Genomic DNA, 72,089 nt, shown 5'->3' on the forward strand with positions numbered 1-72,089 from the left:
CCCATTGAAAGATAATGTAAAGTTTGTGTTTGCGCACACAGAGATCGGGTGCAAAATTTTCGATGTTGATACACATAATCTGATGAAAAATTGCTTTGAATTTCAGGTGACAAATTTCGACCCTACAAGAAAACCAAGTTCTCCAAGGTTCGGTGAATTTCTTCCGGGTTTTACTGTATAACGATATTGATACTTCCTTGAATTGTTTTAATGGGAATGGTAGAGGTTGTTTTCGAATCATTCTAATGTTTGTAAATTGAAGGAGGAGTATACGGCTTCAGCTGCTGCAGACTATGATTCCCACTTCAATGAAGATTTGGATGATGATCTTCGCGATGGTACTTATGCTGCGCTGAGATTATCCATGTTGTCCTTCTGTTTCTTTGACCGCGTTGATTTGGATGTGTTGTATTGATTTAATTGTTTGATTTTTGGCATTTTAGGTGAGGGGAAAAAGAGGGATTTCACAAAGTTGGAACTTAAGCCCGATCACGCAAATCGCCCATTGTGGGCCTGCGCAGATGGTCGAATTTTCCTTGAGACTTTCTCCGCACTGTATAAACAGGCCTATGATTTCCTTATCGCCATTGCTGAACCGGTTTGCAGGTATTTATTTGGGGCGGTTTATACAGTTATGCACCTCGCATGGTCGATTAGCATTATGTAATCTTGGCAATAGCTGGTTGGAATCGCAAATATGTTAATAGGTGTCCCCATGGTTTTAGCTGTTCTAGAAATAATTTTTGGATGGCAAACGCTGATATCAAATTACACCAGTCTGTGGATATGACACCTAATAGGGTCCTAGACACATCATGGATGTTTCTTGAATGAAGGAGACTTGTTCAGTACTTGATAGAAGTCCCTTACATTACGATAATAACTTGCAACGATAATGGATGGAGCTCCTCAGTACCTGCTATTTTCACCCCTTATTCTGCCAAAGGTCTTAAGCAGGAGGGAAAGAAGCTAAGCAGGACAGAGCTAGGTAGTTAACAACTGAGTTAGGCCTACTAGTCTATACTAGTTGAGGTAGCTTCATCTGGTGGTCAAGCAAGGGGAGGGGAAGCCATTTCTCTGATTCCTAGTCCTGGGCTTGGAAGAACATAAAAGTGTAAGGGCCAAGGACATAGCTGAGAGGAATGGTGTCTTCTCCCTAGAAATAGGAACTAACTAGGGAGTGAACTCCTAGTCAGAGGGACCAGCGAGAATAGAGTGTCTGACCATCTCAGTATAGGGTTCAAAAATTTTGAGAAACATACCTGTCTAGGGGTCTCTTGAAAGTTTGTAAATTCTGAGTGTTTCATGAGATATTTCTACAAACAATTTTTTTCAAGCACTTTCATTGTGCTTTGAAATTGTAGCTTCGTTATTAATGCTGCCAGATCATGCATCAGACACAGCCAGCATCTAGAGTCTAATTTGTCGAGTATCAAAGAAAAGGTGCTTTTCTGATTATTTTCATCCATTCATGTGCAATCAAACTTATCTTAGTCCGACGAATGTAGATCTGCAGGATATTGGCAATTGAAACTTGTATGGATTTTAAGTTCCTGTATGCAATCTCCGTGATAAAAAAAAATACATTTAATCGGTATTTTTTCCTATACATATTCGGTATTCCAAATCAATACATATTGGTGCGAAGTTCAGTTTTTCTATTTTTATGTTTTGTTCTGCATTTAATGTTGTCATCATGGAGCTGACCCTATTCTTCTCAACAGGCCGGAGTCAATGCATGAGTACAACTTGACCCCACATTCTTTGTATGCTGCCGTCTCAGTGGGACTAGAAACTGAGACCATTGTTTCTGTTTTGAATAAGTTATCGAAGACCAAGCTTCCAAAAGAGATGATTGATTTCATCTATAATTCCACTGCTAATTATGGTAAAGTGAAGCTCGTGCTGAAGAAGAATAGATATTTTATTGAGTCCCCTTTTCCAGAGGTGAGATATTATGGTCCTGTCTATTTCTGGTGAAAGGACCATATGTAACACTTATGGTTATTTTCAGGTCTTAAAAACGTTGCTTAAGGATGAAGTTATAGGGCGAGCTAGAATTTTCTCTGAGGTATATGCTTAGTGAAATTTGTTCACGATGATCCAATCTCTTACAGTTAATTAAGTAGATCTTTTTCCTCTACATTTGGCTGATAACTCAACAGCTATGAATTGCTGTTCTTCAGGGAATTCATGGGAATGATGGATTTACAATTGGCAAATCTGCGGGTGAAATAGAAGGTGCCCATGATGAGTTGCTAAATGAAGCAGAGTTGGCTGCGGTAGCTGAAGAAAAAGAAACTCATTCCTTTGAGATTGACCCTTCTCAGGTCTGTTGATGCATTTATACGTATTTCACAATTTCCATCCATTCTAGTGTGAGTCTGTGCGTATTTTCCTTTCAGCAGCTCTAGATCACATTAGGTTTCCGTGTTATTCTGCTCCCTATAGGGTGGATTTGTTGTATTACATGTACTTCATCAAAATATAGCCAAAACAATTCATCTGATTAGATTGTTTATTCTGTAGAAAGTAATATCAAAACAGTAGTTTATTGAGAGATTGTCTTGAAGTGATGTTGTTTGAGGCAGATAGTGACTTAATTGATCTTGTATACCTGCTCAAGGTTTGGAAGCATCAGATTGAATTTGTTCATTTTCTTGTCTGGACTTTTATTTTTCCATGCTACGGTAGATATGTATAATGCATGCATATGCATGTCTATACAACTATTATAGCAGGTAACTTAAGTGACGAGATGAGAACATTAGTATTTTTCCTCATATACAAGATTAAGATCATGTTGAAGTCTGGTGACTGTGGTTTCTTAGGCGATTTTCTTATTATACTTCTCAAAGCTGCTGGGTAATTTGCTTTTCATATATTTCCCTTGTACTGATTGATCTAGTTTAATTGAGTTACACGAAAAATTGCTGTGCCAAAGTTTTAGATCTTTCCAGATGGTCATATAGCTTTAACTAGTTTCCCTTTCTGCAGGTTGAAAATGTAAAACAACGTTGTTTACCTAATGCTCTAAATTATCCCATGCTGGAGGAGTATGACTTCAGAAATGACACTGTAAGTGTATCCCGGATCAGGAACTTGAGGGAAACAGGAGCTTGAGTTTAGAAAGGACTGCTTGAGCAGCTATATCAATTTTATATTGTACTGAATGTTGAGTCAATTGAAAAAGTTCTATTGACTGTCATGATATTGCAGATCAACCCTGATTTGGATATGGAATTGAAGCCTCATGCACAACCACGTCCTTACCAAGAAAAGAGTCTTAGTAAGATGTTTGGAAATGGTAACCATCCTCCCACCAAGACCAATCCTATTGTCATCTTTCATTGTTTAACTTTGTGCGTACATTTGTATGCCATGGCCTACTGTTGACCATTTTTGTTTGTTATCTTTCCGAGAAAACAACTATGAAGTGCAAGCTTAGACTTTGAGAGCCTCTAAGTTCGGTGGTTGTTGGAGTAATGATAACTCGTAGATTGGAGCATTGAATTTTGAGAGGACAGCATCCTGCCATTAATTTTAGTAGATACTTATTGTCTGAGAATGTATTATGAGATGGCGATATCCTGTCACAATGAACATGAGAATATCATAATCGAAATTTTAATTATCGTGCTCTCTTTCCTCGTGGCTGGTATAACACTTTTGAGAAAGAGATTGTATTTTGCTAATTCAAGGTATTTCTGTCATTTCAGGCAGAGCACGATCGGGTATCATTGTGCTACCTTGTGGTGCAGGAAAGTCTTTAGTTGGTGTTTCTGCAGCCTCCAGAATAAAAAAGAGTTGTCTTTGTTTGGCTACAAATGCGGTGTCTGTGGATCAGTGGGCTTTCCAGTTTAAGTTATGGTCAACCATTAAAGAGGAGCAAATCTGTCGTTTCACATCTGACAGCAAAGAAAGATTCCGTGGCAATGCTGGAGTGGTGGTGACAACATATAATATGATTGCATTTGGTGGTAAACGTTCTGAAGAAGCTGAAAAGATAATTGAAGACATAAGGAATCGGGAGTGGGGATTGCTTCTCATGGACGAGGTCACATCTTATTTTTGGGTGGTTGATATTTTTATTCTTGTCTTGCACAATTACAACATTCGCCTAGATCACGTGATGAGGTATACTGTTTTCTTCAATATTTAGGTGCACGTGGTCCCTGCACACATGTTTAGGAAGGTCATCAGTCTCACAAAATCTCACTGCAAACTTGGGCTAACTGGTATGCATCCAACAAATTTCTATTAATAAATCCAAAGAATATCATCAATGCCAAGGACTAATCCATGATCAACTGATTTGCAGCAACACTTGTGAGAGAGGATGAAAGGATTACAGATTTGAACTTCCTTATTGGCCCAAAGTTGTATGAGGCAAACTGGTTGGATTTAGTGAAAGGAGGGTTCATTGCGAATGTTCAGTGTGCAGAAGTCTGGTGTCCAATGACAAAGGAGTTCTTTGCTGAATATCTGAAAAAAGAAAATTCAAAAAAGAAACAGGTAAGTAGGGTCCAGGAGAATATGTGTGTGTATATCAGATATAGTAGAGCTATTGTATCAGCTAGTTAGCTGTCTTCTTCTCCCTCTCAGGCTAAAGAGTAAAGGTAGATGGCCATTGCCCTATAATACATGTGTTTTATTGCTTATAGATGTGGCTAAGTCAAAGATGCTCTACTGAGGTGCTCCTGTTTCCAGAATGAACTAAATGAATCAGTATGTACATCAAAGATTTGCTTATCGCATTGATAAAAAACAACTGTAGCATACTGGATATTGCAATCTATAAGAGTTTTTAAAACGTGTACGCTTTTGGCCCTCAGCATGGCTTCTCATATGACGGTGGTCTTTGAAATTTCCATTGTATGTTCCTTGGTTGATGACTGTATGGTTTAGCTCCATTATGACAAGGCTAGAGGCTTTCTTGCGTAATGTAAGCAACATTGTCTAGAAAAATTGTTTTTTTGTAAAAATTTGTGAGTAATAGTTTTATGCATCCCAAGACATTGATTTTCCGTTCCTTTGGTGTCCTCTATTGGCAGTCCATTTCCAACTAATGATAGAGGGATAATAATTGATTTTTTGGGTTATCGTATCTTATCAAGGATTAGAATGGCGAGATTGTTTTACCTGGCAAGAAAGGTCCAGGATTGACCATTACAGATTTGATTTGATTTTTTTATTTTATATGTATTATATATAAATTTTATTATAAAGAATAATCCCTTGAATGCTGTCTCGGCTAATACTTATTTTCTTTGCGTCTTTAGGCTCTGTATGTGATGAACCCTAATAAATTCAGGGCTTGTGAGTTTCTTATCCGGTTCCATGAACGGGAGCGGGGTGACAAAATAATTGTTTTTGCCGACAATCTTTTTGCACTGACGGAGTATGCTATGAAACTTCGAAAACCTATGATTTATGGTGCCACCAGGTAGCAATTTTATTATTCTGTGAGATCTAGTATACCTGTGGTATTGGAATCTTACATAGCTTATGTGTTGGTACGAGGTAATTTGCAGCCATCCTGAAAGAACTAAAATTCTTGAAGCATTCAAAACCAGCCGAGATGTGAACACCATTTTCCTCTCAAAGGTATGTTGCACACTGTGACTTAATTATTAATTACTGCACCTGGAGTTCTCTAAGCAGTTTATCTTCTTCTGAATATTTGAGATTTTCTTTACCTGCTGTACCTGGGATTAAGTATTGATGTTGAATAAATATGGTTCTCTTTACATGCACATCATGTTCGCAGGTAACAAAATCTAGACACTATTGGTTAATCTGCAATTTTCATTGACATTACGATGGATTTCAATTTGTAAGCACAATGAATACGTTTTGCATAAGCATCTGAGATGGATGGGTACAGTTTATTGCCATGTCTTGCATAAGCATCTGAGATGCATATGGATACACATATGCAATACATTAACTCTGGAAAAATATTGGTTATGATAGTAGAAGTCAAGATTGATTTATGGAACAACATAGTAATAGACATGTATATACACATACATGTAATGAAGCTTCAGAATAAATTACAAGGTCATGCATTAAACTTGATTTATTTTAACCATATAAACTACTTTATTTGAAAAGAAGGGAATAAATTATGTTATGGAACTGGAAGATAAACAAAATACAATACAGTCTAAAAAATGTTGGGGATGACTTTAGATTTTTATCAATCCATGTATAATGGAAGAAGAAGAATAATATTATCCTCATAATGTTAGGATAATATTTAGCTTTGACCTGAATGTTTTTGCAAAACTCAAAAGTACCTTATGTGTCCGAAATGTACCTGATCTCTTTTTTTCATACTTGATATCATCGGCATATTTCTTTCTTACTCTTGGAGGTACCATTTTAAGAATAATCTGAAGCTTTGGGTGGAAAAGTAAGAGTAATTTTGTAGCCTTTATCTGTTACCATAACAATGTATCATATGGATGGGTAAAAGCTTGCTAAGCCATATTTTGCGTGGCTCTATGATTGAAGTTATGAACTGATGTGGTGTCCCTGCACATGTCTTCTGTGACAGGCAAACTTGTTTCTTTTCTTTTTTTTTTTTTTTTTTTGAAAAATTATCAGACACGCAGATATATATACTTGGAGTTAACGTTTTATGTTCCTTTAAAGTATAGAAAGGTGTTTACGCGTGGTATAATTTTCAGAAGGTAAATTTTTGCCAGTTCATTTACAGGTGGGTGATAATTCTATAGATATTCCTGAGGCAAATGTGATAATTCAGATTTCATCACATGCTGGTTCAAGGCGTCAAGAGGCTCAACGGCTTGGGCGTATTCTCAGGGCTAAGGTACTTCCATTACATGTATATTACCAAGTTACTTGTACGTTAATACGAAGGACTTGCGTTAATTTGGAACTTACCATAATACAAAATTGTTCCCAGTTTGCTTCTCTCTATTTCATTTTATATAATAGCACCCTTCTTTTTTGTGAAAAACAGAAGGCAGATATCCATTCAAGTTTGATCTGTGCTTGACTTCTTCTCAACAAGTTAATTAGCATGATACTCCTCGACCATGTTATTCAAGTTGATGTTCCACGTTAGTACTAAAAAAGTAATGTTAACGCTGAAAGTTTGCTGTTCTTATGCAGCTTCTTGAAAATGTGATATTGGGTGTGGGACACTATACATAATGGTGGGTGTTGTTGGCTCCATAGATGAGCTTTGAGGAGAGTCAACAAAAGAGAGGGTTAGGAGAAGTTTATCTTCTTCTGATGTCTTCCCAGCATAGTTTTCAGTAAATAAGTCCAGGATCGAGATATTAATTTGAAAGAACAGGGATAACGGGAAGGCTGGATGGGAGGATTTTTGTTTGAGTGGGTATCACTTCTATCTAACATACGATGTTGACTTCCATCCCAACACATCTTTGTAGAAGCTGTTTAAATTGATAATATCTGGTTCAATGTGAAACTTAGTGGTTATCTTGACAATGTATTTCTGGTGTTCTTTTGAGTTTCTACATATTCTTATGTACTTTGTTTATGTATATTATCAGAACAAGTTTCTTACTCTGATAATGTTAATGGTTGATAGGGAAAGCATCAGGACAGAATGGCAGGAGGCAAGGAAGAATACAATGCATTTTTTTACTCACTTGTATCCACAGACACTCAGGTATGATAGTCTTTCACTTTACACATTCAGTTGCTTTTCTACTTCATCTTCAGTTCACTAAATCTGTTCTGCTTATTTGATGCAGGAAATGTATTACTCTACCAAAAGGCAGCAGTTTTTGATCGATCAAGGTTATAGTTTTAAGGTACAATATTTTTCATGCCCAGTAGATAATTTAACATTTGAATGTCTTATAAGTTTTTACCTGTTCTAAATGGTTATCCAGGTGATCACGAGCCTGCCTCCTGATGATGCAGGACCTGAGTTGAGTTACCATCGTCTTGAAGATCAACTTGCCCTTCTTGGGAAGGTATATATTTGTTATTCACATGATTTTTAATTTGAGATGCTAGTCTCTGACTCGCCCTCCATGAAAGAGGGGAAGTTCTCTAAAAACGCTCACTCTCCGTTTTATCACAAAAAGGTGCTTAGTGCGGGTGACGACGCAGTCGGCTTGGAGCAACTAGAAGAAGATGCCGATGACATTGCTCTTCAGAAAGCCCGTCGCTCAGCTGGTTCCATGAGTGCAATGTCTGGAGCCAGCGGAATGGTTTACATGGAATATAGGTACGATTCTTTAAAGTTTTGTCCTTCAACTATATGTTTTCTTCCGTCTGTTTATGAAGGGATGAAAATTGGATCTTTTCTGACATGTCATGTGGTACTAGTTTACAAGGTTTTAGTTAATCTTGAAATATGGAGGATTAGATTGAGCCTCAGTTCATTGAAAGAGCACAATCATTAAACCATCTTTGAACTCGGTGATATACTTCACTTTTCATGTTTAGCCATAGTAACTTACCATTTGAGGTCCTGATGTTGAAATATTAACAATTCCCGCTGTGCTGATGGCCCAGTGGCTTTTTCTTTGAATCTGTCAATTGTCCAGCTTTTCGTGTTTCTTCCTGGTAATGGTCAAGTATATTGATCGATGATCCCCCCTTTTGGTTGCAGTACGGGGCAGAAAAAGCCACATGGTCAGATGAAGAGCAAACCTAAGGATCCGAATAAGAGACACCATTTATTCAAGAAACGGTTTGGTTGATCATCATGGGATGATCCATCGCCTTCTTGAGTATGTGTGCTTCGCTGATTTAACACTTGACTACAGATGCTATTCCAAAATAAACCTTCATCTTTTGTAATATTTCAAGTGCCCTTTTGTGTTATACAATTTGAAATGCAATGTACTTCAAGTTACATACATCAGTTTGTCCTTTCTCCTTTTGATGAACTTCAGTTGCCCACTTTTCTCCATAACTTTGAAGACAATCCACTGTTTGTTGATTTATCAAACTTTCGAATAAGATGAAGATTTCAGTAAATGTAGTACCCTTATTTGTAACAAACAAAAACCATCTCTCCGATCAACTCTATCACTAATTTTCTATTTATGAACATAGTTCCTCTTATTAGATCCTTATTCAATTTATTTTCATTTAACTAAGTAAATATAGTAAAAATTTCAGATTATGCACACACATTAAGTATACTAGCAGCTAGTTGCTTAGAAAGATGCACATACCACCAAAACAAATAGAAAACTCGAGACTATTTCTTGTTGGTGGAATATTGGCCCATGCACAGACTATAGAAACACAAATTTGCTACTTCTTTGCCCCGCAGTGGGGTCTCAGCCGCCGGCAGTGGAGAAAGTAAACTTCTCCTTAATTTGTCATTTTCTTGGAAGTTGGTTGATTAAGAGATTCATCCCACAAGCTGCTACTAAAGTGAAAGTAAAAGATAGAATTTTTGGTACAGAATTGGGTGTTGTAATCTGTAATGGGATTCTCCACACGTTGAAGAATTTGTTGAAGCTGCGATGTGGTAGGAAAGTGGAAATTTGAATCTAGCATTTGACTGACTGCTTTCCCCACCACATTCAGTTCCTGTCTTGATTCAGTAATCAACTACCGCACACCCACTCCCGCTTGATGTATATTACCCCTTGGGACAAAGAGAGGTGCCTGCTTCTCCCAAACTGTTGCATGGATTGACATCAAGCTAGTTGCCAACTTACGACGGTTACATTACTGATTCTTTTATTAGAATGTTACGAGTTTGAACTTCATTAAAATTTCAAAGTTCTTACCTTATGTGAGTGTATTAAGAGATTGATGGTAAAATATGCAAAAAGTTTGTCATTTTATTTGAGTGTATTATAGGCTAACAATAGCTCGTCACCTTAAAGATTAATTACTAAAATACCCTTGAAGTTGGTTTTATTCCCATCATGATGCAAGCAAATAAGAAGAAAAGAAAAAAGAAAAAAACAATATATATATTAGTGTAAGTGTTGGAAAGGGAAAACAGGAAATAAAAGGGGAGATACGAATGCAAATAATTGCAAATATTTATTGAGAAGGGATAGTGGAGAAAAGAGAGATGAATTTTAATAGAATTGCAGCAGCAGCAAAGGAGGACTGTGTGGGTGAGTGGGCAAATCATGTAAAGTTTTTGGGGAATAATTTGTACTTGATGTTCCATGGAAGAAATTTCCTTGAGGTTTAGTCAACCGCAAGCCATTCGGAACGAACCTACTACCCCTACCCCTATGGATTATATACTAAAATAAAAATTGAGGAGTAACCCCAACGTCTTCTCATGTGATATGGTATACTTATACTTAGAATTCCTTTAATTTTAAAAAATATATATAGTATTCTTCGAGTTTGCTTTTATCTAAGTTCATCTGTTAGTTAGGATTAATTGAAATCGAATTTGTTGATTTTAACAAAAAAAATTCAATAAAAATTGATATCTACTATCGATTGATTTATTGTAGGTTTAATAAATCTTTTTTTGACCAAATTACGCTTATAAGGGGAAAAATATATCTTCTCATATGCATTAATGTGTGAAGATGCATAAAGTAGTTTGGTCAAAAAAGAAATTGTTTAACATGCAATAGGTTAATAATAAATTAATCGGAGATAAATAGATTTTCATCCAGCTTTTTGTTGTTAAAATTTGACTAACAAAAGGATTTATTTATTAGATGAAAACAAAGTTCAGGATACTAGATATAATTTTTTTAACCCACAGTAGTTTATGTGTAATTATATCAAATTTCATGTAGGGCCGTATAATCTCCTAAAAATTAAAAATAGTCTTGTTTTATTTTTTCAATAAGCTGTTGTTTTCAATGAGACCCGATTTGTTATTATATCATTTATTATATTAAAACTTAAATATTAATTAAATACATCGATATTTCTAAATCAACAAATCTATATATTTAAAAAAAAAAAAACCTATATTTCCATGTGTTTTTCCCACATAACTTTTCAGTTAATTTCTCCATTAAATCATCATTCTGACATATGCATTATCTCCTGTCTTGTAGGTGCAATTAATGTTGACAAACTTAACTTTAAAATAAAAGCACTAATGCACCACTCGTGCACATTAATATTTAAGTTATGAAATGATTGTCTTCTTGATAATGGTAATAATATAACAAAAAAAACAACCCTTAATTTTTGAAAATTTGTTAGGAAAATTCCCTTTTCAGTGTAATGAAGAGGAGACAACTTTGCCATCTCTCATTTTCACAGCAGTTTCAACTCCCACAAATGCCCCCCTGGAAAAAGGATTCTCTTACTTTTATTAATCAACCAATCATCTTTTGATGTGTAATGATAGGGTACTAAAATTAATATATTATGTAAGTTCCCAGTACTGGACTGGTCAAAAGTTGTCACTTGGAATCAATGGTAGTTGGACTGATGATCATCAAATTTTATAACCATTCTTTTGCATTTTGCTCCCCCCATTATGTAAATTTGCTTCCTTCCAGTTCTTGCTTGAGCGTGGAGTGAGACTTAACGTTACATTCTTATTTACTGATCGCGAATCTGATTGATGTGTTTTGAGCGGGTGGGATTACAGGGTTGATCAGCTATGTATAGTCTTCTGAAAAAAAAAAATTGTAATATGGTATAAATAATTAATTTGTAGCTTCATTATAATTCTTACGAGACTTATCTTGGTAAAAATCGATCTTGAACGACTGTGGACGTAAAAAAATTTTTACGAATCACGTAAACCGTTGCATTCTGCATTTACGTCCCTTTTCATGTTTTGATGCACGTTTCACAACTTATCAGATGATTTGTTAATATTTCCTGAAGTTTCGGAAAATTTCATTGGTAAGTCATGTAATTAATTGCAAAAGAGGAAAATTACATTGCAATTCTGAAAAAGAAATAAAAATTGACTAAAACGGATAGTTATATCTCTTGTCACCTCACGGGTCAGAAAATCAAAACAGAACGTACGTATTTACATTAAGAAATAATTTATGTAACTTAAAACACGAAACGTAAATGATAAATAACGGGGTGAGATTCTTTGTTTCCATCTATCTCCTTTTTGTGACTCTTGGAGATGCTGATTGCTTCTTTATGGGTTTCATTTGCTTTTTAAACCCTAGTGTTGTTTGATAGGTGTCAATTGGAGCTAAAAGAAAATGTTTGATAGTGTGCTTTCACTGATCAAATGGTCATAACTTTTGAGTAAAGTGTTGAAAGAATTTAGTCAAGAATAAGTCCTTGTTTCTTCATATTTTACTTATTATTCAGACACCCAAAACTTTTTAGTAAAGGATGTCACAAGTGGGGCTAACTATTTATTACCAAAAGCTGCTTCAAGATGCTGAAATTGCTTGTAAGAAAAGGGGTTTTGTCTGTGGATTTTGTTGTAAGATATTTGCTTTCAAACAAGCATCTCCTTTTGCTATTATACATATAAATCTTGTTACTCATTTCTCATTTAATTGTATGCATTGACATTCTCCACATAAATTTGTCATATTTTTGTTTATTGCTTTTGATTGTTATAAATTTTTATTAATTTATTGACTGAAATTGATCGGTGATGTCGTCAAAAAGTATATTTCAAGAGCTTTTATGACAACTCCATTGTATGATCGGTCCTTTCTATTAGAGTTGGCCTACAATACGAACAAATAATCAGGAGTAGGGAGTTTTCCAGCATTACCTCTTTGATCCTGAAGTCGACTCATAATTTCATAACACTCAAAGATAATTAGATGGTTTATGTGAATATAAGTTATGTACTTTGTGAATAAAAGTGGGAGGGGATATATATTAGATTGTTTTTTTTTAATAAAATAAACATATATAGCAATTTTACTATTTTGACTGATATCCAATCTAGAAAAGTTGACGGACGAGGCTACAGGTTGTTATTTGTTATTATTATATTTTGACGAAAGGATTTGAATTTGAAATCTATTAAAATTTTACAAGACATAGGTAAAATGACAGTTGAAGAATGTAAAATTCTTTATAATATAAAATGTCCATACAAATTAAAAAATATATATTATTAGCTAAAATTTCAAAATTCATAACCTTAAATCCAACAATTCAAGGTTTTAGCCAAGTTAAGGTTAAGATTTCATAAATAAGTAGCTCGAATTCATGGGTTCAAGTCCTTCCAGATATGTGGTATTAGTTGTTCAATTTTTTGTGAGTTTATCGTAATTTATGTCATAGTTCATTGTTATATATATGTATTGATCGAATCAATTAATGCTCAGGTGCGCAATGTATTGAATATTGATGTAATCATATAATTACCCCTTCTATAAAAAAAGAAAATTCAATAATTCAAATATAACCTTATTTTTTTCACATATTTGCCCTTCCATAATTCTAACGTTGCATTTAAAACCCTTTCTTATCCTTAAGCTTAACATATGCCCCATAAGTTGGAAATGGGTGCAAATGTTCACTACTTTCACCAACCAAGTACTTTAAATTTGGCATAATTTATTATGTAAAAAATTATTAATACCTCCTCATTTAATAATAATCTAACAATTAACCCAATTTGTTAGTCCCCATTAGGTTTTTTTTTTTTTTTTTTTTGTGGCGAACTGACAAAAAATTGTCATTGTTAACTACATATGAACTATACTTTTACTTATTTTTTAAACTTTTCTGAACTTTTTTATGGGAAAAATGGATTTTTTTTTTACAATTTTTTCATCCAACTCGTCTGATTTTTTTTTAACATTTTTTTTGTTTTCTTAAAAAAATAACAAGTGCAAAGTTGACAATTTCAGACTATCCGAAGATTACATAGTTTTATCAAACATCAGGGGAAGTATTTAAAATTTTTCAAACAATAAGAGATATTTATAATTATGCCAAATTTAAAAAAAATTATTGTAATTGCCCTAATTTTTTCCCAATTAATACTTAAGCATGCTTGCTTTCTTCTTGCCAATTTTCAGCAGCCCAAAAAAGGAAAATAGAAAAAAAAAACCCTAAAAGGACATATTTGCAATACATAGAATCAAGGAAATATCAAGACAAGCAACAGTCATAGTAACATGAATTTGTTTAATGAGAAATCATGAATATAAGCATGATTAGACAGCACTAAAAAGGGTTGAAACACAATTATGCATATACATATATATATATATATATATTAATTAATTCTAACCTAGGATAGGCTCTAGCCTTGGAAATTCCTTTGACTAAACTTCATTTGGGAGGACAAAAAATACCATGTTAATTTCTCAGAAGAAGAATTTGTAAACAATTTGGGATTCTTATTATTATCAAATTTGGGATTCAAAAGATTCATTGAAACGTGGTTATTGCTTATTAGGCCAACAACATCATGATGATTATGAAGCTAATTAATTAATTAATCATCTTAATTTATTGTCCAAGTGCTGTAACATTTTGTTTGCAATGGTCAAATATGTCTCTGGATTGGATTGATCATTGCTCGGGACAAGTGGAAATTTTCATGTTTCATAGGGAAGATATTCTTCTTCTAATGTCCTAACCTCTATGTTTAAATCCTTGTTGACATGTTATGTGAATTTAATATATATTCCGACTTGTGTGTTGATTTTTATATATTTAAGTTTTGATTTCTGATGACAGTGAATCAGCTATAAAGATTTTGACCGACACACATAGCACGGTGAGTGCCACCTTTGTTTTTCCATTACATAACCCCCCAAAAAAGAAAAAGAAAAAAAATAGCGAGATATTACAAGGGTAACGTTGATTTCGTGAAAATTAACGATGTTGGCACTTCGACTCAAAAGGGAATTTTTTTGTCCGCAGCACATACGGATTAGTGATGAAACGGGTTGAGAAGTTGGTTCGTCAATTGTTGGGACAGGTTCTGGAGCTACGGGGAAATGTCGTTTCATTCATTACAAAAAAATAGTTTGATAGCAATGGAAAAAAATTAGCGTCGCAGTAATTAGCAAGTAAAATTCTTGTAGTAAATCATATTATTTTAATACAAAAATTGACTTGCTAATATTTAGCAATGAAAATTTACTTGCTAATGGATATAGCAACGTATTGTTTATAATATATATTATATAGTGCAGAATAGTAACGAAAATTTTTACTTGCTAATTAAATTGATGCAAACTTCAGCATCAAATATTTTCGTAGCTAAGGTTCTACTGTTCGCTTGGCGAAGCTGCAAGAATGCCTTACCTACACAATTGAATCTTTTTTCCCGCGGATAAATATTCAAGGATGGTAATAAAAACTTGTAGTTTTCAATACATATTATAATAAATTGAAATCAACTTTTCTGAAATTTGACATAATTTTGAATATTTTTTTATTATTTGAAAAATTATAAATACTCCTGAATGTTTGATAAAATTATGTAATTCTTGGATGGGAGTTTGGATTTGTCAACTTGGTCATTGCTGTAATTTTTTTATTTATTTTTAAAAAATAAAAAAAATCTGACAAGGTGAATGAAAAAATTGTAAAAATTTATCCACTTAATTAATTGGAAATTTTAGAATTTTGTTTTTTAAAAAAAAGGAAACTTATATTCATAATCCACAAGGGCATTTTGATTAATTCACCACAAAAAATAGATAGAAACCTAAGAAAGACTAATGGATTGGGCTAATTGTTAAACAGTTGTTAAAATCAGAGGGTATTAATAATTTTCCAACAATGAGGGAATATTTGTAATTATATTAAATTTCAGGGGAGCTCATTGTAATTTACCTTATATATATAATCTGTGAAGATGAAGGTCAAATATATAATTTCTAGTAGCTACTAGAAATTTTAATCCAAACTGAGCTAGGAACAAATCCAAATTACTCAATACGACATACATTACAGTTGTCACGTAATTTGTATATATTTATATAAATAAAAAATTAAACAATGAATAACATATTGACAGAAAAAAAATGCAATTTTACTTCACTAAGGGAATGACAATTTTGGTCATATTGAAATTAATCTGGCAATTTAGTCTAGCAATAAAATAAATAATTATATTGGCAGTTCCAGAAAAATTGTAGCTTGAAATTCTCAAATTAGCGCGTCACATGCACAATCCATGCACTTTTCAGCCAATTTATGAATTTTCGGTCAGAATTGTTCTAGAATTGTCATTTTTCTTTTCTTAATATTGCATGACCAAATTGAAACAAATGATTTCAAGAAGATTAAAATTTCCACTCTCTACGCTTACAAGATTAAAATTATAATTTTTTTCTTATTGAAAATACCAATTAATAAAAAAATTGTAAAATAATAAATATGGTAACCATGGTTAAAAAATTGTGTTCAAAGGCTCCTTTATGAGACAAATTCTAGACCAAAAATGATTTAGAGGCCAGAAGGAATAATAGGTAGGCAATATATTTTACTAGGCAAGTTGGTGGTAAATGCTATCAGATATTTCTAAAAGGCAACCTACCATCAAACTTTGTGTTCAGCTTTCTCGACTGTGGAGGTGAACTTCGATATAGAAAAAAAGATTAAAATTATAAAAATTAAAATGATATATGACCAAAATACTATAATATAAAAATACTAAATAATCTAAATTATGAGATGAAAAATAATTGGTGCTTACATAAAGTTAGAAGTGTGTAGCTATAGAGGTATTCAAAAGATATATTTGAGTGCAAAGTAGAATAATGATTAATCATAGTTTTGAAATTTTCATATCGAAATAATAAATTATACTATGAAATATATAGTAGTATAATATAATATTTAAGGCTGCATTAATTTGTGTGAAAGAATTTTGGGTTTGAGAAAATAATTTAAAAAATGACTTTATATTAAAAATATAAAAATCCATCACTATTAATTCTATAAAACATAGTTCAAAACGAAAGCTAAAATATTTGAATCCCTTTGTAATACGAAATAATCCAAACAAATTGAGAGAATATATTGTAAAGGACTTAAAATTCTTTCTTTCAAATTCATTAATCTGATGTATTATGTTTTTTTCCCCTACTATGGGAGGATGATTAATTTTTTATGCTTACTTAAAATACGTTAGTATTTGTATTATATCTCAAAACGTACTGGATACTACGTAAATAATACGTAGGTGTTAAGTGCAGTTTGAAAATATTTTAATTAAACTCGACCAAAATTTTATATTTTTTTTTTAAACCCAAGACCTACATCTAAATACGAGTATTTGCTCATTACGGAGCAGTTTGAGTTGAACTGATCGACTAAAAATAATTGCACAATTTCATTGAACATCGTTACTCGGATCAGAAATATTTATTTTGTAGGGTCGTGTATAGGAGGATCTAGGCTATGTGGCCTATAAGATTCTTGATATGTTTAATGCAAAAAACTCATACAATGGAATCCTCAAATTATTACAACTACTAACCATAGAAAAAGAGATGGTACTTTTGCTCATATTTTATAGGTTATTACCATGCACAAACCACTTAAACAACTCCATTCAAACTCACCCATATACCCCTGTCACCATTTTGGCATCTCAAATGACTTTGCATTAAGACACACCCGACGAATTTAAACACGAACTCGCTTGTAATAACTATGTAACATTATTACAACTTAATTTACATCTTGATGGTATGTAGAAAATGAAATCAGATGATATAAAAGCGACAATTACGTTTACAGAGAAAAACGACGAGACGACAAATGCGTTTGAAAACTTTGTGATTTATTAGCTGCGAATTTTCATATATACAGATTGCGACATGATTTGGAAGGAGAAAAAAAGTCGAAAGATAACGACATTATGATGCACATGGCACCATAGTCTTAATCACTAACATGAAAAAAAAATAAGAAGAAGAAAGCAACTGCTGCCGACTATCACATTGAAAGAGATATGAAACCTCAACTCAACACCTAACTTATTAAAAACAAGAAAAACCCCTTCTGACTTTCCCCATTCTCATCTTCAAATATTTCATGGCGATCGCCATCAATAGCTATAGTTATGGTACTGAGTAGTCAAGGCGGAGCCATTGAAGAACATTCCCTGTCGTGCGACTCCATCGTCGTCTTCTTCGTGAAACCCGTCCATCTGCAATCCATATTCATGACATGAAATTAAACATAGCAAATTCTCGACAATGTTTCTTTGGGGGGTAGGGGGGACCATCGCCGCCAATGCTAGTTTTTTTTTTTTTTTTTTTAAAGTATTCTTGTTGTATTATTGTAGAATTTCGGTGCTTTGTGACGGTGAAGGGCTGTGAAAACTACGTTGTTTTTTACAAATATTCTCAAGGGTAGTAAGATAAACCCTACTTTCTCACTAAAGGTGGCGTTACGATGCATACCAAGAAAACATACGAATAACGTATTGCACAAGTGGTAAGATCGAGATTTTGCGTCTATGAGCTTACGAGGTTACTTTATTTTGAGTTGAAAGCTCGTGAATATGGACGTTGTCTGTATTTTCTTGCATTTGACTCGTATAATGTAATGAGTGCATACATATAAATTATATATAAAAGAAAAGAAAAATAAAAGCAAGTAAATATAAAAAGGGTTGACAGGGGAATATTACCCAGATATCATCTTCATCTTCATATCTGTGGAACATTGATGCTTTAGGAATCTCTCCAGCCTCATCATTGCGAGCAAATCGGCCACGTATCCTTGGGCGATTGTCGGCCAGCGTCTTCCGGCAGGCGTACTGTCGTTATTACATTAAACAAAACAAGAAACGCCAACACACATTTTCATGATCAGTCACAACAAACATTAATTGTTCACTTGAGAACAAGAATTTATTACACTAATCAAAACTGTTATTACCTTAATTGTCTTGTTGAAATTCCTCTGGGTCCTCTTCGCTCTGTACCTGTCGATCCTCTCTTTCCTCTCCTCCGCGCTGTACCGCCCCACCTTGAAATTCGCTTCCTCCATGAACGACTTCTCCGTCGACAGCGGGCTCGAAGACAACACGTTTCTTGCTTGCATGTTTGTTTCCACATTCTGAAAACAGACAAAAACGTTAGAATTGATAAACAACAATTGTTGGAGAAGGAATCAGAGCAGAATTCGGACGATTTTCACTGACTTGTAAATCTCCAGTGCTGCAGACCCTTCTCATCTGGGACTCGAAAACAGAGTCGAACTGCGGCCGGAACGAGAATCCCTGTTTGTTTTCGAAAGAATTGCTGCTGTAGCTTCTCTGCATGAACTTCACCGCAGTTTCGTGCGCCCCATCGTAGCTCTGGGGCAGGAAAGAACTACCAAACACGGAGAAATTATCGAAGTTGAGCTGACATTCCTCTGTTTTCACAGCGTAGTCTGTGTGTCCGAACTGGGAGAGCGACAGGTTCTCGAGCTGAACGCTGGGCGGTGAAGATGAGAGCAGAGCGGACGCGATTTGGTCGAGAGAGCTGGTTTCGTCAAGTGGGTTTTTGTTGTTGTTGTTTTCCTGACTGAATACGGCGCTGTTTTCTTGAATTTCTTCGAGGATTTCGAAGGGGAGGTTGGGTTGAGGATCGGTGAAGGAGGAGAATGGGTCGGAGAAGAAAGAATTCTCGAACACAAACAGGTCAGAAGACATCGGAAAAGAATGGATCCAAACCTGCCGGAACTTGAATTTGAATTTCAAGAATGAGAGAGTGTGTGTGGCGTCTGATTGAAGTTGGTGAAGAGCAGACAAACAGCTAAGTTAGGACAGATGGGTTGTTTAATCAGAGCTCTCTTGTCTATTGCTGGAACAAGAAGACAAGAATTCCATTTTCTAGCTTTTCTCTTTCTCTCTCACGTAGAACACACAGTAGCTGTGCGCAGAGAGAGAGAGAGAGAGTCAGATGAGATGGTGACTGAATGGTAAAGAAGGCGTTGGTCTATGGAAGGTAATAAGCCGCCCCTCCTTTGCTCTCAAGGATTAAACGACAGAACGAGTTCAATGGTCACTCGACTTCTGCTATATAAAGACAACGGTGTTTATATCTAAGCCCCTCAACTATTTCCTTATTCGGAAATGACCCAATTATTTTGTGAATTTGTCTCCCTCGACATATTTAAGTCATTCCAGTGTCAATTTTTGCTTATGCTTTTGACACAAGAAATGTCAGAAAAAAACCTAATCTTTTTAATTGTGTCAACTCAATTATTGCAAGAAAATTTTTTTATTTTTCTGAAATTTCCTACGAAAATTGAACTGATATTCATAATTTTACGTAAATTTAGTAATTATTTTGAAGCGTAAATTTTCGTACAAGTCAAATTATTGCCGTACTTTTCTTTTTTTCTGGATGGCCCCTACCTAATTAAGCTATTGAAGTAGTTGATGTTGTACCATAATTTTTAGAAAGTTTTTTTTTTAAAGTATAAATCAAATTTGATTAGATCCGTGATTCGGATTTTAGGGATTGAGGATGCATGACCTTAAGATTTTGATCCAGAAAGTGTTTGGGACTTGAAAATATGATTATATCATTAAGACCCAAGGATATTTAAAATAGCTGTGTGTGAGATCGAAAAGAGAAAATATATGATTCTCTCAACTAAAAATGACATATCTTGGTCTAAAATAGCTCTTGAATAGTTATAGGGTCAAATGTCCGAACTTATATGGATCCGTTTGTAGTGATCTCAACCTTTTAGGTTTGGATGATCGACGTTGTGGTTTCAATTTATCTTGCCAGACCCGATTAATTGAAAAGTGAGTGGATCCTTATCCTGTTAGAATATTTTGAGGTCTGAATGTCTCTCTTAATAGATATCTATCAATTTGAATCAATTATATAATATGCTTATTAAACATAATATGTGATAGGTGTATAGTTCGTGACTGATTATACGATAAATATATTATATTTGCTATATAATAAGTTGAATTTGTAAAACTTGATTTGGATAAACAATTTCTAATTTCTAGATTATAATTGATTTATACAACAAGTAATATTATAATAATGATGAGGCTGAAAAAAGAATCTTGAAAAGGTATAATTAATAGGCTTTCTATCTTTAAGCACCTCATCTTTTTATTTGTGTTCTCTTTGCTTTTAGGTATTGCTATGGCCTTTGCTTTTACAAAAATGCAATAAAGTTAATTTTACTTGGAAATAATCTATTTAATAATAAAAGTTTGTGTAAAAATTACATAATTAAATTGAATAGAATAACACAACTCCTTTTCTTTTTCCTTTTTTTTTTCCCTTATAAAAACGATAATATAAAGTATTATAAACTAAAATAAAATCAGTTAAATACCATGAACGAAACTCAGACTCAATAATCTCATATTTATGTAATTACGAGATCCCAACATTAACTATTAGGTCATAACCTCGTTAGTAATGAGAACTTCTTTTTAGACGCAACTAGAGGGTGTTTGCAAATGTTAAAAATAAACACTTATCAGCTTATTATTAAAATAGTTGAAAAGAGTATTTCTATTTTACAGCTTCTACTTTTAAACTGCGAGTTTATTTAAGTTGAAAGCTATAAGCAGCTCCCTACGAACTTTTGCAGCTTATTGAAATAATTCCGAATATTAAGTTATTTTTTCAAATATTTTAATTTTAATTTATTATTTTCAAACACTCTCAACTTTTATTATTATTTATTTATAATTTATATTTATTAAGAAAATAAAAGCTACTGCAAACATACTAGAATGGGAAAAAGAGGTCACAAAGTTGGAAATTTGGAGGAATTTGAGATTGGATCAAGATTTAGTTTTGGACCTAAAGCCCACATATGAACCCATTATGGACTTTGGACTAAAGAAACTAGAATCAAGAATCAATGGTGTGTTGCTAATATAATTTATAAAATTTTCTGTAGCTTATCTTTTGACTATTATGTTTAATATATATATATATATATCTTTTCTATCCTATAACAATTCTATTCGAAATCCTATCCTTTATTTGAATTTATTAGGTGTAATGCGCTAGACTTGAATTTTCTTAATCAATTAATATAATTATATAAATTTATCTGATCATGTCTAAAAAATTAATATCTATCATCAAATTTGGATTTAACTGCTTAGATTTGAAGCCAATTTATTGGGGTTGGGATTAGAAGTGGCAATGGGACGGGTATGGGTGGACCCGACGCCAAATTTAGGATGGACTTGAGATCCGCCCCACTACAAAATTCGTTGGGGTAAATCTAACCTGATAGGCCTATATTCTTTTTTATTTTTTTTAAAAAGAAAGAAGATAGAGGCAACAACAACGAGGCGCGACAACCACGCTAGGCTAGGCCGTGAGAAGAGGCAAGGCTGGGAGACGACAAGAAGAGACGAGGTGAAGGGAGAAGACACGAGGACGATGCGAGGCTAGGTGAGCGAGGGCAGAGTGACAAAGAAATAGAGAGAGAGAGAGAGAGAGTTCTGTCCTAATCGGATCTCAATTTTCAAGACAAACTACCTTCCTGAAATCCGAGTGAGTCTCAATTTTCAAACCTCGCCTTCTATTTTTAGACGCAAACTCACCCCATTAAGAAACAGATCCGACGCAGATTTTGAAAGATTGGGGTTGAATAGCCACCCCGAATTGAGATGAAGAGCAGGACCCCCACTTTACCTGCCCCAATTGTCATCCCTATGTCTAGCTTTTATCATAATCCAAATATGTGATAATCCTTCTTTGTTAGTTTAACTCTCTATTTGTGTGATTTACGTTTCATTTTGGCCAATCAATATGATTAGTGAAATATAGAAATTACGTTTCATCCTCTAAAATTCATATCAACACTACAACTTTTCCTTGGAAAAATTGCATTTATGATAAAGCACAGAGGACTTTTTATCTGCAATACCAATACGTATTTGAGAAAGATGATGAATATATTGTATCATTCTTTTCAAATATTTTTTTTTATAAATTGAATATAAAATATCAGCATCATATCGTGTCAATAATAAGACCTATATTATATATCTATAGCAAGATTTTATATTATTTAATATTTGAAAAAAATTACAATGTTTTTTTTTTAAATTTGGTGTAATTATACGCATACTCCCTATAATTTGAAAATTTATATTTAGTATTCCAACGTTTGTTTCTTTCTAATAAACAAACTCATTCGTTAATCAAACTGCACCGAATTTGATAACGTTAGCAAAAAAGTACGGTAAAAATCTATGTTTATGCTGAATGACTTATTATTGATCTATTATAGGTCAGACGAATCACTTCAGACTAATAGATGTTTTTTGGTCACCTTTATAAGAGTATTTTGGTTTAAGGTAAAGATTTATTCAGTTTGCAACAAGTGGCTAATAAGTCAATTTTTTATAATTATAAATTTAGTGGACTTTGATTAATGAAATGACTTATTTGTTAGACATAAATAAATATTATAATTTTTTCAAATTAGAGAAGATTTACCTATAATTACATAAAATTTTAAGGAAGGACACTGCAATTATCTTTTAATATTTTTATACATGATATGTATAAGGTAAATTACAACGACCTTTCTTGAGATTTCACATAATTACGAATATCCCCTCGTTGTTTGAAAAATTACAAAAATACCCTCATGATGTTTGATGAAATTATATAATTATTGAATGGAGGTATGAAATTGTCAACTTTGCCCTTATTGTAAATTTTTTAGAAAAATAAAAATCAATAAAAAAATTGGATAGGATGAATGAAAAAATTTTAAAAATTACAAAAAAAAATCACTTAATCCATAAAAAATAAATAAAATGATAAATCTTACTTCATAAGGGCATTTTGGTAAATGCACCATAAAATATATGAAAGTATAACGAATTGGACTAATTGTTAGACAATCATTAAAATCAAGTGGGTATTGATAATTTTTCAAATAATAAGAGGTATTTATAATTATGTCAAATTTTAAAAAATATTCTCATAAATTGCCCATATATATATATATATATACACATATGTAAGTCATTGGAGGGTATCGTACAACTCACGCCGTAGCTGTGCAATTTGGCACGAGCCACAACAACTAGGGTAACATAATTTTGTGTCATCCTTTTTTCCCTCTTCACTCAAACTTAATTTCAATTATTACAATCAGATTAAAATTTTAAATATCTTATAAAGTATTATAAATTTTATTTTTGAAATTGAAAATATTTTACGAAGTTTTTGAGCTGATAAAATTATTTAAATAAATCATTAATTTTCGTTTCATCTGGTAATTGTGAAAGCGTCAAAGCACGTTACTAGTGAAGATGTTTTTTGTAGAAAAGAAAGCGGAGAAAAGTCTTCCACGCTTTCTTCGCGCAGAGGATACCCCCACCTCGCCAGCTCTCTCTCTCTCTCTCTCTCTCCCTCCTCACTCTACAGTCTATAATTCCATCGTCTTTTCAAATTCAACCTTTTGTATTCTCGCGGAACAAAGCGCTGCTTGGGTTCCTTCGTCACTCCAAAGAAATCAGAATCTAGGAGAAGAATTTTCATTTTCGAAAGGAGAAGAAGCCGAAATGGGGTCGCAGGCGTACTTGGACAAGATGCAGCTGCGCCAGAATTACCGAAACCTGTGGCACACCGATCTCATGCGCACCATTCAACAGGATCCTCCCTGTATGTTATACTTGTGTAATCTGTGTCTGCACGCCTACAAATACGGCTCAATTTTTTACATGTGTTTGTCGTGGTCTGGATTTGGTTGTTCGTTGATTTTTGTTTCTGGTTTTATGCAGATTGTTGCTTGGCGCTTTGGTGGTAAGAAAAGGAGTTGTGATTTTCCTCTTTTTTAGTTTTATTTCTTTTTGCTGATTGTTTATGTGTTACTCTGAAGTTGCGATCCGAGCTGAGGTTTGGGTTTTCGGCTACTTCTATATGCTTCTTAGATCTGTTTTTTTTAATTGATTTGTTTATTTTCAGTTTAGGTTTTTTTAGGGCCAGGTAGTTCACTTGGCTTTGGGACTACAATGACTAGGGTTGACTTCGAGTAATGTAGTTATAGTTCATGTATTTGTACTTCATTGACTGTTTTATTGTCATTTTTGATTTAATTGAACACGGTTGAGTTGAATTGCTGTGTTTTTTTTCTTATGATCCCAATGTTCCAGTAAATTGCTTTCAGAAATGACTTCAAGTTTTTGTAAATTTAACGGGCCAGAATTGAGTTATCCACATTGATGATGAATGAATGAGTAGTGAGCTTTTAGGATTTCTTGATTTCATGAGGATTTTCTTTTGGAAACTGAAATGGATTGTATGGAGACTTGTGGCCGAGGGACTAGATGATTTCTTTTGCTTTCTTTCAAGAAATGGAAACCTCAATGAAAGCGAAATGTGAGGTTGTGCATGTATTTTGGATCAATCTCCGGAAGCAGCTTTGTCTTTCTTTATTATTGTGCATGCTAGGCAAATTTGAAAAATTGGTTTGTTGAAAATTATATATGAAATTGTAATTCCTTTGAGCTTTCGAATTACAGTGGACCCTGTGTCTCATATATGCTTCGCAAAAGAGCGCTTTACAATGACATGTCCAGGTAATTTAAGTCCTCTCACCTTCTAGGTTGGGATGAGACCTGCTTCTTGGATCATAATTGTTTTCTGTCGCTTGTGACAGGTATGTCTGCTGTGCTGGATATATGCCTTGCAGTGGTCGGTGTGGTGAAAGTCGCTGTCCTGAATTTTGCCTTGCAACTGAGGTAATAGAGGTTACTTTGTTAATTTTTTAGAATTCATATTTTTATTAAAACTTCTAGGATAATGCACTTAACGAGAAGCTTCTTTTGTAGATTGGTTATTTGACATTCTTTTTGAACTTTTTCCTCTTGGAATTTGAGTAAGGAATACATTACTTCCAGACATTCTTAGGGTTGTTTTTTTTGTTGAGTTCCTAATGTCATTTAGGAAGACTAGAATTTATTTCCTGAAGGAACGGCAGGTTTTAGTCCTTTACCTTGCCATTTGGCCAAATCATGTCCACTGATTTGCAATTTTTTTCTTCAAGTGTCTGAACCAGCCTGAGCTGTGAATCAAATGACATTGTTTACTTGCCCTGGACACAAGATAAAATGTTCCCTTCACTAAACACTTGAGGTCTCTGGTTGTTTCAACTTCAGCAGCCTGGACATTATTATCAACCAGAATGATATTGACATCTCCTATGCTGAGATAGATTTTGTACCTTTATGATCGTCTTGAGGACATTTTCCGTATGATGTATAGGGAAATCATTGCAATCTTCCACCTTGAAATTACTCCAGCATGCCATTGTGACATTGTAAAAAGATCTAGCTTCTCATGCCGGAGTTGATATTTCCATATTTACTTTTTGGACGAAAATACAGTTCCATATTTCATATTTGAGAATTGTTATTAGAGAGGGGAGGATCAAAGTTTGTAAAGCTAATAATCTTCTAATCGAAGAAGTTCTTCTTTTCCCTGTCTAGTGCACATTGCAAAATGGTTACCTTGTGTTTCATTATAAGGATGCAGGGGAAACGCTTTTCCTGACAAAAAACTTGAGTTAAAATGGGCATGAGTGCAGCCAACTTTATAGTCTTCCCTCTCCTTACTCCAAAACCTTTTTTTTTTTAAATAATTCAAATACATTTTATTTCTGAATGTGCTGTATAGGTCTTGCTTTAATTAATTCAAAATCGCTGGTCACTTTCTGATCCTAAAACTCAAAAATATTAGAAGTCCTTGCTTCAGGCTTTAATGTGAAATTTAAGACAGTAATTTTAGGACTTTGTTAAGCCCCTTTTCCCATTATGTGTAGTAGTGCATAGAAAATTTGTTTGTTTCTTTATATATATATGTTATGTATTTCTCCTGTGCTGATCACTGCAGATTGTCCTAAAAAATCAAATTGCAATTTCAGGTTTTCCTATGCTTTGCAAATTCTGTAGCTTCGACGCGGTTCATGCTGCAAGATGAATTCAACATACAGACAACGCAGTGTGATAATTGCATTATCGTAATTTCTCAGCGCCAATCCCTTTTCTCTGTCCACACCCCCTGAATAGTTTACTGATTGTTCTTATGTGGCTCTATCAAGGTTGACAATAATTCCTTGTGTCTAGGGTTTCATGTTCTGTCTCCAACAAATTGCTTGCATTTTTTCGATTGTTGCTATGATTGTTGGAAGTGATGAAATTTCAGAGGCTTCTCAGATTCTTTCGTGCTTGTCTGATTTGGTATATTGCTCGTAAGGACCTTCTCTTTTACCTCATCTAGTTTATTATTGCTTTATTGAGATTTGCTGAGGTACAAGAATATCTACTAACACATTATATATTTTGGTTCTGCAGGGTGTGCGCTTGTATGCAGGTAAACAATCCTGAGTGACATGGTTACTTTTAATACTGTAAACAAACCATTGGTTTTTTTCTGTAAGGAAAACCATGTAGAGGATCTGTACCTCTAGCATCATTGGCATGCCTATCATGTACTAGTTTTATTAGCTGCATGTTGTTTCTACTATAAGAATGCTGTTTCGTTTTTCTGAATGGTAGACACAACACAAGATTGAAATGGACAAGCGAGATGGTAAGTTTGGCCCACAGCCCGCGATGGCAGTGCCAGCTGTGCAGCAAATGTCGCGCCTCGATCAGCCATACCCCCCTACTGTTGGATATCCTCCTCCTGCATACGGTGGCCAGCCAACTTATCCTCCTGCGTATGGGCAGCCAAATTATCCTCCTCAGGGTGCTGGCTATCCTCCACCTGCTGGCTATCCTCCTGCTGGGTATCCCCCTGCTGGCTATCAGAGGTGATCTATCCAGCCTATGATGCATTGGCACAACAAATTCAGGACGGAGTTTGCTTAGTTGTGTTCCCGTGGATAGTTTCTGCTGCATTTCAACAGAGGTTCGAGTACATGATGAGGGTATGATGGAATGTGCATGTTTGTGAAAATCTGGTTGTTTATTACAGACTACAATTGTTTGGTACAAAATGTTTGACCTTATCCTTAAGATACAGCGTGAGTCACTGTGTCATACCATTTTATCTTTTATGTGAGGCCGCATTCAATCTCCGAACCACTGAGGTTGCAGGTGGTTCCAACCCATATACTATCTCAACATTTTTTTCTATATTCTGTTAGACTTGCTCTCTATTGACGCATTTGTTTATCACTGGGGATGATACTCTATTTATTAAATTTATTTTTTAATTTCAGATGTTTATAATTAGGATTTGTTTCTAATTTAACTCTTTTACTAGGCTTGGATTTTTGGGTTTTTATGCTTATAAATATACGGGTTAGATTTTTATTTCACACTTTATCATCGAATAAGATTTTCTTTCTACTGAATTCTTAGTCTTTAACATGAGTTGTAGTTCTAGGAAAAATTATGAAAAAGATTATTGGTTCACTGCTCTCTCCTAATATTATGTGTAATTTTGTGTGATTCGGGAGATTGCATTTAATATTTTTAATGTTTGTTTTCATCCAATAAATAGATTTATTTGATAATTAAAATTCATGGAATTTGCTTATATCAATAAAAAGAATAGATGAAAATTTATATTTATCTCTAATTGATTTATTGCAGGTCAAATAAATCATAAAATTAAGTTGAATACTTTTTATTTTTTCTAGATGAATTAAAAAGTTATGAATATCTGATTTTTAGATCTTATATGCTCATTTTTTGAAAACCTTACCAAATACTAACATCTTATTAAGACGCGTCGAACAATTTATAAGTTGATTCAAACAGCATTAAAATGCCAGAATTAAGAGTCTTAATCCGGCGGCACTATCACCAAAATCGGCATTTTAAAACCACACACGCTTTCATCAAAGTTAGGACACCAACACTTGAATTAACAACTTTATTTCGACGACTCCAATTAATATAAAATAGGAGCACGACATGAGGGAAACCTGAAAGAAGATTCCAAAGGTCATTGAACAGGAATCGCTTTTGTCCAACTACGCAACCTCTACCATACTCGTGTTTTATTTAATTTGATTCTTTTCTCTTGGCTTTGTATCCGCAACGGACATGAAATGATTGGAATAAAATCGTGTTAGTTATCACTCAGTTCTCAACCTTCACAAAACGTAGACGCCATCTTCTCTCCACATGACAAACCTTATTCTCTTGTTCAACACTTGCTTTTTTCAACACATAATTTGTTTAGGTTGTATTTGGATTCATGCATTTTAAGTTATCACTGATTGGTCTCGTAATTTTTGAAAAATACTGCTTTTGGTTTCATGACACGTTCCATTAAGTATTTTGAAAAAAGACCACGTGGTCATTAAGTGCATGAGATCAAAAGTGCTATTTTTTAAAAGTAATGTGACCAAAAGTGTAAAGATTCTAACAATCGCGTGCTAAACACATGGCATTTTCTATTAAAATATTGCCATGAAACCAAAAATATTTTTTTTTATAAATTATCAAATTAAAAGTGAGAATTCTATAATTAATAAAATAAAATCTGGATTGATCTAAATTAGGAGAAAAAAAATATTATTTCCTTATTAAGGCATATATAAAAGGAGGTAATAGAGTGGAGAAAAGACATTACAACTAATTCCCCACCCAAAACCTTAGCTCTATGTAACCATTGTCTGATCCATCTCTCATTGTCCAACTTCAGTTACACTCAACACATTCTCCTCATTACAGCTGTATTTGTTGGTAGAAACCCTATTATCACTCCCTTCCTTACATCAACATCTTACCCATTTCATTATTTTTTTCAAAAATTAAAAATAAAAGAATTAAAACTCGAAAAGCCCAAAAAATACATGGCGATCCTCGTCAGTCATGACCATACAAGTCGTCTAGTGCTATGAAATGTTTGGTTTGAATTGTAACTGCTTAATAAAGGATGTTTTCATCGTCACAATCTCATCGAAATGTGAAATTTATTAAAATCAATTTTGATAATTAAGTAATTTGGTAGCAAATACGTTGATGGCAAAGGAAAATTCAAGATTTAGGACATGTTTAGATAGATGATAGCCTTAATGTCAGTCTCATGTTTGATGCCCTTTTTGACAATTTTGGGAGACTATTATACATTATGACCCTCATTCAAAATCTCAATAAATGTGAAAATTGGGGAGGGGGGGATTGGTGTTTGGTGCATCAGTCAAGAGAAGTACTGTAGTACTGATATAAATGTGAAAATTGTGCAGTAGGGCTTATGATGATATACCAAAAAGCACAGAATGTTTGAAGAGGAAGACAAGATCCGTCTCAACCGCTATTATTCATTTTGCCCAATTCATAAGCTCCACATCCTTTCTTTTGGGTGAATAGCAATTTATCCTCATATGATAGTGAAAATGAATACATTATCCCTTTATGAAAAAAATATAGCAATTTACCCATTTATACTTTTTAAAATGAAGTAATTTACCTCCTTATATAGGAAGGTAGATTGCTTCATTTTAAAAATCATAAGGGGGTATTTTGTTGTATTTTAAAAAATACAGGGAGATAAATTCTTATTTGTTTTTTCATAAGGGAATAATTTGCTTATTTGTAATATCACAAGGGGGTTGTTTGCATTTCCCCCCCTTTCTTTTCTAAACTAACTGCATTTGTGAGACTTAACAAATCAAATTTGGAAAAACACAAAATGTTCCGTAAACTAGCGAGCTCCATTCGATTAGTACAAACACAATAAACTATAGGAGAAATTAGAACTACCTCCCTGAGGTTTGGCATAATAATAAATACCTTCTAGTTATTTAAAAAATTACAAATACCCCTTAACATGAAAATAAATATGTAACCTATAGACAGTGGAGCGGACATTACTATCTTACCCTTGCTGAATTTTTTTAAAAAATAAAAAATTATTTGAAAAATTTTGAGGGTGGGAAAAATGAATAATCTATAGAGAATATTAGTTCATACAAATATTTATAATTCAAAAGGGCATTTTGGTCAGTTCACCACAAAAATAACGGAATGACCTCGTTGTTAGATGGAGGTTAAAATCAAGGGATGTATTTGTAATTTTTCAAACAATAAGGATATATTTATAATTACATCAAATCTCAAGGTGAGTGGTTGTAATTCACCCAAAAATATACTAAAAAGTATTAAATTACTCAAACAAAATTTGTGTTTGACTCAATTAAAGCTCGATTAGATTGATAACCAAATAAAATCAAATACAAAATGTTTAAATTCCATAGTAATTGAAACAATAATGCATTTGACTCCACCTCAAATCATTTATTATCATAGCCTAATTTAATATTAAAATATAATGATGTAATAATAGTTTTTTGGGTGAATGGCATAACTTAGGAGCAAATCTACATCTTTTAACAAAATTAAAAAAGAGTATTTGAGCCATATAGTACAAGAAGATCCCTTCTTTACCTTCTACAACACTACACTATCTCATTTCTTTATTCTTCAAAATTACATCCAATTATTTCACTATATATATATATATATATTCATTTGTCTCACTAAACCACAACAATCACTAAATATTAATTTATTTCAAAAAACAAAATGACATAATTATAATATTTGTTATTATATAATATTTTAATTGAAGAAACCTAATTCAGTCAACAATTTTTCTTTGTCCAAATCAAAGCTTTCCCCTACACTTGGTGGAATATGTTTATTAAATAAATGATCAAATTTTCTATTGCAAAGTTTATTTTATCCTGTATTTTATTTAATATTCACACGTTACATATGTAAAATCTTTCTCAAAATAAAATACATAATATTATCCTTATACACATAGTATGTGTATATATTGTGCGGAATAGAAAATGAAATCGACTTGTAATGGATCATGTACTTAGTAATTAAATCGATTACATGTGATTATTTAAAATATAAAATATAATTAAATTAAATTATAGTATAGAAATAAGATGGAAAACAATACTGGCATGGATGCAATATCAGCAAGAATTTGGTCTTTTTGGGGAATAATTTACCTAATTTTGGGTCAACCATTTCAACAAAATACAAAAAGAGATAAATGGAATTTATTTTTTCTTTCTTTGGATTCAATTCTCCAATTTTCTTTTCTTGTAATATTTACATTGACATAGCAAGTAATTACCAATCACAACGTCCACCTCTTCCCTCTCCAAAAAGAAATGAAAAAAAGAAAAAACCCTCAATCTACAAAAATTACTACAAACCAGTAGTAATCGGCGAGTAGTCGCCGTAGAGATCGGAAATCCCGGAAGCCACCCAGAGCCTCTCGTTGAAGGACTCCTGCATATCCTCCGGGATGAACTGCGTACGGCACAGCGGGCAAGTCTTCTGATCGTGGTCCATCCAACGGTCGAGGCAGCTCCTGTGGAATATGTGCCTGCAATTCGCCAGCCGTCGGATCTCGTCGTCGGGGCCGAACTCGTACAGACACACCGCGCAGTTCTCCGGTGGGTCCAGATCCTCCGCCAAATCCGAGAACTTCACCACGGGCAGCAGCTCCCGGATCAGCGCCGCCGACACTGACCGGGGCTCCGACCCGGACTCCACCCGGGACTGGTACGACACCGTCTCCGGCTCCAGGAAATCTCCCAGACCCAGAAGTGATAACAGAGCATACACAAACTTCCGGACGAATCCCAGAACTGTCAACAGGTAGACTAGCAATTTGGGGAAGAACATGTCAGTGTACCCCACTGGAAACCCCATTTTCTCTCACTTGTTAGCACAAACTAAGCTCGGCTCGAGCTCCTGATGGTCTAACGAAGGTGTTTTCTGGTGCTGTTAGTGCGTGTACCGCGTGTAAAGCGAGCGAGGGTATGGAGAAACGGGGGAGAGAGGGGGGAGAAATGGAGTTGTTATATAGAGAAAGTGGGGTGAGACAAAATGACGAGAATGGGGCTGGCCTGAAGAGGTAATTACGACGAGAGGACGTGGGAGTGCGGGCGTATTCAGCTGTCACGTTCGTATTAACGGTGTCGTACCGATTTCGGGCGTGCGAATAATCAACACGTGTGCAATTTTATTTAATTACTAAGTAATAAAGACAATTAATTTATTTGGTTTGTGAACTAAAAAAGTTAAATGATTTATTAAATGAGTAGCATTTAGGAACTATAGTTAGGGGGACCAAAATTCACCAAATCCCTTCTCCTGTTTGTATTTTATTTAAATGTTTGGGTTTGAAGATTATTTAGATATTATTTTTGTCTTTTCTTCTCTGTCGATAATAATAATTTTGGATAATTATATTTACATTTCTGATCTATAATTTATTTATATAAATCACTCATATTCTTTACATAATTATAAAAATCATCCATGATATTCAGAAAGTAAGGATAGTTTTATAATGACAGTTGGGGTTTTCTAGGAATGTATATATGTATAATTCTTTGAAAAAAGCAAGGGTCGTTTGTGTAAATGAGTTGATATTTTTTTTAGGGTGTATATATATGTAATTTTTCCCCAAAAAGAAAAAAAAAAGAGTGATTTGTGTAAATAATTTTGACGTTTCTGTGGGAACATGTATAAAATTATTCAAAATTTAGGGGTAATTTATGTAAACAGATTATAGGTTAGGAGGTGTAAGTGTAATTATTTCTAATAATTTTCTTCTGCATAGAAGCGGTAATTCCGTAATTACATAATTAGATCTACATTTCAATAAATTGAGCGATATATCGGATCAATCAGTGTATCAATATAGCAAAAAAACTAAATTATAATAAATTTATATAAAATGAGATAAATTAGACATGATGAAATTCGAATCTATAAAACTCCAACAGTTATTGAATTTTAAAATAGGAGAATTAATATAATAATGCATAGATGGCTAAAAGAAATGATATGGTTTAAAGGAACATTTCCCACCTTTTATTTTTTATCATCAAATATTTGATGAGCTTCTTAGTGTTTTCTTTAGGGTTCTTCACACTTGTACAACAAATACTCTCAATGGTCCATTCATTTGTCTCTGAAAATTGACCATTAATTTACTTTTTTATTTTATTTTTCCACATAAAAAATAAAATATTATATTTTATAATTGGCATATAGTGGGACCCTTCATCATCATCATCATCATTGGTGAGAAGCAACTCCAATTTTACTATTTAATTATGCATTTAAGTAATAATAAATATTAAATAAATTAATCTCCATAAGATACCTAAATGTCCTCCACTAACACACACATTAATAATAATAATAATAATTATAGAATTTATATTTTTTTGATAAGAAATTATAGGTGAAGTGAGAAGAGTGGAAGAAATTATGGGAGTGGAGAAATGATTGTGAAGGAAGAATGATGAAGTAGAGGGACCAAAACAGAAAAAAAAAAAAAAAGTAGTGATCGAGTATAGGGAGGATGTACTATGGGCATCAAAGGTGGGACTCTTTGCTTTCCACCAATCATCCCTTTCAATGCACAAAATTATTTAATCAGAAGTTTTTATGTCACTCATTTCAACTTGGATCGAATCAAACTCCAGTTTAAAACAATTGAATCAAAGGGCTAAAATGGTAATGTTCTTTATTGGATTTGGACTACATCGATCCATAACATTACGTGTTTGAATAAATATGTATTTGGGTGGTACGTTGGATATGTATTTGCCAAAGTATCAATTACTAAAATAAAGTGGCTTTCAGGATAATACAAACATTCTACCAATTCCAAATTCAATTGCTTGAATGAAACCCAATATTTCTTATAGTAATATAAATACATACATACATACAGGTATATATGTAATGAACATATATCGAAGCAAATGAAACAAACAAGTTTTGAGACAGGAGTATCCTCACCTTGTCATGGAACCAACCAAATTTTAGTTATGGGTTTGTAATAAATCAAAATCTATAAAAGCAAGTACATAAATATATAAATAAAAAAAGAAAGGGGTGTGAAATGAAAAAGTGTAATTGTCGGGAAAGGAGCATGGGCGGATGGCTGATGAATGAAATTCGTGGCCGTTTGCGAGCCTAAGTACTTTCACACCCTACCCTCAATTCTCATGTCTTGATAAGCCAAAGACACCACTGTCCCACCCCTTCATCTTAATAATAATTTTCAACTAGCCATATGTATGTGCTACACATATGTATTTTGTTTTGTTCCTCCTTTGTGTAGGCCTTGCACACTTTGTCCTACACCTAATTTACATGTAGGGTTTAGACAATTTTATAAAATGGATTCATCACAACTTTTTTATTTCTCAATTAATTGCATCATAAATATATTATATATAAATCACAAAGTAAGTATGATATAAATCGATTCAAATCTAATCAAGCTCGATTTCAGGTAAAACATGGAAAGTGGGGTGGGGAGATGGAGGCAGAGGCAGAGGGGTGTGGAGTTGGGCCCGCCCCGACAGTTTGGAGCGGAGGTCCGTCTCATAAGTCACTACCCTTGCTCCCTCCTCTTGTTTCTTCCTTTGTCTTTTTTACTCAAAATCTCTCACACATCATGTGGGCTTCCAGTCCTCTTAATCATCCAATCTATCCCACCATCACCACACACATGCATTCCATTTTTCTATTCTCTCAACAATCTCATTATGCCTTTAATTTAACAACCTATAAATATCTTACTTACCAGCTACCTTTATATATTTGTTTCCACGGATTTTGCGACGGACAGTTTCATTGATACATTCATTTGCAACGCTAATTGCAAATTAACGCCCTTGTCCTAGTGAAATTTCAGTTTTGCGACAGATTTGCAGCGATATCTTGACAACAATTGCAATTTAAGCTCTTGTCACAAAGTTGTTAGAATTTGCATAGCAACGGATTTATTGGTTATCCGTTCCAATTCCGTCACAATTACAGACTCTTGAAATTTATGTATTACTACATCTTACTTGTTATTTAAATTTTAAAATTTTCAATTCAGACAGAACCTAAGTAAAATTTTATTTGACAGCAGTAGTTGTCTTGATAAAATAATCAATTAGATTTTATTAATCCATTGTCGTTTATGTTGTCAAACTCAATTAATTAGTTGCAAATGGCAGTGTAATTATAACCTTTTCTCTCTGTCAAAAGTATTATTAACATAGTTTTATTCACAAGAAAACAAGATTTGTACTGTATTAATAGATTTACAGTAAATGCATCAGAATTTGCCTGCTATAAGGTTGATTTGTGGTACCAAAAGTTGTCTAATGTGTAGCCAACTCTCGAATTACGTCCAACTCTACCTGTCGGAATATGTCTGATCATTAAATTAAGATAGATTCGCTGATGAGGATCAATTTAACTGATGAAATTGAAGTTCATGATTAAGAAGTCATAGGTTCGAGTTCTATCAATTTATGTCTATTGTTCTATTTTAACAGTAGATGTTATTTTGATGTAATAGTGATTATTGATTAGTTATACATATTTGATGGAAGGAGTTGCTGACTTATTCCTAAAATATTAACAAATTCCTTCAAATTAATTTTAATTTTGATAAAAGTAACATCTTATAAGCTCTATAATATTATTTTATCCAAAATATGATTTTACGAACTTATTTCTAAAATAAGATCCAACGTCTTATAAATTCTAAAATATCTTATAAAAAATTACAAGTTTATAAGATCTTTTGAATAAACTTCGCCAAACACCCTCTTAATATCTTTTACCGTAACAAGTTATTATCTGTAACTATTATAACAAAATAATAATTATCATACCCAGTATATTTTAGGGTAAATTATATTGACGCCTCTTGAGGTTAGACCAAAATACACAAACGCACTTTGTCTTTTATAAAATTATAAATACACCCATTAAAGTTATAGTGGTAATTACAATTACACCCTCTATTCAGAAGCAAAACTTACACAAATACTTTTTGAAAAGTATTAACTTTAAGAGGTGTAGCTATACTTTTGCAAAAATCAAGAAATATTTGCGAACTTTGACCTAACCCAGAGGGTGTCAATATAATTTTACCCTATATTTTATTAAGGAATAATTACACTCTCCTACCTTGAAGTTTGTGTAATTATATATAGACCCCCTGTGATTTGAAAAATTATATCTAACACCTCTGAGGTTTGCTTCCGTCTAACAAATAAATTCATTCGTTAGTCAGAATTCACTGAATCTGCTGATGTTAACAAAAGTGGAATGAAAATTGATATTTACCATCAACTCACAAACCCATGATGAAGCATTATAGCATGTCTCTAATTTTCTCTTAAACACACAAACCCATGCGTGTCTGTGTGTGTATTCAAGAAGAGAGAGAGGGAGAGAGTATTAAGGAGGGTGAAAGGTTAAGACAAATTAAGACAGAAATAACAGTTAGACAACAAGTTATTACAGCTATGCAAAGGGAGGCACGTTAAAAACCGTGTCCAAAGAAAAAGCTGTATAATCTGTTCATGTCCCACACTTTGCTAAGCATCTCCTGCAACACCAACAACAAAATTTGGCCCCCCACTATCATTAATTACTGTTTAATCACGTTTTGTTCTCCACCCCCTCAACAATTATACTGCTAATCATCTCCTTTATTCAACTTTGTCAGCAACAGCTTGCCAACGTTTTTACCACTAACTCGGGATCCATTCAAACCAATCATCTATTAGTTTAAGTATTTTTAAAATTACGTGTTCGAATCTCATTAAATATGTGTATGTTTATTTTATTTTATTTTATTTTATGTATGTTTCTTATAAATTTTATTTTATTATTATTAAATATATTGATATAATAATTCCATTTAAGGTAAATTATAACGAGCTTCTCTAAAATTTATCATAATTATAAGTATCTCCTTATTTTTAAAAATTTACAAATATCCCCTTGAAATTACAAATATTCTAACAAATATCCCCTACTATGAGATATTCCTAATAAATACCCCCTACAATGGGCTATCACAAGCAATATCCCTAAGTATTTGTAATTTCAAGAGAGTATTTATAATTTTTTAAAAAATGATGTGGAATTTATAATTATGACAAAATTTTAAGAAAATTCATTATATTTTATCCTTAAATTAATATATATTGAGATATTGATTGTAATGATGTAAATTAGGAGATAAGAAAAGAAAGGGATTAAAGTTGTGTTAGTGTGATGGTTGTTGCCAATTTAGTGGGGTATAAGTATTGCAGATCAAAGAGCATAATCTGTCTAGATTTAGAGGGCTCCCCACATTATGTTCCTATGCTAGATTTGGTAAAATCTTCTCCTTTTTCTTAAAGGATTCATCAATACAAACCAATCATCATTTTAATCCTTTTTTTTTTTTTTAAAGTGAATCGATTGTAATTATATCATGTAAAATAATATTTTATATGTTAGTATATTCAAATTGTACTGATGAAAAAATTATTATATATGTAAATTAAATACTTATATAAACATATCCCGTGAACAAGTTCGAGATCATAAATTCAAATCTTATCAGATGTATGGATATTTGTCTTATTTTATGTGAAATACAGTGATTTATTTCCTAATAATAATTATATTAATATATAGATTGAATCAATGTATTACTTAGCTAATGATATATATATATATATATATATTTATATTCACTAATTAATCGTATCTCCTAATATTATTGATAAATATGTATAATTTAAGGTGTGTTTGAGTGCATTCTCAATCACTTTTTGTTAAAAGAAAATAAACAAGAAATGAAAAATATAAATAAATTACTTGAGCAATGATTGAAGTCTCTAGTCACTTCACAGAGATCATTGAATAATATGTGGTGGGATATTTGCAAATATTTATTTATTGTTAAAATATATTGAAAAGAGTGTTTTTATTTTACAATTTTGGATTTTGACCTGCTTAAAAGCTTATTTAAATTAGAAAGTTATAAGCAGATCTTTTATCAATTTTTGTAATTAAATTATAAATATGAAATTATTTTTTCATACACTTCCAACTACTACTACGGCTTAACTTACATTATTTTTTTATAATTTATTTCCACTACAGAAGTAAAAAAACAACGTGTGGGAGTCTTTCTCTTTTGTTCAAAGGCAAAATTACATTCTTACTCTCATAGGATAGGGGGTTTAATACTCTATTTTATGAAAATTTCGAAATGGTCAAAAAATTAAAACAAATTCGATACATTTAGTCCTCATCTTTACTGGACTTATGGGACTAAATGTGTCGAATTTTTTAATTTTGGGACTATTTTAAAAATCCCGTAAAGTAGATGACTAAAACTACCGATGGGAAAAAAAGTGCAATTTCACCTCTGTTCAACACGGCCAGTAGATTGGCATCGGACATAGCTACCATTCTTTAATTTGGGTACCTTATTTATTGTTTTGGCTTCTCATTCTTGATATCTTCTTATCATTTGTTTCGATCGGAATTTGTTACAGAAACCACTCCAAAATTGAAGTAATTCTTACAGAAATAAATCATTGTTTTATAAAGACATAAAACACTCCATAATTATTTCAATAATGTGAAGTATGTGTCATATTTTTCACAAGTACGTAGGTATTAGTGTGATGGGGACTGGGGTTGTTACAAGAATGAGAAGTGAAAGAAGAAAAACATTATCTCCTTTGATGTGGATTTGTGGTCTCCTTTTTGACTAATGAATTGGAGTTGTCTCTTTAAGGGGCTGTCCACATCTAAATCTAATCTTTGCTTTATTACATGTTTGTAATTGATGTAACCTGTCCTCATCTTCCCTCCATAACCCCTCCAACTCTTGCATGATTTTCCTATGGCCCCTCCCCCTCCCTATCTTGTACTTGACATTTACACCAATTCCATCATTTGCTACAACAATTTTTTTCCTAGTTATAACACCATGGGACACACCATTTCATTTCAGTTCATGAATATACTAGAGGTCACATGTTCTTTCTTGTTAATGTTGTGTTTTTTAGATAGAAAAAAAATTGGAAAGTAAGGATCATGTTTCGGGAATATTGTATTTTTTCGTCTCATAACTTAGACTCTGTGCATTTTAGTTCCATGCTTACGGAAGTATTGAAATTAGTCCCATAAATTTCAAAACTTCTCACTTTCAGTTCTCTTGCCAACTTCTGTTAGTAAATTGATGGAGAAATCACGTGTAAATCAACTTTGTATGTAATTATAATTTTTTCTGTCAATTTCTTGACGAAAGTTGGCACGATGACTGAAAATGAGAATTTTTATAAATTATGGGACCTTTTTTTAGAGTTTCATAATCAATGAGACTGAAAATGTATTGGGCCTAAGTTACGGGATGAGAAATTCAATTTTTCGATAATATCTTCGAGTCATGAACCAGATAAGATTGCGATTTCTCAATACACAACAGACTTGTTAAACCAATCGAAGGAGCAAACTCTATGGACCTAAGATCTAACTATGCCAGAATCATTCTCTATTTTCTATATGTAGGAAGGATTTCATATGATTCTAATTTTTTTAAAAAAAAAGAATAAATTACAACGACCTCCCATGAGGTTTGGCATAATTATGATACTCATTCGTTGTTTAAAAAATTAAAAATATCCCATAATATTTGATGAAATTATGTAATCCTTGGATGGAGGTACGAATTATCAATTTTGCTCTTACTGTATTTTTTTTATTTTTTAAAAAAATTAAAAGTTATTAAAAATTGAATGGGATGGATGAAAAAATTTTAAAAATTATAAAATAATTATCCACTTAATCTATAAAAAATTTAAAAAATAAATAAAATTATAATTTTTAATCCACAAGAGCATTTTGATCAATTCACCATTAAAAATGAATGAAAACCAAATAGATTGGGCTAATTGTTAGACGATCGTTAAAATTAGGGAGGTATTGGTAATTTTTCAAACAATAAGAGATTATTCGTAATTATGTCAAATTCCAGAGGAAAACATTGTAAATTACTCAAAAAACTTAAAATTTATTGATATTTAACAAAATACCATTCAAAATGATAGTTGAAGAACTTAAAATCCTTTAATATTATATAAAAAATCCAAACAAATTCCAAATATTTATTATTAGAAAATTTAAAGTTTCTAACTTTAAATCCATGGACCCAAATATTCTCTTAACAAAAACTAAGTTGATGGAATTAGACCATATAATTGGTGGTTTTAGCCAACAATATCACTTGGCTAATAGAAAAATATAAAACTTAAAACATAAATAAATAAATTAAATATATATACAAATAATTATCATAGAGGGATATAGGATCCCAATTATTCTATCTTTACCCACTATAACAATTATTATTTAGGCAATCAACCATAGGTTAAGAACTTTATTTTGTAATAAATAATTATAAAGAGGCTTACAACAATTCTTGTATTATTTTTTTATTACTATTGCAAATATAAAAGATGTGTAGGGGTCTTTGTAGAACTAGGACTAGTCTTTTCACTTTCTTAGGCTTTTTCTCATAGGCTAGAAAAGCAAAAAACTAGAAATGTAGGGGTTTGTTTGCAAATAATGGAATTGTAAGAGGACCCACCTGAAGGGTGATATGTACATATATGAGATAAGGATATTAGGAGAGACAAGAGTAAGGAAAGTGGGTCAAGTGGGCATGTGGGATGTTCCTTTTCTTTCTCATCTTCTACCTAACACTTCAATTTCACATTCACCCCTCAAAAAATAAATAAAACCACTAAAATTTAATTTAATTAGTGAAATTAAAATTTTATTAACAAAAAATTATAAGTCCGGATCTCTACAATGTGTGAATATTGATCTACTTTAGTAATAATTATTGATTAATTATACATATTTGATACTAATAATTGGTGTATATTGATTGCTGATTGAAATTCATAGTGTATTTGTAAGGAATTGACTAAATAAAGAAGTGCAATATAAAAACCTATTAAAATTTATTAAAAAATTATTGGAATTATTTGCTAGGAGGCTTAGAATGTGATTTATGAGGTATTTTATTTTAAGAAAAAATGACCAGTTATATTGTTGTATATATTAACATTTAAGGTAAATTACATTGACACTTTTTGATATAAGTTAAAATATACAAATATTCCTATTTTTTATAAAATTACAGCTATAGCCCCTATTCAAATGCAAAATTTATACAAACCCTCTTTAAAAAACATTACACTAACACCCCTCAAGGGTGTTGCTGTAATTTAAAAATATTACACTAACACCCCTCAGGGTGTAGCTATAATTTGATATAATACAGGGGGCGTTTGTATAATTTGATCGAATCTCAAGAGGTGTCAATGTAATTTACCCTAAGATTTAACGACTGAATATGTAAAATTCCAAAAGATTATTATATGCAATTAATTATTTAATTTAATATAAAAAAATATTACAATAATAGGCTAATATTTGCACGTACGAGGGAATCACTACATAAAAATGAATTATTCTCCGAATTACAAACGACCATTGTTTAAAATTTATGCCAAATCAGTACTATCACCCAGAGTAATAAATCAATGTAAAAACTTAAATTTCGACCAAGATCAACCAATTTTTATCATGATATTTGCTATGACCAAAGTACTTAGTTATGATTAATATTTTGACATCGCATGTTGAAACAACTCTTTATAATTATTACAAAGTCGTCATCAATTATCCTTCATCGTGATTTTTATTTTTAATCATGATGAAATATCAAACTTTCTTTTAAGTGAATATCTCTTATTAATGTGAAGTAGTTTAGTAGGCGCCAAACATGAGCAACTGTCTCAGTTAGAAAATTTTATTAATGTCCATATGAATTATGAATTATTGAATTAATATATAATAATGATATCATTTATAATTTAATAATTCATAGTTGATATAATTAGAAACTCATATGGACGAAATCATCAATCCGTCCAAGTCAACAAACTTCCAATTGGGATTAGTTAATTTGCATAATTTGGGTACATAGGTAAGTGAAAAATTAATGATGAATAGTTAGATCAACATTGTACGCCAAACATAGTAAATATATAATAATCTTGGACCAAACTTTGTCCTTGTTTCAACCATGATTAAAATCGTGTTTGTCATCAAGTAAAAGTCGTGTGAATTTGAATGAATCCCGTTCAAACTGATTCAACTTTGATAGAATGGTAGGTGTAGAGAAAAATAAGATAGGAGTCCAAAAATGAGGTATTTTTTTTAAATAGTAATTATATAATTATACTAATATATCAATAAATCGATTCATACATAACTAAATTGTTAAGAATAATCAAACTATATAAAAAAAAAAAAAACAATGAAATAGTAATTATATTAAATTTATATAAATTGAGACAAAAAGTCATACATTTGGTGGCGCTCGAACTCATAATTTTGTACTGGTTTATGAATCTCATAACCTTAACCGTTAGACTAAAACATCATTGATCAAGTAGTCATGTCACAGATTCAATAACATTAGTAATATAATTAAGTGTAAATTTCAGCCACCTCTCATGAGGTTTAGCATAATTACATATCTTCTTGTTGTTTGAGAAATTACAAATATTCCGTTGCTTTTAACTTTCTTCTAACAATGAGCCTGTTGCTTTAGCATCCATTAGGTTTCCACCTAATTTTTGTGATGAACTGTCCAAAATATATTGTATATTACGTGTTATTATTTTATATATTTTTCATATTTTCTTAAAAAAAATTATGAACTAATATATTCTATGAATTATTTATTTTACTCCTTAATATTCATAATTATGCAAAAGCTCTGGAGAAGTGACTGTAATTTACCGTATAATTAATTGAGTATGAGCAGATAGAGTTCTGACTAGAATTGTACTAACTTCACCACAGCCCATGTGATTGAAGTAATATTTTGCACCTAGATAGAATTTAATGCGAATCCCTCCGAGAATTGGGCCCTGATATGCTGATTTTAGTGGGCCTTGGGATTTTCTTTTAAGACATTGAAACCATTGTACGAGGTTCGTTCTGGCCCAATATGTTTTGTATGCATTTCCGGATTCAAATTTCCTTTCCCTCATTAAATATGAAACTATAGTGCCCCAAACATTTGTGAATTGGGGAAGTCTCTTTGTCTTGATTGAATATTTTAAACTTGTACTAAGATGTAATCTCTTCAAGCTAAAGGCAGTTATAACATAAATCATTAGCCAGCCTATAGTTGAGAAGTGGGTGGGGGTGTTTGGGAATAAAGCATGTCTCTTCACCCTTTATTGCTACCAATATTTTTGTAATTAAAGCAGATGATTTGTGGTTCCCCCCTAATAATGGCCCATTGAGCAATAACACTACTACACCCATAATTTTTAGGGTAAATTACAATCCACTTTCAAGAATTTTACATAATATTGAACATATTCTTGTTATTTAAAAAATTATTAATATTTTTTTTATATTTCATGATATTATGTAATCTTTTAATGAAAATTTGGAATTATCAACTTTTTCATTGTTGTACTTTTAAAAATAAAAAATTATATAAAAAAAAGGATGAAATGGATGGAAAACACTGATAAATTGTTAAAGAGTTATCCACTTAATTCATAAAAAAAACTTTATTTTTTTTAAATAAGTAAAATTATAATTCATTGTCGATAAGGGCATTTTAGTCATTTCATCATAAAATTAGATGAAAACCTATTTGAGACTAATGAATTGGATGTTATTCGAAAACACTATTGGAGACTAATGAATTGGATGCTATTCGAAAAAAACTCTTCTGCTCAGAAATGAAATGTTCCAAATGTTCCTGGAAATTCTTGCTCCAATTGGGCCATTTGAATGCTAGTTGTTGGTTATCGTTCAAATTATGGAGGGTATTAAATAATTTTTCAAATAACAAAAGGTTATTTATAATTTTGCCAAACTATAGGGAAACTCGTTGTAATTTAGTTGAAAAAATCATGTAATTGACACAAATAATCAATTCAATTAAAAAAGACAGTGAGTCTGAGAGTGAGGGGAAAGGGGGACAACGTGAATTTCCATCATACATTAATGGGTGATCGACATGTATTTTTTTTTAAAATTAAAAATATAATTAAATTTGATGGCACATATACCAAGCCCACAAAAAAACCCCAAAGCGGAGGAAGGCATATCAAGGCCGCACACGGTGTCACAGGCCGCACATTGGACTAGAGGTCGGCTGTGACTTGTGGAGGACGTGCGGGCGACTAGGAGATGTTGGCCAGCACGCAGCGATGATGGAGCGCCACCCTGTGCGCGAGTAGGAGCTTAATGTGTGAAGCAGAGTGCTTTATCCTTGGAGATGTGAGAAAAGTGCACTCCTCGGCTCTTTCAGTGTTCTACTCTTGGAACAAGAGATTATTTTCTTAAGCCTATTATAAGGAGGGCATGTAGTGGTGAGCTCCAGCCAGCCCTCCCCGTGCACGACGGCAGAAGCTTGAGAAGACTTCTGCACTAAATGAGCATCTCTTAGGGGCATGATGGGGGCCTTCAAGAGCCGGCTCTAGGTAGCTCAAAGAGTAGCGCTAGAGTCCCCGAAGGGCTTGAAAACCTGACGGGCAGCGTAGGGCCAGGATGACCTACGTTGGGCGCCGATACGGCCGAGAGGCTCTATGTGACGCGCAAGGTTGCCCCGCGGGCTGCGAGATATCAGGGGCAACACCTCTCTTGCGATTGGATGGTCGAGGCAAGCATTCAAAAACCTCGTGATCCAACTCATTGAATGCGCTATCGAGTTCTAACCGTCCATGGGGGTCCGTTGGTTAAAGATGAGCAATCGTGGGACGACACCGCACTGTGGGCATATTGTGAAACCAAAGCCGAAAGGCCAGAAGGTATGTCGGGCATGCCGTGTAAGATAACGGCAAGATGTCGGTATATCAATTGGGCCTCAGACTTATGATGCGGTCCTACTCGGGCGAGGCATGGAAGCAGCCATGACGAGGGCGAGCACGCCTAGGATGTACCGAGTGAGTGTTGGGCATGAGATGGGCGTTGCGGGCGCATGCATAGCGCCGTAATGCTGAGGCGGAGCAAGGATGCTCCTTGCCATTGAGCAATGAGTCGACAGGTTCTGAGATTGTGTGCGATATGCTACGGCACGAGTGCCGACTGCCTCAGCGAGTATGGGCATTCTGGATAGGTGAGCGCAAGGGCACGCGGTGCAGCGCTGGAAGGCGTTCAGATTTGCGCTAACGAGTTTCTGTGTCAAGAACACGCGACGCACTGTTGCTATACTCTGATATGTGCGAAGGCTGGTCGAAGGTTAGGCGTTATCTTAGATGCAGCACAGGCGAAAAATATAAGAGAATTACATTCCGCTGCGAGAAAGAAGAGCACGCCTGTGAGATACGGGGAAGCTAGGTCAATCTTGGAAAAAAAATCTAAATGCCACGTGAATGAGTACTACTTGAACAGCTCAAAGTAAAGATCATCCTCCCCTGCCACAAAGGAATCCGAGGCTGAAAAGATCTCCCTGATGCCTGGAGTGGATCACCAACAACCACTCTCCCAAGGTTCAAGGAGCCTGGACTCTTCTAGTAGGTAGAGGGGGAGGCCTATAAGAAGAGGCCCCTCTTCCCCAATAAAACGTAACGTTTTTCTCATATTACACACGCAGAAATGCTATTGTTCAAGGCACTCCCGTACTTACACTATATTACACTTTTTCAATTTTAATTTTTGTTTCTATCATGTTTGATTACAAATCTTTTTATCAAGACTTGTGAAAAGCTGCAATTCTTTGCTCACGTTAAAATTAAATTATGATTTAAAAAGAGAACTGTATACTAAACACGTATTAGTGTGAGAATTATATAGCGTCAAAATGAAATAAAGATCCTTTCATTTTCAGGGAATGAATGATGCCCAAAGGGGAAGGGCATTGAATAAAGGCCGAAAGCGAAACATCGAAACCTAGTGATTATTAAAAGATGAGCACGCCTTTTGCCCTACTCCATCTCCCACTTCATATATATATATATATATATATATATTGGTAGTTGTTCATATGATTTTTACGAGTATAAATAAAAATTATAATGTGAGATGGAAAAAATATATGAAAAATCACAAATGTATTATGAGGTGAGGAAAAGAAGTCTGTGAGAAAAAAAAAAAGAAAGGGGGGGGGGGGGGGGTAAACTGAGAGAAAAATAACTAATAATTGTGTATTTATAAAAAATACAGAAAGCAGTGGATTGAGAGAAATATATATATATATATATATAATTAGGGTCAATAGCAATTTATTTCATGTAATATTGAAAATGAGCACCTTTTCTTCTTATGAAAAAAAGATAGCAATTTACCACACTGTATTTTTTAAAATGAAGCAATTTACCTCTTTATACAAGGAGCTAAATTACTTCATTTTAAAAAATATAGGGAGATAAATCACTATTTATTTTTTCATAAGGGGATAATTTGCTCACTTGCAATATCACAAGGGGGTTGCTTGCATTTTTTCCTATATAATTATGAGATTATTAAAAAATATTGAATTTATTATTAGACCAATCTCTTTGAAGGAAATAAATAAATTAAAGGATAAATCTAAATATTCAAAAATTAGTATGATAAAAGAATTTTCATTTATAACAGTATAAAAAAACTCATCAACACATTTATTTTAAGTTTTTAACATTTTCCCATTTCATCTTTTCTTCTCTTAAATCTACATACACACAACTCTAAAAATATAATTTTTAATATCTGTATAAGCAACTTATAATTCTAAGGAATAATTACATCATTCTGTTTTTAGTTTTGGTATAATTACATAAAAATCTCTTATGATTTGCAAAACTACATTTAGTATCAATATAGATATTAGTAAAAAAGTTGACTAAAAATTCATATTTACCCTAAATCGACTTGTTATGGACTTATTTCAAATCAAATAAATTTTTTTATGATAAAAAACTATCATTATAAGAGTGAAGGCGCACCTCCTTACATACATTAGTATGTGAATCTATATAAAATAATTTGGTTAAAAAAAAAATTTAACCTACAATAAGACAGTTTAAATTAATCAGAGCTAAATATGAATTTCGTTCGTTTTTTTTTACTAATATCAACAAATTCGATAAATTTAATTAATAGAATAATTTATTTATTGGATAAAAATGCTAATGCAGGTAAAGAGGTATACCAGCACTAATGTGCGAAAATATACCTTCTTACATGTATTAACGTATGAACATGTATATGAGTAGATGGTTAAAAAAAAAAAAGATTTGTTTGGTTTGCAATAAGTCAGTAGTTAGTTAATCGATGATAAAAATGTATTCTCATTAATTTTTATTTTATTTTTTTCTATTGTCAATAAATTTGGTAAAAATTAACTGATAGATGAATATATTTATTAAATAAAAATAAAAATTAGAGGTACAAAATATATTTTTTAAATTATAAAATATTTATGTATAATTACATCAAATTTTAGAAAAGAGTGGTGTAACTATCCTTATTTTAAATTTCTAGAGGAAGTTATTTGATTTGACCCTATAAATGATGTGGGGTATGGGCCCCTTTGAATTATTTGATCCATTAAATCACGTGGGTATGGGCTCTGGTTGGTACCCCTGCAATATTAAACATCCTGCCTCCTGTGTCTTTATACGTCTTGTATAATTACGCACCTTCAAATTGAAATTTTAATGCATTTTATCTCTCTTTGATATTGCATATAATAAATTATTTTTTATAAAAAAAATAATAAAAATTTTTTTCTATATTTTTTAAAATAAAATAATTTATTTCCTATCTGAGGAGATAAATATTTTATTTTGAAAGATATAAGAAAGTAAATTGCTATTTTTTTTCTATAGAAAGATAATTTGCTCATTTACAATATTAGAAGGGGATTGCTTATATCTTTTTCCACCAAAATAGATCACTACATTGCACCATTTTTACTTTTCAAATTGGATAAACTTAGGGTGATTTGGACATTTATGATTTACTATAAAAAATGACGATCGTGGATAATTCACGAGTCTTGAATAAAATTTGATGATTTATCCAATCTTGACCATATCCCTCGTTTGATCTAATTGGATAAATCAACAAAAAATATTAATTTATCGTATACCATAGTTTATGCAATTGAATTCTATTAATTATTTATTCCACACATATAAAAGTAAAAGCCCCTTAGTTTCATTATCCACTTGTAGATTTTCCATGTGGTGCGCTTCTTGTATGCATATTGTAGAATGTTGTTAGTCTCTTTTCTTACAACTATAAAATAAAATTAAGGTTAATTGTATTTAGACACCTTCAAGAAATGCCATATTATATTTTCTCTATAAAAACTTTCAAAATTCTACTTTCGCCCCTCTATATATTCTTTGATTATACCTGACCCTCTTTTGTTATAATTTAAACGGAAAATTCTGATATCAACAAAAACATTACGTAATTTTTTAATTTTATTTCTTATTTAACATTCTTATGTATATTTTTATAGTTATGATGGAGTAAATGTAATATATGTAATTATACACAGTTGGTGTAGGTTGAAATAATCAAACACATTGTAAGATCTTGCATTTATGGAAATTACAACCCTAATGTTGGAACAAGAACTTTTAGTCCTAAATCCAAATAACGAGTATAGTGGGTAGAGACTTAAATGTATGTATATGAGGCTGGTGATACTGTTCATATGAGTATTTTATTATACAGTCTACCAGTTATTGGATCATACATCAGAATATGGTCATGTATTGATTCAACAGTTCAGAGCCTATATGAATACAAATCCTCTTGAACGGCCCTGAATTTTTCTTTCTATTTGGTGCTAAAATAGTGATCAAGTTCTTCCATAATGCAATATAGCCAAAGATATGAACAAGGTGTACAAAAGCCATATAAGTATAGAGAAAGCATAGCCGGCAGGTATTGTAAGGACAAGCATGCACACCAAGGAAAGACATAATGCATTATCGAAAGGGACCAGTTTGGGTGGGTCTTCAGTTTCTTCATTCAGGATTTGTTGTCCCCCTTTTGGATTTCTACTCTTGTTGTCCGTATACCTCTCCGGCCAAGGAACAATTGTGTAAAGAATTGTGCTGCTTTTGCAAGAATTTTGAACAATCTTGTTAGCTGAATTATGTATTTTCACAGTTCACACACACCCCACAACCAAAATGTTTGGTTTTCTTGCATTAATTGGAGTCACCTCGTTGGTCTGTCTTCATGTGTTTGAATGCTGTCTCGTGTCCATCGCCATTGTTAATTCGTTGTCTGTCTGCACATTGCAAAATCTGATGATGCTGCCAATGGAGCCCTAAAGCTAAAGGACAAACACACACTGTCCCAAGTAGTAGTAGTACTAAAGCATTCACTGACACATTTTCTCATACATATGGCAGCTGCCGCTGCTCATCTCAAGCTCCAAACCCAACCCATTAAGCTCAAACGCCGCCGCTACCGCGAGACCACCATCACCACTAACACCAACACGGCTGCCGCCGACGAACCCTTGGATTCTACTTCTTCTTCTTCTTCTACAGCTCAAAACCACTGTCAGAGCCGGAAACTTGACACTACCATTGTGGTCTCTCCAGACAAGTCCTGGTGCTGTTCGGCTTCGAAACCACCACCTCCGCCGTCGGTTGACGCCATCACTTCGTTATCTTTAATACCCTCCCAACTGCCATCCTCCTCTCCTACAGATCTGAGGATCCGTTGCTCGCCCTCCACCATGGACTCTCATAATACTAGCGTATACGGCGGAGCTACACCCACTCCGGCCGCCAGTGTCGGTACCCAAGATAATTTTCCGTCATCCTTTAGCAAATTCAATTCCGCGCTAACCGCTGGTCTTCTCAACCCAATGTCTCCGCCACCTCTGGTCGATAAAACCCGTTCAAGCCCAACCCTTTTCGAAATGATGGCAAATGAGCCCGACTGCCACCCGAGAGCAACAACCCTCGTCCCAAACGGCGTTGTTTTCGCTCAAAACCACCAAAGCACGAAGCTTGCCGCAAACCCAGCTCCTCAAGACAAGCAAGCATTAGTGCAGCAGCGTCTGATGGATCTGCTTGCATCCAGGAGCCCCGGAAACCAGTTTAACGACGCCATTTCAGGCGACGTGAAGCTTACTTTGAGTTCGAAGGATGGGATTAACGTTTCTATTAGCGTTCATAGGCAGATCCTGGTAGCCCACAGTAGATTTTTTGCTTTGAAGTTGAACGAGAAGTGGGTTAAGCAGCAGCGAAGTTCAGGCCCGTACATTGTGGAGATTGCGGATTGTGACGATATTGAGGTTTACATTGAGACTCTGAGGTTGATGTATTGTAAGGATTTGAGAAGAAAGCTTATGAAAGAGGAAGTTCCCCGTGTGCTCGGTATTCTTAAGGTAATATATGCTGCAGTGTGCATGTGCATCATCTGTTCTTTGTTTGGAGTTACTTATATTCATTGTATTTGTTATGTGTGCTTCAATGTATTGGTGAATTGTTGAAAATAGACAGAAGAAAAAACAGAGATGGACACTATAGATGCCAAAGGAATCAAAGAAGATAGTAGCAACTGCTTGTATCTTGTGATTTGAAAGAAATGTTTCTCCACACAGGAAGGGAATTATAATATATGAATTGTTGGAAATATAAAATTTGATGCATATAGTTAAATGGGAGGAAAATCACCGAAACAAATGAGAAGGTGATGTATTGTTGAAATGGACGAGTTAATTTATAATGATGGACTTGCTTGCTAGAACTTAATGAAATCAATGTCAATTGGAATCTTGACACTCATCCTAGAACTTAATTTATAATGATGGACTTGCTTGTACCTAGATTACTCTAATATTGCTTTTGTGGAGTTTAATGATTATCCAATTTTGATGATTGCAATTGCTTGTTTACCCTATAGAGATTCTATTAAAAGTTGTTCAGATAATAACCTTACGAAGAGTCAGACATTTGACTACTACTTTTCTTGCATGCATCGGCAATAATTGATAGGGGAAAGAAGATAGCAATTTTGTCAGATTGTAAAACTAATTAATGACGTAGCTAGGTTACTACTCTAGCATGGTGCCCGTTAACAGTCATTTCATCGTTGCTGCTGATTCCATGGTGTCGTTACTACTAGCATTAGATTCTCAATTCCTGTATGGTAAAAGATTGAGTTTGTGGTTTTCTGATATATTTTTAATCTTTCTGGCATCAACAATAACAGTTATGTAACTACATTTTGGAACAACCAGCATATGTAATGTGTCTAGTAGGTCTGATCTGCTCACATCCACCTGAGTTCAGGATTATGTTTGATACACAAAGTTACAATCAATAATAGAACCTAACACTATTCAAATCTAACTTGCGACATTAAGAGAACTTAAACATTTAAAACGTTTTAACTTAGGCATAAGTTCATATTTTTTATTAAGTTACTTGTATATTTATGTTTTTACAATGCATGATTATGTGGCACTATTTAAATTATGGAGCTCAAATTATGTCTATGCATCTTAGATTGTTTTAATCATTCCAAATATTGAAACTAAAAACTAAATTTTAATTGCTAATGGTTATGGTATTGTGGCTGTCAACTTCCTTATTAAGACTAACAACAATCAATTTTTAGATCTCGCATAGCATTCTTGATTTGTATTTGGGACCAGTCTATTTGTTTTGGAGAAAGTCCTTGAAAAGCCCACAATACTGTCTGACAACTTCATCAGAGCTAAATTCCTCAAGGTAGTCTATTTCAGAGATATTTTTGTAGAAACCTACTTATAACATTGGGGCTTTGTTCATAGTTCGTGTCTTCTTCCATCAAAATAGCAACATGGATGGCGATGGAAGTACTCATTTGGTTGAATCTCCATTATGGTAATGGCTTGAATTTGTGGATGGAACAGAAGTATAACTATGCAGATGTCTTACATAATGCATCTTATTGATTTTGTTCATACGGAGGTTTTTTCCCAGAACTTTCCATCCCAAAGTTTTTTCCGGAACTGTAAATGTACGGCTTGGTTAGCAAATTATAAAGACACAGATGATTGCTTTCTGTACATACTGTAACATCTCCAGATATATGGTCTGTGATAATGCTTTTTATTGCTTCTATTATAGGTGTCAGCGGCAATTGGATTTGATGCGGGAGTATTATCTTGCTTGGAGTACTTAGAAGCTGCTCCCTGGGCTGAAGATGAGGAAGAGAAGGTTGCTTCATTGTTATCAGAGCTTAGGCTTGAAGGAGTCGGCGCAGGGGAAGTTTTGAAGAGAGTTTCTCTTGATGTCACCACAGGGGTTGAGGATGGAAGTGATAATGAAGAAGTGCTTATGAAGCTATTGCAAATAGTTCTTGAAGGAAAAGATGAGAAGGCTAGGAGAGAGATGAAAAGTTTGGTGACCAAAATGTTACGTGAGAATTCATCACAGAATGACTTGAGGAAAGAGTCATTGTACTCGGCTTGTGATGAATGCCTGAAATTGCTTCGCCATCATTTTCTACAGGCGGCAGTAGCAGACATGAAGGATGTCGGCCAGATAGCACGACAGGCAGATAATTTGCATTGGCTGTTGGATATACTGATTGATAGACAGATTGCTGATGACTTTCTAAAGATGTGGGCCTCACAGTCTGACTTATCTGAGGCACATTCTAAAGTGCCTGCCATCCACAGATACGAGGTCAGCAGAGTTACTGCTAGGTTGTTGGTCGGGATCGGTAAGGGTCAGCTTTTGGCTTCCAAAGAAGCCAGGTGCATGCTTTTGCAGACATGGTTGGTGCCATTTTACGACGACTTTGGATGGATGAGGAGGGCCTCAAAGGGCCTCGACCGACATTTAATTGAGGATGGCCTTAGTAACACTATACTAACTCTGCCAATGGCCTGGCAGCAGGAAATTTTGCTTTCATGGTTTGATCGGTTTCTAAATGCTGGTGATGATTGTCCCAATATCCAGAGAGGATTTGAAGTTTGGTGGAGGAGGGCTTTCTGGAGACGCAATGGTGAACTTGAGAGGCCTCGTCTATTGCGAATCATGGCTGCCAGTATAGAGAACTCATGATTTCGGGAGGTGTCAAATTGAGGTTCTTTTTACGGTCTTCACTGATCATCTCCGTTATGTGCTTGCTGTTGGCCCACTCCCGCTATATGATTTTCATGCAACTTCTTCCTTCCTAAACTGAAGTGGGATGTCCATTCTTATATATGGGTGTTTTTAAAACACTGGTTTGTGTCAGAAGTTTAGTCTGGAAGAAGAACTTAAGAAACAGGCTCTGATGAGTATCTTGATTCTTTATCACTCAGACCATTTGCTTGTTGTTCCTACTCCACAGAGCCATTTGTTTGGTTTTTTTCATTTTTTATTCTGAAAGAAAACATACCGGTAGTTGGAACTGCAGTATGGGGCCTAGATAAAAGCCAGTTAAAACAACAAACTCCAACCGCAGGTGAGATTGATCTAATCCTAGTCCATACGACAAACTTAAGTTACAGTAGCGTCATGTGGATTGATCGTGCTAGGGTTCGTCTGGTGCATCATAGCTACAAATTATATGATTTCTGATCTCATGCAAGTCTGTAAAGCTGCGGTGCTGTCAATGAGCTTGCGGAGTTCCCTCCGATCTTGGTTGCTAAAAGTTCGCCTACACTTATGTGCTTTTAGCTTAGCCAATCGATCTGTTCGTGTGACAGTATGTAGATGTCTTAATCTTTGGTTGTTCTTGGCTTTCTTTCCATCTTCCTAATACAACTTCTCTCTAATGTCTGTCTTTAAACTAGCACTGTTGTTTCTCATCTTTCATAAAGTGATTGATTCTTTAGACAAGAATGCTTTAGATATCCTCTTGGTGGTGATTGTTTTGATTCTAGCAGCCCTTTGTTGTATGCTTATGACAAAGAAACCCAATTATATGTGGTTGATTCCTAATTATTATTTGTTTTTTTTAAATAAAGGGATCAACTATTATATTTTTTTTTAAATAAATTGATTATAATTATCAATATCAAATATATATATTTAATAATTATCGACAATCATATCATATATTAATTTTCAATATCAAATAATTATATATAATTAATAATTACTATTAAAAAATATAATAACAATCCATAATAAAATTTGAAACCTCACCTGTTGATTCCTAGTTTGGAGACAACCAAAATCACGTTCGTGTCAAAGCAGCACAGGTCCGTTGATTTAAAATTTTAGTGTCAACAGACAAAAGGGCGTGTCGATTGATGATTCAGGGGATGGCAACTTGGTAATATATTACGAAATTGGAGTATTTGAGGAACCAATCATTTGCCTTTTATTTAATATATATATATGTATATATGTATATTAAATTAAGACAAGTTTCTTGGGACAAGTCTTCTTCCCGTTTGTTTGTAAATCCCACCATAATGTTTTGGATTCATATCATGATCATGACCCATCATTTATTTATTTTTCTTGTTAGTTGTATTGACGAAATTGGAGCTTTATGATATAAAATCTAGAAATCGTACATACATTTTTATTCTATTCTAATAATAATTGATTATAAATATTAAGAATAATTATATATATTTTTTTAGATTTGATATAATTATATATAAATTTTTTATAGTTTGAAAAATTACATCTAACAATCCTAATGTTTGCTTACCTATAATAAATAAATCTTTCCGTTAGTCAAAATTCACCGAGTTTATTGATATTAACAATAAATTCAGAAAAAAATTATATTAACCCCTAATTGACCAATTACTGACTTATTGCAGGTCAAACAATTTTTTTTATAAACTAAACTACCCTTGTAATGGTGAAAATAGATTTCCTCACATGCGTTAATGCATGAAAACATATGAGAATAATTTGATCATAAAAAGATTTATGTGATATAGATCTTTTTAGTTAATATCAGCAAATTCGGTGAATTTTGATTAATTGAAGGACTTATTTGTTAAATGGAGGCCAATCTCAGGTGTGTTAAATATAATTTTTCAAATCACAGAGGGTTTACATGTAATTACACCAAACCTTAAGGAAGGAGAGTGTAATTATATTATTAAATAATACTAATAACTTATATGTTGATTGACATTTGCAACTGTTAATATTGAAATTCATGATGTAATATAAGTAATTATTCTGTTTAGATGGTACACGAATTACGTACTTAATATAATTAAATTTTCATATAATTTAATATGACAAAACTCGATCCGAACCAAAATTTTCCAACTAAGAGAAAATGTGAAAAAGAATAAGAGTGGGACGGTAGTTTGTTTTATTTCAGTATAATGACATAATTAATTATGATAATTCTCAATTAAAAACAAGCTATAAATTCCAAAACCAACTCATTAATTATTTATTAGTCCATGTATTATAAAAATGTTTAGGATAATGTCGATTCGTTAGCCAAAAAGACAAAAATATTAATTAATTAGGTTTTGTCCATTGTACAAGAATGTTTCTTCAACGATAACTTCTCATGAATTTCTAAGAAACTGCTTTTGATTTGCCATTAATTAGTTAATTAATTAATTAATATTCTGATTTGTTAATCTCTCCTAGGTTTCTTTACTTTTTTTTTTTTAAAAAAAAAATATAAGTTCTTGACAGTTAAAATAAAGAAATAAGTACTCTCTTGATAATTAAAATAAAGAAATAATAGCACTCACCTCCCCTGATGTATGGTGTGATTACACTTACACCCTTTATGATTTGATAAATTATATCTAACACTCCTTGTATTTGTTTCTATCTAACAAATAAGTTCATTTGTTAGTCAAGATTCACTGAATTTGTTGATATTAAACCAAAAACTATTGACTTATTACTGATTGATTGCATGTCAAATATTCTTTTTGGGTCTAATCTACCCTTGTAATAGTGAAGATATACTTTCTCACATGCATTAACGAGTGAAGACGTATTGGGGTAATTTGATCATAAAAAGACGTATATGACCTGCAATAAATGAGTAATAAGTCAATTGGGGGTAAATATAAATTTTCTTTTTTCAATCCTTTTGTTAATATCAGGAAATTAGGTGAGTTTTGACTAATGGGGGGACTTATTTGTTAGATATAAGCAAACCTTAAGAAGGCTAGATATAATTTTCCAAACTATAGGGAGTTTAAGTATAATTACATTATACCTCAAGAGAGGGTAGTGTAATTATCCCTAAAATAAAAGAGGGAAAAGTTCAGTTAACAAGAGTTCACACACTACAGATTGATGCAGACAAGCAATCAAGAGAGAAGGAGTCAACAGAGCCTATAAGGGACAGTCCAATGATTTGAGTTCAAGTCAAAAGAAAGTGCTTGTTTTAACAACTCCAGATTATGATTTTACGGTCAAGAATCAAGATGATTGGTTAATTTATTAATTTAGATATTACAAGTATATCTCGCATTTACCTCCAACCATCGTAAATACTTTCTATTTCATTCAAATTAAGTTTTCTTGAATTGAACCAATTTACTCTCCCTAATAGGTTGGATCAAATTCAATTTAAAATAAAATTTTGGGTGAATATTGAGGCACACACAATTTATACTCTTTTAATTCTTTAGTATTGAATCTTAATTATAAAATTTAAATTAATTTAAATATCGGGATGTGCGCGCCAGATAAACTTTCCAAAATTATTTATTCATATTTCCAACTATCCTAAAAAACAGAAACCAATATTTTTTGTCAAAAAAATAAAAGACTTCATAAATTTAAGGATGTCCTATATAATACACGGATATTTTGAAAAATTACTAAATGCAGTATTGAACATGGACGATGCTCGGACACGCCTCCGACACGGCAACGGCATGTCCGAAAATTAAAAAAAGAAAAAGAAAAAAAAGGACACGGCATCGACACGCCTGTTGGTATGTCCGACATGTTTTGATTTTTCTTTTTATAATTTCAAAAAATATTAGGTTGTTTTGAATTATATATACATAATTGTATACATAGGGGGGTTATAATTTTTATTTTGAATTTTTTTATAAAAAATAATAATTACATATATTATAAATTATATATATTAAAAATCAAAATAATTATATATAAATAAACTTAGTTTGACCATTGACTAGAAGGGGTATTTTAGTCATTGTTTTTTAAAAAATAGGTTCAAATTGACTAGGAGCCAGTGTGATTACTTATTCATAACACAAGAATGATTTTTTATATTAAAAATTTCATAGGGGGATTTTTGATATTTTGATATATCACAGAGGGTCAAAATAAATTTAACCCTATATATATTTGAAATCACATTCTATTAACATAGATGTAAGACATGCTTATTTTATATTTTATCTTAATATTTTTTATATTGCATATTTTAATTTTCTAAAAAATTAAGAATATATATAATAAAAATATATTATATATAGCCATTTCAGTGTCTTGTCGTATCATAATTTTTTATATTATCGTATCTGTATCGTATCGTGTCCGTATCTCCGTATTTATGCCCATGCATCATAAGATATCGTGATGACATATTTTATCCATATAGAGTGTGTGAGTGCGCGTTGGTGGAACAATCATCTTGGGATGGAGTCCATGCATGATGAGTACGACTTATAATAATCAAGATAGATTTTTTAATTTATAATTTATTATTTAAATAGAGAGTAACGTATTAATGTGGTATTTGGGGTTAAAACATAGTATTCGCAGTGCGCTAAGACAATGAGATTAGAGAGTGGTTAGTAGCACACGTATGGTTTTGTCTTAATCGGTGTTCAATATTTTAATGTGGTTTGCAATACATAATTGTCTGATTCTTCGGTGTGTATCAAGTGCATTGTATGTCCCATTTCTTTATGCAAATGTTTGAATAAATATCCAACTATTATATATATATATATATATATGAATGAATGTGGTCCTTATATAGTTATATGTATATATATGCGACGTGGAGAAATAATATCTTTTGTCCCGTAATTTAAGGTCTTTTCACTTGTTGTTTTATTGGTTATGAAATTCTCATTTTTTGTTCCGTAACTTTTAAAAAGAGCACTTTTAGTCACACGACACCTTTCTGTTAGATGTTTTAATAGAAAATGTACGTGGCAGTTACGGGATACAAATTAAAAATCCTGTAATTAATATGACCAAGTGGAAAGAGTTTAAGTTACAGAACAAAAAATAAAATTTTAATTATCTGAAAAATGTGATTAACGTACAATTTTAATTACATGACAAGTGCAATAATATTCACAACATAACTGATTAAATATAGATATATATATATATAGCTAAATCTAGTTCTCATTAAAATTTTCAATCAAGAGTAACAATGGGGCGTGTGACTTCGTATGATTCTCATGATTTTGTCTTGAAAAGAAAGCATCTCACTGGGGATACGAGACTTTAAAACTTATAATAAACCGTCAAAACTCTTCATTTGCAACCAATATAATACGCCTGCCCACATCAAGTAAACCTATTCTCCGAACCAAGAATGTTGGTTGATCAATAAAAGCATTTATTTAATTAGTCACTTTTCTTATTATTGAAATGGGTTTTTATGAACCTTTTTCGACACTTTATATCGTTCATCAACTATTAAATTAATATATATGTAAACTGGTCTGTGTTTTTTTTTTTTTAAATTACACAAGTTGTGGTCCAACGATCATAAATATTTAAAACTCGAGCGTAGCTATATATAGATGTTTGAAAGATTGCGAATGCGCTGACGATATTTAATTAATTATCTTTGAAATAATAATATAGTGTAATTAATACTTACCAAAGTATCATGATATATTTATTCTTAGTAACAACAACAATGATACTACATAATCATAATGTGGTCACGTACCTTAATACTTCTGTAGTACAATATATACACATATTTATCAACAATTATTAAGTTATATTTATATATATATATATATATATATGATACTATTCAAATAAACTAAAAATTAATACCGTTTATCCGAAAGTATTATACTTAAAGTAGATAAAAGAAAAATATGAATCTCCATAATTTAAGTGTACATTATTTTTTAGAGTTAATTACATTTAGACCCCCTCTTAAAATATTAAATTACACTTTTTTTTCTTAAAAGAATTTGAAAAAATTTCACTTACACCTCTATCGAAAATCTCTATTTACACCTGACCCCCTTTCTTTAGGATTTGGACAAGAAATGTTGACGTAAACAAAGAGGGATACATAAATTTTTAATTTTACCTCTCATTTAATATTTTTATATATATTTTTGTATTTATATAGGGATAAATATAATACATATTTATATATATATATATAGAATGGAGTTAATATTATTGTATTTTTTTCCCTTCACAAGTACAAAATTATTACATAAAGAAGTTAAATGAGGGGTTAAATAAACTATTTTTGCAACTTATTTTCTTAACATCAGCATTTCTTGTCCAAATATAACAAAATAGGGTCGGATGTAAATAATAAATTTTCGGAAAGGATATAAATATAGTTTCAAAATTCTTTTAAGAAAAAATATAATTTTATATTTTTTAGTAGGGGTCTAAATGTAATCAATCCTATTTTTTTTTTAATATAAGTGAAGCTTTACTTTTTTGAATTGTTGTTGCAAATTTCATATTTCTTACGTATTTGTCAAATTTATATGCTACATCATTATCAGTTAAAATTAGTTAATTAATTCTGGATGGATACATTTTCTGACACAATTATGGATTAAGCTATTAAGAAATAAATATCTCTAATCTCTATCAACTTAATTAAATTAAGGAACTACGTTGCAATTTCACACTGTACAAATTTAGTTTATAATACTCTATTACTCCTCCACGACAAAATATTATTTGTTTCGCACAGTCGAAAAGGTTGCCTGCGGTGCAGCCACTTTGTCTGAAAACTATCTTCCATCACATTTTGGACTAAATATATATTAGGATAAATATATTTACACCCACGATTCATAAACTATTCGTCTTTTTTTTTTCTGTCACGAATGATAAGATAAGTATTGATTAAAAAACTCAAGTGTATTCATTGGATGTCCATTTCCAACGAATTGTTCATAGTCAAATTTCAGAATGTACTTGATAAGTCTGGTGACAATCCTTGCGTCCAATGAACTTGCAACTTGCAGTATATGGATATATTTAACTAGCTAGTATTGTCCAACGGGCTTGTGAGCTCGGGCCTCCTTTTTGAATTATGGAACTTCCTCTCTTCTCACTTTTCATATATGCAAGATGAGTTCACCGTGATTAAGGTTCACATCAGACTGCGGTGATCTCGAACTCAAACATCTCAAGACAAAAGAGGTTCTAAAATAATCAAGTGGGGTCGAAAAATAAATCTCAAAAATTTTAAATACATACGTATAGAATGACATTTATAAGAGTAACACGTGTCTGAATATGTACGAATACATGTGTCCACATTTTATAATAGAAACTATTGATAATCGACAGTCGATAAATTAATTAAGTATTCAATCGAATCCAGCGAATCCTGACCCAAGTTTAAAAAACATCCTAAACAAAGAGTTTGCCAGCTTTTTGATTGAGGTTTAACAAAGATGGAGACCTTAAAAGAAAGACCTCAGTTGCAACAAACTTGCATGATCATTAGGTTTTTGTTTTTGCATGATCATGATCATCATCACTTTCAATGTATTTTGCTCTTTCTTTCCTCAAATCGTGGATACAAATGGTAATTCAAGAAAGTTACAAAACAGAAAACCCCCAACAAATTAAGTGACAAATTCTAAACATAACGGTCACATGTTGTTCGAATCCTACAAAATAATTGCAGGAGAACAAAAAAATATACATATACATATATATATATATATATATTCGATTGAACATGCGGTTTCTTGTGAGAATTTTTTTTAAAAATGGATTTCAAACATATTTCATTATTATGATCAGATGAATTATAGTCATTGCATTTTTTTTCCTTGTCTTATAACACTTTTAATTGTAATATTACATCAATATACCAATATTATTACACTTTTATTTTATATTTAGACACATATTTTATTTTATTTTTCCGACTGAAATGAGATAAGATGAAATCTCAAGTAATCATAGCCTGATAAATCAAACAAATAATTAAAGCAAAATAAACATGCATGCACACTTAAAATGATAGATTACAGCAAGTTTTTTTTTAATTGATGTTTAGTATAATTATAAATACTCTCTTGTTGTTTGAAAAGTTATTAATAGCCTATTAATTTTAATAATCGCCCAATAATTACCCGAATCCATTAGTCTCCGTTATGTTTTCATCCATTTTCTGTGGTGAAATTGGCCAAAATGCCCTTCGGACTATGAATTATAAGTTTACTTATTACTAAAAAAAATATTTGAAATTTTTTTATGGACTAAGTGGATATCAGTTTTTTTTACAATTTTTCAAAAATTTCCATCTAACTCACCCTATTTTTTAAAAAAATTACAATAAGGGCAAAGTCGAAAATTTTGAATATCTATCCAAATACTATATAATTTCATCAAATATAAAAAAATATTTATTATTAATTTTTTAAACAACGAAAATGTATTTATAATTATACCAAACCTTAAATAACACTCATTGTAATTTACCTTACTAAAAATTGATCCAAAAAGAAGCTTGCACTTTTAGTATAATATATATATATATATATATATATATATAAACTAAGAATGAATACATCCAATTTGATGATTAAGATACCAATCCATTATTTCACTGTCGGTCATGTATTGTATATATATTTCCAAATAAAGGGAATAAAAATACTTTAATTTGTCACATTATTGGTTGCAGGGCATGTAAGCATAATATAGAACTAGTTGGTTCCATGAACTAGTGTAATATTATGGTTTCAATTTCTCCCAAAGTGTGAGCGTTGCCCGTATTTTATATCAATTTATTATAATTTTTTTTATTTTATATTTTTTAATTATATTAATGTATTGCAATAAAATCTAGATTTTCTAAAGAACAATTTGGAGATCCCATGAACAAGTTCTACCAGAAAAAAAAAATTACTATTGACTACTCTTTTAATAGCTATATATTAAAAGTTTGGATAAATAATTATTATTAATTATGATTAAATATAACTATTGCAAAAATTTACTTATCCACTTATTTGCCGTGACTAATATTTTTATTATGGCTCTTAGCTATGACAATTGTTTTATTCACACTCGCAAAAATCATGGTCAACAACTGGTGCGTGACCGTAGTTAATTATTATTTACTACGGGTGTTTAGCGTTTGAGGTGTTTTCATGAATTCGAATTCCTTCAAATGTGTTGTTATTCGTATTACTGTAATTTATATCATTTATTTTTATATTTATATATTGATCGAAGTGATGTATTACACAATTTATTAATATTGACGTAATCATATAATTGTGGTTTTGTAAAAAAAACGAAAAAGAAAAAGGGTGTAGCTAGCATATGCACTTCTTACTTCAATAACAAAGCCTATCCCAATACTATTTCCCAAGACGTACGACTTAATGCAGGCATTAACACCATCATGAGTTTGACATGCCTCCAAACCCATAGCAACTTTATTTAACGCTATTCTAAAATGCGATATATGCGCTGATGGACCACTCTAGTTATAGTCATGTAAAGGTAGCATCTATTTAACCATTACTGGCTAACTGGAATGCATTAAAGAAAACGCGAGTTTCAATGAAATTGCTCAAACTGTGAGGATCAACTGTTTATGCATGTCATTCTCCTACTTTTCAGGATGCTTAATACATTACCTGAAACTACATCTATGGATTGCACTGCATATGTCTCTTTTTAGACTACTGCTTCTCGTATTAAAAAAATACTATAAGAAAATGACTCGATAACTATGAAAAAGTTTGATACTGAAAATCAATATTGAGCAAACTAGCAAGTAAAATTTTCGTTGATAATCTACACTATTTAATATATTTTTTTTAAATTATTCGTTGCTCAATTTGTTAGTATATATATATATATAATAGTGATATTTTTAATGTTGTCATTCATATATATTATTACAAATATTTGTTATTAACAAGAATTGACGATGAAAATAATTGTACCTAAAGTTAACATTAAAAACAGTTGGTGTGGCACATGTAAAATAATGATCAAAGGACAAGAAAGAATTATTGTCCTTATATATGTTCTTCAATTAATTGTTATTACAAATGTGCTACTAAATATTTATAGTGCACTACAATAAAATTGACTATCCTTCACATTATTAATTACCACCACTTCAAAATAGTCGTAAATCAATATTATTTATTACGATTAAATAAAATTGATATGAAAATTTAAGTTTGATCATGATTAATCATTATTTGTCGTGGTGTCATTGTTATTAGCTTCACTTGCAAAAACAACGGGTAATAGCCATTCTATAGCCGTGGCTAATTATTATTCTCCTCGAGTTATTATTTTTAATTATAATAAAATCATAATGGAAAGTTGTATTTTTGTAGTGGTAACATCATACTTATTGTAGTTAATAATTAGGGATAATTTACATTCCCCTCCTCTGAGATTTGGTGTATTACACGCAAACTTTCTGTGACTTGGAAAATTACATACAGTACTTTTGAAGTTTGCTTTTATCTAACAGATAAGTTCATTCGTTAGTCAAAATTTACTGAATTGTCGATATTAACAAAAAAAACTGAATGAAAATTAATATTTACCCTTTATTGACTTATTACTGACTTATTGGTCAAATAATTTTTTTCTAACTAAACTACTCTTATATCGGTAAAGATATACCTCCTCATATGCATTACCATATGAGAGTAACTTGGTCATAAAAAAATATATTTGACCTACAATAAATCAATAATTAGTCAATAGGGGGTAAATATAAATTTTTATCTGATTTTTTTTGTTAATATCAGTAAATTCGATTAATTTTGAATGAGGGACTTATTTGTTAAACAAAAATAAACTTCGGAGGTGTTAGATGTAAATTTTCAGACAACAATGAGTCGACGTGTAATTACACCAAGCCTTAGAAGAAAGAATCAATTTAATTATCCCTTAATTATGATAAAATCAAAATTGTTGTCAGTTAATATATACTGGTGCATGTGGCATACTCAAATGAACATGCATAATTAAATAAAAATTTTAAAGGATATTTTTTTTAAATTACATTTTATCTAAAGAAATTAAAAATATTAAAAACAAAAAAATAATAAGAAATTCATAAGAAGTTAAAAATTAGTGGAAATTGAAAGAGAGGGCAACTTGGCAGTTAAAAGTGATGAAATAATATTAAAAATTTAAAAACAAAAGATAGACTAAAAATATGATATACCAAAAAGGTTGTCAACCCTAATAATAAAGTATAGATTATTATTGAATTAATTATAAAATTATCGTTTAATATTATTTCACTTATATTATTTTGGTTGCAATGTGACGCTTGAACTGCTGTATAATTAAATTTAAAAAAAAATGAATTACACAAGAAATAAATTTTAATATATAGCGCAGGAAGCACCATCCTAGCCACATTAATGTACATGCATCTCATCTTATTTAGGTTTCATTTTCTGTAGTAATTAATGGTATTAAGGATAATTAATGAAGAAGATGACTTTATTGTACAATGATTTTCTTCAAGTGGGGCATTCTGCAAATATTTATAATTATTATGACTTCTTTGATCATCCATTAATTGTATATATTATGACTGCATGGAAAAGTCATCCTCCCCCAATAAAAAAATGCCATAAAGCATCCAATAAGGGCCAAAATTTTTTGTTCAAGGTTTGATCACATTTTAATTAAGAAATAATTATATTTATATTTTTTATTTATGATCTATTTACATAAATTAACTTTGATAGTTAAAAAATCAGAATAGTTTATGTAATTTTGTAGATGTTTTTGGAGGTGTATGTGTAATTTTACAAATTGTATGGGTGATTCGTGTAAATGAGGTTGGCGTTCTTGTGGGTAATGTGTAATTTTTCAAAAGATATGGGTGGTAAATAAAATATAGGTCAGAAGGTATAAATGTAATCATCCCTTAAATTATTTACAAGACACTTGTCATGTAATTATTACGTGTACGTGTAATTGACGAGTTTATCTTCCATGTGATTGATGTAGTCTAGATAGACCCGATTTGAATAAGAATTTTTCAATAAAGTTATCTTTTGATACATTTGTTACATGATTAGTTGGTCTAATCAAACCTGCCAATCTATAGGGTAAAATGCTTTTTTAGACCCATAAAACAAAGACAGAGTTTTTTTTGTACCACAACTATGACAGGTATTGCTTTTAGTAAAATACAACTCATAACCATGCATTTTTAGTCACAACAAGACATTATATTTTGGGACAAAAAGGGTGTTGTTTGGGACTAAATAGGCGTTATTTGAGACTAAAAAGACGTGATTTTATGACTAAAAAGTCCCAAAATTATAAAAAGACGTAATTTGAGTTTTGAGGGACTAAAAATACATTTTGCCCGAATCTATATAAGAATTTGTTACCTTTATTTTTTTTTTTTAAATATCAACGGTGTGATTATATAATTTATATCAATATTAATAAATTGATAAATACATCAATTCGATCAATAAACTGACATTACAATAAATTCATATACTCACATTAAGTGAGATAAAATACACATTATAATAAATTACTCATATGTATGATAGAACTTATTTATAAGACTTCAATCTTGATTAATCATTAGATTAAAAATATCATTGACAAGAATTCGCTGTATGTTGATGTCAGCAATCTCATATGGGGGGGGGGGGGGGGGTGGTGTTTAAGTGCAGGACCACTTCCATTTACCAGACAAAAAGTTTAACTTTCTAACAGGTCCACTCACGTGACTTCCGCGTGATCCCCCATCTCACCTTTCTTCTTATAGCCCACCCCCAAGTGTACCTACGTGTATATCTGAAATTCTGTATACCATCTATATATATATATATATATATTTGTATTTAAATTCAATGTATATTTTTAATGATTATTTTAGAGTTTTCTACATATATAATCAAGCAGTATAAATTACATATTATTATATCAATTAGTAATTTAAAATACCCGTAGACAACCAGCCACAAATATAAAAAGAAAAATTATATATTTGATCTTGTAACTTAATCTAGGTTACTGCTTTTGGTCCTTTAACTTATTTTATTTACATATTTAGTTCTTTTTTATCGAATTTAGTTATGAACATCTCACATTTTTTTTTTTGAGAATTAATTTAATCCTATGTTGACAATTTTGATTCTAATGACCTATAGTTACAACATAAAAAATGAGATACATTACACTGTGAAAAGGATCAAAATAATTGTGAATATTGAATTAAATTTTTCAAAAAATAATTGAATGTGAAGTATTTGAAATTAAATTCACCCTTAATCCTACAAACGGTTGCGACACCCCGTCCATGACCAAAAATATTTGAAGACTTATTTAAAATTTAAAATAATTCAATTCATAGTTTTTAAATGTTATTTAAATTTTATCAAATTATATTATATATATTTGGAAAAACATATTTTTGCCCAATAACATTGTGGGTTACGTAGCACATTTTTTTCCCAATAACTTGGCCTTAATTTTAAAAAAAATTAATTCCGTCAACGACTCGACGGAAATTTCTTTTAAAAAAAAATATGTGCAAGTATTGACATTTGTTAATATATTAAAAAAATATTATTTTATATTTTTTTATAATAAAAAAATAATTTACCCGACGTTTGGTCCATTCTTATTTAATTTTGTAATTAAAGACAATAATTTTAAAAAAAAAGAAAAGAAAAGAGAATACACTACAAAAGACTTGAATATTCCCTATAGTATAAATGACCACAAACAGTGGTAAATAAGTATTAATACCACGGTAAATCAAAATCAATGCAAATATTTAAATTTTTTTACCACCGTCAATCAATATTTGCCATGATTTTTAACTATTAACAAAATATTGATCATGGTTTTAGCTATAGCTTATGTTTTCGCTCCACTTACAAAAACAACAACTAATATTGACCATTGCGGAGTCGCAGTTAATTTGTATTCGCCACAATTTTTTTCTTTTAACTATAACGAAAGATCGTATTTTTTCTAGTGATATCTAGTCCAACTTTTGCTGGAATATGCCGATTTCACAGAAAAATAGAATTGTCACATGTCAAGCATGTGCTTTTGTTCTTCAAGCAAAAAATTGATATTTTTCGATAAAAATGGACTAAATATATACATTTTATAAATTATTATCTTCAATCATAATTAAAATCAGAGTAGAAGAAATACTAAGTTTTAGGACAAAAAATGAAAATCTAGATATATATATATATATATATATGATTGTTACAACTTATTTAAGACTTGGACGCATAGTTCTGTTCTAGGTTTGATAATTGATACTCAATCGCACATCATGTTTCATGCAACGACTTAATTAATGTATAACTCAACCCCAAATGTGGCATAACTGAACACCGACAGTAAAATAATTTTTCGGACCAATTAATGTTGGTAACAAGGAAATACTTTGGGTATTAGCATATTCGTATTCTATTTTTTTTTCTATTAATTATAACTTTATTGATTATAAATTAAAATTACGATAATTAACCATGAGTAAATAAAATTCAATAAAATCTTAGAGTATCCATCATGCATGGAAACTACTTTTGACATGATTGTAAGCCATAACAAATACTTATACTGTAATTTTTAGTCATAATAAATATTTTAACAATACTCATAAAAAATTACGATCAACAATCATTGATAAAAAGAAAAATTAAAAGAAAAAGAAGGTGGTCCCATATAGATGTAAGAAAAAAGATTGGTGGAGGGCTTTAATATATATAGGGTGGTTTTAATTGGAATTAGTTGGAAAATATGGACCACCTCATCTCATCACCTCCACAGGGTCTAATCTAGGGAACATTTTGCACATACAGAATTGGCATCTAATTCCCTAACCCCACCCCACCCCTTACCCCCATCCCTACCCCCCTACTAAAATTTTCACTGTTGTATTGAATTTTGATCAGATATATAATTAATCTGCCCCACAAACACAAGACAGTAAGAAGCCTCTGAAAAAGCCTGCTGAAACTCCAGTTTAGCTTCAGTTCTGGGGATTCACACACCCAGCTCTAAGGCCCTATGTACAATCACACCCTACATGTTTTTATATGCAAGAATCTGAATTTTGTTCCGGCGTGGCGTGGGGGTGGGGGTGGGGGTGGGGGAGGGGGGTGGGGTTGTAAAGGTTTGGAAAAATGCTTTTATGTTTCTCTCTCACAAGGTAAATAAGTACAAGAAGAAATTAAAAACAGCATGTGGCGGCTTGTACCTTGGTGTTCTAGGCAAAGGACCATGATCTTCTCTGTAACTACTTACCTAGAAGAAGAATTAAGAGACTCTCTCATCATCGGTATTTATTAATTAATATTCAAGAATCATACTTAAAGAATTGTGAAAAGTCTTGGATGGTTCTAATCAGTATTTTAATGGTGGGAGTGTGAAATAATTGAGGGTTTGGGCCCCTGGTGGGGTGAGGTGGGGTGGGGGTGGGTGATGTAGGAAGTCTGTTTTGTATGCATATGGTGGATTATATATATGATTGTGCATTGACTACTTTTGGGTTTAGAGAGAGAGAAAGGTAAAGGAAAGTTAAAGAGCAAATCAAATGATGAATGTGGGTTGCAGGTCATGATCAAAGACCTATATGTATCTTTCTTGTATTTCTGAGGAGAGAGAGAGAGAGATGATCAGTATAGTACTCTCTGTCTTCCTTCCTTCCTCCTAGGTTTGGTTTCATGGCGTGCTCTTTCTTGTTGGGTTATTAAGAGTACACTTCCCACAAACACCAAAAACCCTCTTCCTGCTCCTCACCCACCTCCTCGTATCCATATTTCTTCCACCCTTTTCACACTTTAAACATCCATATATACCAATCTTGTTCTCTCTCAATCTCTCTCTCTCTCTCACACACACACATACAGATGAATAAGCAACAAAGATTCCAGCTTTTGAGCTCAAAAGATCACACACACAAAAGGGAGACATGCTCTTGTTTTGATTAATTGATTTTCTGCTTTCTTGATTGATGGGGGTTGAATCTTGATTGACTTTTCTAGATAGGAACAAGAAGATCATCTTCATATACATATATATATATTGTATGGCTGGTCCCAGTATTGAGAAACCAAGGGAAATGATCGCATCCACTGGATACTGCTACTCCGGTGCTTCTTCAAGTCATCATCTGGTGACCCAGTTGCAAAGCTTTGACCCGAACCCGGAGATCTACAACATGAGTACTGCAGGCATGGGGGGGATGATAGGGTTTCCATCAAAGACGACCCTGCATCAAGAAAACGGGTCGGGTTTATGGAAGGGGTTCTTCGGCGGCAAACCCGCCGGTCATCATTCATCATCTTCCAAGGAAATCAACGAGCCCACATCGAGTGAGTTCCATCACCACGATTTCAGCAAGCAGCAGCACGACTTAACAACAGCCGTTTCTGACACTACCAACGAGACCCTGATGGTCTCGCCCGATTCTTCATACCACCACAACAGATTGCTAGCGGAGATGGATCCGTCTTTGAGGTCATGTGTTTTCCCTTTTGAAGGAAATGAAAGGCCGAGCCAAGGCCTTTCACTCTCTCTGAGCTCATCGAATCCTTCAAGCATAGGACTACAGTCTTTTGAGTTCAGACAACAACATGAGGATTTGAGATTCGGGCCGTCGAGTTCCAGGTCTGTGAATGTTCAAGGACAGCAGCATCAGTCTCAGGTTGTGAGGAATTCGAAGTACTTGGGCCCTGCTCAGGAGCTTCTGAATGAGTTCTGTAATCTTGGAACAAAGGAAACTGACAAGTCCTCCTCCAAGATTAAGGTTCAGAAGATGAGTGGTGAATGGCAGGACGAGGATGCTGTCAAAAAGCAGTCTCTTTACTCCCTTGACCTTCTTGAATTGCAGAGAAGAAAAACCAAGTTGCTTCAAATGCTAGAAGAAGTACATATACATACATACATATATATATTATGTATTAAATATTTTGTATATTTTATTGTACTACTTGCTGAATATTGTTCATGCATGATAAGGGTGGGTGGGTAACTGAACTGAGTCTGAGGGAATTTAAAATCTGAACTATCTTCTATTAATGCCCACATGGAGACAATTCGGGAGTTTCATTAAATCTTACAACCCTTTATCCTGTTCATTTTCGGGCTTCAAACAGTTTACTCTTACAACTTTTGCATTTGTCCGAAGCTGTAAATCTTAAAGAACTGAAATGGGCTCTTTTCTTTTTCTTTTTTTTTTCTTTTTCATGAAATTTACTGATCAGAGTGTCTGTATGTTGGTGTTAATTAATTAGGTGGATAAAAGGTACAAACACTACTGTGATCAGATGAAGGCTGTGGTGTCATCCTTTGAAGCAGTAGCTGGAAATGGAGCAGCAACAGTGTATTCTGCCATGGCTTCCAGGGCCATGTCAAAGCATTTCAGGTGCTTGAGAGATGGGATTTTGAGCCAAATTAGGGCCACAAAGAAGGCTATGGGGGATAAAGACACTTCCACACCAGGAACAATGAAAGGGGAGACTCCAAGACTTAGAATTCTTGATCAAACACTTAGGCAACAAAGGGCTCTCCAGCAAATGAGCATGATGGAGAGCCATCCATGGAGACCGCAACGAGGCCTACCGGAGAGATCCGTCTCCGTTCTCCGTGCTTGGCTTTTCGAGCACTTTCTCCACCCGTAATCTTACTTTCCCTTCACATCCCACTTGTGTTTTAGTACTCTCTTGGTGTTCTTGCTTCTTGTCTCAATCATTAGTTTGCAAACACATGACAGGTTTTTGTTAGTTTCTGTCTAGCTACATTATAGTTGTTATGTCATGTATGGATCCATCCGGCCGATGCATATATATATATATATATATATATATATATGTTAATTTCTTGCAACTCTCCAAGTATGTATGTATTCTGAGTTTTATCCAAAACTGCAGGTATCCAAGTGATGTAGATAAACATATTTTAGCCCGCCAAACAGGCCTCTCAAGAAGCCAGGCAAGTCCCTTTCTTCCTTCAATTATATATACAACCAATGGGGTGTACATATATTTAAATATATTTATATTTATATCTTCTTATTAAAATTTATGATCTGTTTGATTTAAATTATTATTTCTTGAATGTTATTTTATGGAAATTTTTCTTGTCATGTAGGATTAAAATATATGCCTTATTGCTGATTTCTTGTTCAGGTCTCCAACTGGTTTATCAATGCGAGAGTCAGGCTATGGAAACCCATGGTGGAGGAGATGTATTTAGAAGAGCAAAAA

General features: G+C 32.5%; 6 protein-coding genes across 6 annotated transcripts in view; 4 read left to right on the forward strand and 2 right to left on the reverse strand.

Moving 5' to 3' along the window:
* Positions 1-8,873, forward strand: part of LOC105164070 (general transcription and DNA repair factor IIH helicase/translocase subunit XPB1) — a 9,062-nt gene extending 189 nt beyond the window's left edge. The window contains exons 2-20 of the mRNA XM_011082626.3: positions 107-147; positions 263-338; positions 444-606; positions 1,725-1,947; positions 2,015-2,071; positions 2,187-2,330; positions 2,998-3,078; positions 3,220-3,307; positions 3,720-4,057; positions 4,163-4,238; positions 4,322-4,515; positions 5,283-5,446; positions 5,535-5,607; positions 6,725-6,838; positions 7,589-7,669; positions 7,755-7,814; positions 7,896-7,979; positions 8,094-8,236; positions 8,624-8,873. Of these exons, the coding sequence (XP_011080928.1) occupies positions 107-147; positions 263-338; positions 444-606; positions 1,725-1,947; positions 2,015-2,071; positions 2,187-2,330; positions 2,998-3,078; positions 3,220-3,307; positions 3,720-4,057; positions 4,163-4,238; positions 4,322-4,515; positions 5,283-5,446; positions 5,535-5,607; positions 6,725-6,838; positions 7,589-7,669; positions 7,755-7,814; positions 7,896-7,979; positions 8,094-8,236; positions 8,624-8,714 (2,291 nt within the window). The 3' untranslated portion in view covers positions 8,715-8,873. The remainder of the gene's footprint in view (positions 1-106; positions 148-262; positions 339-443; positions 607-1,724; positions 1,948-2,014; positions 2,072-2,186; positions 2,331-2,997; positions 3,079-3,219; positions 3,308-3,719; positions 4,058-4,162; positions 4,239-4,321; positions 4,516-5,282; positions 5,447-5,534; positions 5,608-6,724; positions 6,839-7,588; positions 7,670-7,754; positions 7,815-7,895; positions 7,980-8,093; positions 8,237-8,623) is intronic.
* Positions 8,874-17,644: 8,771 nt separating this feature from the next.
* On the reverse strand, positions 17,645-19,876 carry LOC105164069 (uncharacterized). The gene is made up of 4 exons (XM_011082624.3): positions 19,037-19,876; positions 18,772-18,951; positions 18,521-18,649; positions 17,645-18,034 (listed from the first exon to the last, which is right to left on the reverse strand). The coding sequence occupies exons 1-4, from the start codon at positions 19,529-19,531 to the stop codon at positions 17,933-17,935; spliced, it is 906 nt and encodes a 301-aa protein (XP_011080926.1). The 5' UTR covers positions 19,532-19,876; the 3' UTR covers positions 17,645-17,932.
* Positions 19,877-24,178: 4,302 nt separating this feature from the next.
* LOC105164068 (uncharacterized) lies at positions 24,179-28,067 on the forward strand. Its single transcript, XM_011082623.3, has 8 exons — positions 24,179-24,506; positions 24,626-24,647; positions 25,367-25,423; positions 25,504-25,585; positions 26,767-26,862; positions 26,969-27,093; positions 27,197-27,215; positions 27,401-28,067. Exons 1-8 carry the CDS (start codon positions 24,407-24,409, stop codon positions 27,659-27,661), a joined length of 762 nt encoding a protein of 253 aa, XP_011080925.1. The 5' UTR covers positions 24,179-24,406; the 3' UTR covers positions 27,662-28,067.
* Positions 28,068-31,871: 3,804 nt separating this feature from the next.
* Positions 31,872-32,671, reverse strand: LOC105164067 (brassinosteroid-responsive RING protein 1). Its single transcript, XM_011082622.3, has one exon. It carries the CDS (start codon positions 32,540-32,542, stop codon positions 32,033-32,035), a length of 510 nt encoding a protein of 169 aa, XP_011080924.1. The 5' UTR covers positions 32,543-32,671; the 3' UTR covers positions 31,872-32,032.
* Positions 32,672-49,457: 16,786 nt separating this feature from the next.
* On the forward strand, positions 49,458-54,543 carry LOC105164066 (BTB/POZ domain-containing protein At1g63850). Its single transcript, XM_011082621.3, has 3 exons — positions 49,458-49,708; positions 50,119-51,107; positions 52,837-54,543. Exons 1-3 carry the CDS (start codon positions 49,660-49,662, stop codon positions 53,776-53,778), a joined length of 1,980 nt encoding a protein of 659 aa, XP_011080923.2. The 5' UTR covers positions 49,458-49,659; the 3' UTR covers positions 53,779-54,543.
* A 14,820-nt stretch (positions 54,544-69,363) lies between these two features.
* Positions 69,364-72,089, forward strand: part of LOC105164065 (homeobox protein BEL1 homolog) — a 3,486-nt gene continuing 760 nt past the window's right edge. Inside the window, exons 1-4 of the mRNA XM_011082620.3 lie at positions 69,364-70,750; positions 71,118-71,500; positions 71,754-71,814; positions 72,012-72,089. The exon at positions 72,012-72,089 is cut by the window's right edge and continues 760 nt beyond it. Of these exons, the coding sequence (XP_011080922.2) occupies positions 69,911-70,750; positions 71,118-71,500; positions 71,754-71,814; positions 72,012-72,089 (1,362 nt within the window). The 5' untranslated portion in view covers positions 69,364-69,910. The remainder of the gene's footprint in view (positions 70,751-71,117; positions 71,501-71,753; positions 71,815-72,011) is intronic.

The sequence above is a fragment of the Sesamum indicum genome, linkage group LG6 (genome assembly GCF_026168435.1).
Source record: "Sesamum indicum cultivar Baizhima isolate 11 linkage group LG6, ASM2616843v1, whole genome shotgun sequence".
Taxonomy (NCBI): Eukaryota; Viridiplantae; Streptophyta; class Magnoliopsida; order Lamiales; family Pedaliaceae; genus Sesamum; species Sesamum indicum.

Excerpts from the sequence above, each read along its gene's own strand:
- LOC105164067 (XM_011082622.3), bottom strand. The coding sequence starts at position 32,542 with ATGGGGTTTCCAGTGGGGTACACTGACATGTTCTTCCCCAAATTGCTA.
- LOC105164066 (XM_011082621.3), top strand. The coding sequence starts at position 49,660 with ATGCACACCAAGGAAAGACATAATGCATTATCGAAAGGGACCAGTTTG. Across the intron at positions 49,709-50,118 it reads ATCGAAAGGGACCAGTTTGG|CTGCCGCTGCTCATCTCAAG; the intron begins GTGGGTCTTCAG and ends TACATATGGCAG. Across the intron at positions 51,108-52,836 it reads GTGTGCTCGGTATTCTTAAG|GTGTCAGCGGCAATTGGATT; the intron begins GTAATATATGCT and ends CTTCTATTATAG.
- LOC105164068 (XM_011082623.3), top strand. The coding sequence starts at position 24,407 with ATGGGGTCGCAGGCGTACTTGGACAAGATGCAGCTGCGCCAGAATTAC. Across the intron at positions 25,586-26,766 it reads AATTTTGCCTTGCAACTGAG|GTTTTCCTATGCTTTGCAAA; the intron begins GTAATAGAGGTT and ends TTGCAATTTCAG. Across the intron at positions 26,863-26,968 it reads AGTGTGATAATTGCATTATC|GGTTTCATGTTCTGTCTCCA; the intron begins GTAATTTCTCAG and ends CCTTGTGTCTAG.
- LOC105164069 (XM_011082624.3), bottom strand. The coding sequence starts at position 19,531 with ATGTCTTCTGACCTGTTTGTGTTCGAGAATTCTTTCTTCTCCGACCCA. Across the intron at positions 18,952-19,036 it reads GCAGCACTGGAGATTTACAA|AATGTGGAAACAAACATGCA; the intron begins GTCAGTGAAAAT and ends GTCTGTTTTCAG. Across the intron at positions 18,650-18,771 it reads ATTTCAACAAGACAATTAAG|TACGCCTGCCGGAAGACGCT; the intron begins GTAATAACAGTT and ends TAATAACGACAG.